We start from the raw sequence: 72,089 nt of genomic DNA, 5'->3' as shown, positions 1-72,089 counted from the left end.
GAAGGGTTTTTCGAAGGGTTCAAGGAGGAACAAGCCAAAGGTTTCACTCCGTTCTTCGACGTCAACGGTTTTTAGTGCGTATATAACGCAAAGGCACACCATAATTCTTCCTTCTCTCGTCTTTCACACCATAGTAAATATTTAAAATCGTTTTGCATGAATAAACATGGAGCACTTGTTTATAATTCGTTTTTCATGCATGGGTGATGTTAAAACATTATTTTTGTTTCAAATAACTTGTATATTATTTGGTTAAGGGGCTGCCATGATATAAGTAAGATCAAGAGAGGTTCACTCCTGTTTTAGAGCCACACACTCATGCCTAAACCATAGAACCGAAGGTTATAAACTTGCTGGAAACAGTTTGCTGTCATGGGGCTTAGGGGATCGGGTTTCATGACTAAGGGGGAGGGCTGGAAACAAGGACTCCTACCCGAGAGCAAGCTTCAGTTTTTGCGCAGGGTTCGCGCAGCTTGGTAGGAGGGAAGGGCTCGGTCCAGGGCTCAGGGGCTGGGCTAGGGCGAGTCCTTATGGTCTTAGGTAGGTGTCCTAGAGGGTGGTTTGGGTGCTGGAGCGATGGCTTGGTCCATAGGTTCACAAACTTAGAGTCCTTGCTCATTGAAACTCTCCGCCAGCTTATGGGTGAGGGAGAGGCTTTCGTTTTTGGTTTTGGGAGGGGTTTCTAAGTGGTCTAAGGGTTCAGTAGGGTACTCTAGGGTGTTGGTCAGGTTTTGGATCAACATGGTTTGGGGGTGACTCGAGAAAATCGAAAGTTGGCTCGGGGTCGAAGTTTAGGTGTCATATTAGGGTCTCTAACTAATAAAAAAAATTGAAAAATGGCTCACGGGCGTCGAGACGTGGTTCATAAGTGCTAAAATGATATAAAAAGACTAAATTTTGAATTTAAGAATTTTATATTAAAGTTTGTGATTTTTCGGGTTTAAAACACCGTCAAAACAATTAATTATAGATAAATGAAAAAGTTTAATATTTAAGCTAAATAAAATTATGAGAAAATAAATTTAGGCTTAAATAATTATTTGGGACAAGTTAGAGTCAATAAATTCAAGAAAAACTCAAATTCGAGGAATTTTACGTCTAGGGATAAAACAGTCTTTTTACACCTAAAAATTAGTAAAAGTCATGGCAATGCCCTAAATGCTGTTTTTATGATATTATGATTATTTTTAAATGTTTATGAAATGTTCATGATTAAATTATTATTTTTAAATGTCTGTTGGATTTTTTTATGATTTAAGGAAGACATTTAAAAGACATGTTGCATGCTTGGTTTCAAAACAAATGTTATGTTATGCATGATTTTATAAAGTGATGAGAATGTTAAACGTTGAAGGAAGTGAAGTAATTGTGGCTATTGAGATAACGGTATGAGGTGACGGTATGAGGTAATAGTAAGAATGGGAATATCGTGAGGGGAAAAGGCCAGAGGGAGCCCATTTATGGGAAAAGGCCCCCCGAGGGAACTCCGACGATCGTATTTCTATTCGAAAGAGGATAGGCCAGGGTCCAGTTCACCGGTGAGAGTGTTGCTGGTGTCCCCCGCCGCCCAGTACTGCGGTTTCATGTAGATGGATCCTTCGACTTTTGAGGTTTGAGAAAATTCACAATTAACGATCTGAATTCAACAAATGAAAAGGAAAAGGAAAATTTTATGATCATGTTAAAGGTTTTTATGTCATGTTGAGGAAAAAGGAAAATGTTAAAGTTTATGTTTGCATGTCATGAAAATGTTATTTTTACGTAAAAGTATTTTCACTGTTGCATGCGATTTTATACGTATTATTTGTTATAAAGATTATAGTGTGTTGAGTATTTAGACTCACTAGGTATGATGGATGCATGTGAGTTTGAGTGAGGACTTGATGGTTTATTTTGCTGGATTGTCGGTGCACACAACCCGAGGACCAGCGCTTCTACTTTTCCGCATTTACGATTTATGATTCATGATTTACGTTAAAGATTTTTAGACTATTTATTTATGTTTTTGAGAGATTTTGAGAGGTTTAGTATGAGCTATACTTTTCAAATTATTTCTTTTTAGGTTTGGTAAAACATTTGACGATTTCATTTTTATGATTATTTCACTTGATTTTTAAAATGCTAGTTGGTTGATGTTTTATTTTAAAGGGTAAAATATTTCATATGGCCGAAAAATTGAGTGTTTAAAAAAAAAATTCTAGCACTTTTAAAGGTATAAAAAGGGCAGACGTTTCAGTTGGTATCATAGCAAAGGTCCTGTAAAGGGTTGTGCCACCATCAACGCCGGGAAGATCAGTCGTCAAACCTTAAAGTTGTAAGTTTTACATGCTTTATATGATTCAGTATGTTGTTACCTGCATGACGTTATGAATATTATGTTTACGTTTCATGTCTACTAGCTTTTTGAGTATTTATGCTTTGCATGCTTAAATTGCTAAAAAGGGGTAGGATATGTCACATGATTAGAGGACTTAGATTTAAATGCATGTTGGTTATGTTAGAATTTGGAAAACGTTCAGATAAAATTCCTCCTAGACGTGCCCCCGTTATTGAGAATCAGGAAGAAAACAGTGTGAATCATCAAGGGAATAATCAAGGGAATGCACCACCACCACCACCAGATGTTGCTACTCATGCTTTAAAGGGGATGGCTCGTCTCTTCGAGCAGCAGATACAACAGCAACAGTTACAGCAGAAACAGTTGCAACAACAGTTACAACAGATGCAACAACAGCAGTTGCAACACGCACCTAGGCCACATCACGACATTTATGATCAGTTCCGGAGGCTAGGGCCGAAGGAATTTTCTGGCACCACCGATCCCTTTGCTGCTGAGAGTTGGATCCGTTCACTTGAGATACATTTTCGTTATCTGGATATGGAGGATGCGGATCGAGTGAGGTGTACTACTTATTTATTCAGAGATGACGCTTCTTTATGGTGGGAGGGAGCCGAGCACAGTGTTGATCTTGCTATCACTTGGGCTCGTTTCAAGGAAATATTCTACGAAAAATACTTTACTGCCGATGTTAGAGGGCGACTGATGAGGGAGTTTGTGACCTTCCGCCAAGGAGACTCAACTGTTGCAGATTTTGTGAAGAAGTTTGACAAGGGTTGTCATTTTGTACCCCTTATTGCCGGGGATCCTACAATGAAGTTTAAGCATTTCATGGATGGCTTACGACCTACCCTTCGAAACAATGTTATGATGATGCGTCCATTGGATTATGCTACTGCTACTGCTTATGCTTTCCAGTCTGAGCAGTCTTTGAGGGACATTGATTTTGAGATTTAGCGCAAGAGGCATCACTTTCAGAATAATAATCAGCCGAATAAAAAGCCTTATACAGGTCCTCATAGACCTCAAGGGCCTCAAAAGCCCCAAGGTCCAGTGAAGAAGCCAGTCCCACCAAAGCCACAAAATCCTGGAGCACCAAAGCCTGCTGAGAGGCAACCATGCAAGGAGTGCAATCGCCTACATCTTGGCAAATGTGAATGGGGATCATTTAAATGTTTCTACTGCAAGGAGGCTGGACACAAAGCTATCGATTTCCCAAAGAAGAAAGCAGCTACTACGGCACGAGCTTATGTTATGAATGCCGAGGAAGCTGAAGAAGAGGCAGACACTACACTCATCACGGGTAACCTAGTCATTTAACATTTTTATATTGCTTATTATTGCATGAAATTTTAAATTGGTTATTAGAATTGATTTGAGAACAAGATTTAACCTGGTGGAAATTAGGTTGCATGTTCTACTTATTTGGATTTAAGTTATGATTCTAGAAACCATAGAAAATGATGTTAATTTTGTGTCATATTTTATGGATGATTTGATTCCAAATAAAAATTTGAGGGCCAAAATTTAAAGAAAATCATAACTAAGGGGTTTTTATAAGAGTATCGAAATTATTGGGGTTAAATGTTCAATTTTCGAGAATTTGAGGGCTAAAAAGTAATTAACCATAAGATAAGGGACCAAAATGCAATTACCGAATTCTTAACGACCATGATTGTAATTTTCAAAAACTTCAAGGACTAAAATGAGAAATTTTGAAAATATAAGGGCCATAATGCAAATATCCGAAATTTAGGGGACTAAAGTTCAAATTTCGAAAAAATTGGAGGGCTAAAACGCAATTTTTCAAGAAATGCTTAAGTTCAACACGCAAACTACATATAATTTTGGGAATTAACGGTAGTAAATCCTTAAGCTTCAACACGAAAAGATTTAAAAGACATTTTTCGTCGCAGGGAGGATCATCATTCTAGGTGTAGCCACCTATGCTTTGCTAGATTCAGGAGCTACACATTCTTTCATATCTGAAACCTTCATCAAAAGACTGAATATTACTCCACAAGATATGAGTTTGGTTTTCAAGGTTTCTATTCCTTCTGGTGATCAAATGCTCACGTCTAAGATTGTCAAGAATCTGGAGCTTCGTTTATTCAAGGATGTTGTGCGGGCAGATCTTATTGTGCTTCCTATGCCCGAATTCGATATTATACTCGACATGAATTGGTTATCAGCGAATGGAGCTTCGATTGATTTTCGTCAGCGAACAGTGTCTATTCAATCGCCTAGTGGTAAGCCTTTTGTCTTTGAGGTGGCGAGAAACAAACAAATGCCGCACATTATCTCTTGTCTATGTGCGAGGAAGCTTATTAAGCTTGGATGCCAAGCTTATCTAGCATGTGTCAACATTCAGAAGTTAGAAGATGTTGATATTGTGAGAGAATTTCCTAGCGTCTTTCCCGAGGACGTTTCTAGCATTCCGCTCGATCGTGAAGTGGAATTCTCTATTGATCTAATGCCGGGCACAATTCCTATATCAAAAACGCCTTATCGTCTAGCACCTGCAGAAATGAAAGAGCTAAAAGATCAAATCCAAGAATTTCTAGACAAGGGTTTCATTCGACCTAGTTACTCTCCATGGGGCGCTCCGGTATTATTTGTGAAGAAGAAAGATGGTAGTATGCATCTTTGCATTGATTATAGAGATCTTAATAGGGTCACTATCAAAAAAAAGTATCCATTGCCAAGAATTGAAGATTTATTTGATCAATTGCAAGGAGCATCGATATTTTCTAAGATTTATCTGCGATCTGGATACCATCAATTGAAAGTAAAAGAGTCAGATGTTCATAAGACAACATTTCGCACAAGATATGGGCACTATGAGTTTATGGTCATGCCATTTGGGTTGACCAATGCGCCAGCGATCTTCATGGATCTCATGAATCGCGTATTTCAGCCGTATCTGGATCAGTTTATTATTGTCTTCATTGATGACATATTGATCTATTCCAAGAGCAGATAGGAGCATAGCAGTCATTTGAGTATTGCACTGCACGTACTGCAAGACAGAAAGCTTTATGCAAAGTTCAGCAAGTGCGAGTTTTGGCTTGATAGAGTGGCATTCTTAGGCCACATCATTTCTAGTAGTGGAGTGGAAATTGAACCTAGTAAGGTTGAGGCAGTGAAAGAGTGGCAAATACCGAAGAGTGTTACCGAGATTCGCAGTTTCTTGGGATTAGCTGGCTATTATCGCAAGTTTATTCAGGGGTTTTCATCTATAGCGGTACCTATGACCGCCTTGACAAAGAAAAATGCAAAGTTTGTTTGGGGACCCGAGTGTCAAGACAGTTTTGACAAGTTGAAGCAAGCCTTGATATCTGCACCAGTGTTATCTATGCCATCAGGGCAAGGGGAGTATATTCTTTATACTGACGCTTCTAAACTTGGTTCGGGCGCAGTTATGATGCAAAACGACCGAGTTATCGCCTATGCGTCAAGACAGTTGAAAATTCACGAAAAGAACTACCCTACTCATGATCTTGAGCTTGCAGCAGTAGTCTTTGCACTAAAAATTTGGAGACACTGCCTTTATGAGGAGAAGTGCAAGATATTCACCGATCATAAAAGTTTGAAATACTTCTACACCCAAAAGGAGTTGAATATGAGACAACGCAGATGGTTTGAGTTAGTTAAGGACTATGATTGTGACATTAGCTACCATCCGGGAAAAGCTAATGTAGTGGCAGATGCATTGAGTAGAAAAGCAGCAGTTATCACTCAATTATCACTCCAAAGACCGTTGTAGTCCGAGATACAGCGGTTTGAGCTTACAGTATATGCTAGGGCCGAGGCCCCAAATCTTGCCACATTATCAGTACAGTCGACCTTGAGAGATAGAATTCGGGATGGACAGTCCACTAATGAGCAGTTGCAAAAGTGGAGAGCTAGAGATGTAGCCAAGGGCCGGAATTTATATTCAGTGGTGGATGGTTTAGTTCGTTATCGAGATTGCCTATGGGTTCCTAGTGACGAATCTTTGAGAAATCTTATTATGAAGGAAGCTCATGACTCACCATACTCCATTCATCCGGGAAGTACGAAGATGTTCAAGGATTTGCAGTTGTTGTATTGGTGGCCAGGCATGAAGAGGGACATTCTGAGATTTTTATCCGAGTGTTTGATTTGCCAGCAAGTTAAAGCAGAGCATCAAAGACCAGCGGCGAAATTGAAGCCACTCCCTATTCCTAAGTGGAAATGGGAAAATATCGCTATGGACTTTGTTGTAGGATTGCCAAAGAGTGTTAAGGGATTGAATGCCATTTGGGTGATAGTTGATCGTCTTATGAAATCAGCGCATTTTCTACCCATTAAGACGACATTCACCATGGTTCAGTATGCAGAGTTATATATTCGGGATATAGTTCGTCTGCATGAGATTCCAGTGTCTATTGTTTCTGACAGAGACCCGAGATTTACGTCATCTTTTTGGAAATGTCTGCATGCAACGATGGGGACCAAGTTATTGTTCAGTACAACGTTCCATCCTCAAACCGATGGTCAGTCAGAAAGAGTTATACAGATTTTGGAAGATCTACTGCGAGCATGTGTTATTGACTTCCAAGGCAGTTGGGAACCAAAATTACCTCTAGTGGAGTTCACCTACAATAATAATTTCCAATCATCAATCGGGATGGCTCCTTTTGAGGCACTTTATGGAAGGAAATGTAGATCTCCCATTCATTGGGACGAGGTTGGGGAAAGAACAGATATTGGTCCGGATGTGATTGAAGAGACTGCCGAGCTTGTAGTCAAAATTCGTGAGAGAATGAAGACTGCACAAAGCCGACAAAAGAGTTATGCGGACAAAAGACGAAAGGACTTAGAGTTTGCAGTGGGCGACCATGCGTTTGTGAAAATAGCACCCATGAAGGGTGTTATGCGCTTTGGCAAGAAAGGCAAGCTTAGTCCAAGATTTATAGGTCCGTTTGAGATTTTGGAGAGGATTGGGACACTAACTTATAGAGTGGCATTGCCACCAACACTTTCTGGAGTTCATAATGTGTTCCATATTTCGATGCTGCGGAAGTACATGTCGAACCCCTCACATGTACTAAATTATGAGCAACTTCAACTAACTCCAAATATGACATATGAAGAAAGATCTGTCCAGGTCTTAGCAAGGCAAGAAAGACGATTGCGAAACAAAGTCATTCCAATGGTCAAGGTTAAGTGGCTGAATCACTCGGAAGAGTAAGCTACTTGGGAAACCGAGAGGGACTCGAAGAGTCGCTATCTAGATCTATTCGGTAAGTTCTAATTTCGAGGACGAAATTTTATTTAAGGGGGGGAGGAATTGTAAGGTCCAAAATTAAGACGACGTAATCCAACTGCATGCAAATATAGAAAATAAGAAAAATGAGTAATTAATTGATTTTAAATGCTAATCAGTTATGTGACATACATGCTTATAGGCTAAATAGGATTTTATTATCATCATGCATAAAATTGTATTTTTAAGGAATATTCAAGTTGCGATCGAGGAACGGAGACCGAGGGCTGAAAAACGTAAAATGTTTTTATTAAATAATTATTTTTAATTGTTTAAAATATTGTTGATGTTTTTTCATATTTTTGAAAATAAAGGGTTTTGAGGTGATTTTATACGCCGGGACGTAGATTTTATCGGTGTTGGTTTTTCAATAAAAATGCGAGCTTTTTGGCAACCCGGCTAATAAATTCACAAATTTATTTAAACAAAAACCTTGTTAATATTTTATTAAATCCTAATTAAAACTAATGGGATTAATTTATTGGCTTAATAGGCCTAAGCTTAGTTTATAGTATAATTAGTATTTAAAAAAGTAAAACCCTATACCTAGCAACACAAACTCACGCCTCCCACTCTTAAATTCAGAAAACTCTCCCCTAAAAGCACACAACACACACGGCACACACACACACCACAAAGAGAAGGGTTTTTCGAAGGGTTCAAGGAGGAACAAGCCAAAGGTTTCACTCCATTCTTCGACGTCAACCGTTTTTAGTGCGTATATAATGCAAAGACACGCCATAATTCTTCCTTCTCTCGTCTTTCAAACCATAGTAAATATTTAAAATCGTTTTGCATGAATAAACATGGAGCACTTGTTTATAATTCGTTTTTCATTCATGGGTGATGTTAAAACATGATTTTTGTTTCAAATAACTTGTATATTATTTGGTTAAGGGGCTGCCATGATATAAGTAAGATCAAGAGAGGTCTACTCCTGTTTTAGAGCCACACACTCACGCCTAAACCACAGAACCGAAGGTTATAAACTTGCTGGAAACAGTTTGCTGTCATGGGGCTTAGTGGATCGGGTTTCATGACTAAGGGGGAGGGCTGGCCTTGGCTTGGGTTCAGGGCTGGCTAGGGGCTTGGTTGAGTCTAGAGTGGAGTCCTAGCCATGCTAGGACTCAGGCTAGAGGGCTGGGAGGAGTCCTTGTAAACAAGGACTCCTATCCGAGAGCAAGCTTCAGTTTTTGCGCAGGGTTCGCGCAGCTTGCTGGGTGGGAAGGACTCGGTCCATGGCTGGGCTAGGGCAAGTCCTTAGGGTCCTAGGTAGGTGTCCTAGAGGGTGGTTTGGGTGCTGGAGTGATGGCTTGGTCCATAGGTTCACAAACTTAGAGTCCTTGCTCATTGAAACTCTCGGCCAGCTTATGGGTGAGGGAGGGGCTTTCGTTTTTTGTTTTGGGAGGGGTTTCTAAGTTGTCTAAGGGTTCAGTAGGGTACTCTAGGGTGTTGGTGAGGTTTTGGATCAACCTGGTTCCGGGGTGACTCGAGAAAATCGAAAGTTGGCTCGGGGTCAAAGTTTAGGTGTCATATTAGGGTGTCTAAATAATAAAAAAATTTGAAAAACGGCTCATGGGGGTTGAGTCTTTGTTCATAAGGGCTAAAATAATATAAAAGGACTAAATTTTTAATTTAGGAATTTTATATTAAAGTTTGGGATTGTTCGGGTTTAAAACACCGTCAAAACAATTAATTATAGATAAATGAAAAAATTTAATATTTAAGCTAAATAAAATTATGGAAAAATAAATTTAGGCTTAAATAATTATTTGGGACATGTTAGAGTCAATAAATTCAAGAAAAAGTCAAATTCGAGTAATTTTACGTCTAGGGGTAAAACGGTCTTTTTACACCTAAAAATTAGTAAACGTCATGGCAGTGCCCTAAATGCTGTTTTTATGATATTATGATTATTTTTAAATGTTTATTAATTTTACTTGATTAAATTATGATTTCTAAATTTCTTTGGGATTTTTATGATTTAAGGAAGACATTTAAAAGAAATGTTGCATGCTTGGTTTCAAAACAAAAATGTTATGTTATGCATGATTTTATAAAGTGATGAGAATGTTAAACGTTGAAGAAAGTGAAGTAATTGTGGTTATTGAGGTAACGGTAAGAATGAGAATATCGTGAGGGAAAAAGGCCACAGAGGGAGCCCATTTATGGGAAAAGGCCCCCCGAGGGAACCTCGACGGTCGTATTTCTATTCGAAAGAGGATAGGCCAGGGCCCAGTTGACCGGTGAAAGTGTTGCTGGTGTCCTCCGCCGTCCAGTACTGCGGTTTCATGTAGATGGATCCATCGACTTTTGAGGTTTGAGGAAAGTCACAATTAACAATTTGAATTCAACAAAGGAAAAGAAAAAGGAAAATTTTTATGATCATGTTAAAGGTTTTTATGTCATGTTGAGGAAAAAAGAAAAGGTTAAAGTTTATGTTTGCATGTGGGGACCCGGACGCTAATTCATTTTTTAATCATTCTTTTGGGAATAATTGGATCAATTAAATAAACTGGGTCTAATTTTTTTTTTTTAAAATACAATGCGAAACATAAGGTAATCACTCTGATATACACATCAAAAGTAAAGTACAAGTCTTGTACTACAGTATGTTAAAACAACTACTGTTCAACAACTATACATCAAGTGCTGAAACCAATCTAAATCATAGTCCGGAATCTCCACTCTAATCACGATATCTCATCCTCTTCTCGACCATGATCCTGTCCCACCTGTTGCCATGCACACATGCAAACACGACAACAGCTGGATAACTCCGGTGAGAAATACATCCCAGTATAAATCAACGAAACATGCAATCATATAAACGATATAAAAGCATGCAATAGATATCAATAACATGTATCATAATCTGAAAACATGAATCAATATAAAACTGTAAATAAACTCGTGACTCAACATATCAGACTCTACTCATCTCTAATCTTGGGATCTCGGTTCCTGAATCTTGGCACAATATACCGAATCTCCGCAATAGAAGCTGATCCGCTCCTACGTAACATCGATATAAACCAACATCCAGTGTCTTGGCATATCCGTCAAAGACTTGGCACCTCCGCCATTGACTCATTCTCGTAATCTATCTTCTATTCTATGCTTTTTTATCAATCAATAGGATAAGCATACTCATTCAAATAATACAAAGGTATTAAAACAATAACATATAAGTATGTGGTTTAGAGAAACTCGAGTTAAGTCCAACTCAAGTCGCATCTCCCAATTAACATTGATTTATACCTTTCTTTTGTCGCTTTCTAACGAAGTAGAAGTTCTGAATTCAAGGTCTGTCAATACTCAATCTGGCAATAACAATATCGAGGAGTACAATATCAATATACAACTCAACCAATACTGGATAGAATCAAAAGTCAATCTAATTCTGTTTTGACGGCATAACAGTACAATCTCGATATATCCAACCAGTCAACAATCAGAGATACTATCTGTAACTCATAATAAATCACAATATCATCATAGTTCTAATCCATAATTCAAATCTCATCAATCTCTATTGATATAGTTTGAAAAATCATAACAATTTAACGGTATCTGTTTTTCAATCTGATTTCGATTATACGATGTCTAATATCACAAGAACACCATATACGAATCATATCCGATTCCTTCAATATCATAATTTCAAACCATAATATAAATCAATAAACCTTACGTCCTTGTGTAGTTCTCAACAAAAGGAGCACGGTACTGTGTACGGATTTAAAATCTGATAGACAGATATCTCAAAATCGCCAATCTAAAAGATGAAGAAAACTTTGAATCTTTTCAAGGGAATTCTCTCGGTTCTTGTTACTGAGTCTGAGGGAGAATGAATTATATATATATATATATCTCACGCACAACACGAACAAGTGGCTCTTTTTCGTTTTGCATGCCGCGCGAATATGCGCGCCCAAGGCCCACGCATATGCGCAGGAAGTTCTGTCCGGACGCCTTGCTTCACAGCAGCTCGCGCATGTGCGCGACTTCACCCCGCGCATGTGCGCCTAAATCTCTGTCTTGGCAATAGTACATCTCATCACCTCGCGCTTATGCGCACCCGATCACCGCGCATATGCGCGCAAAGTTCTGCCCGCGCACTAAGCTTCTCACACAGCTCGCGCAGATGCGCGCCTACTCCTCGCGCATATGCGCGAGACCTTCTGTCCTTGCACCAACTCAAACTCATGCAATCCTTTTCCAGATCTTTTCTACTCCTTCGATAATTACATCAATTTATCAGTTGATTAGTGTCCGATTGCAATACTAATATTTTCAGGCCTTACAATTCTCCCCCTGTAAGACATGATTTCGTCCCCGAAATCTCAGGCAATCATATCACAAGCAATTAAATCAAATGCAATAAACAGGCAGAAATAATAGAAGCTGAAATAAATACTCACATCAGAGAAATAGTTCTGGAAACTCCTGTCTCATGTCAGATTCAGTCTCCCAGGTAGCTTCTTCAATGCCATGACGGCTCCATTGGAATTTCACGAGCGGAATAGTCTTCGTTCTGATCTGTTTTTCTTTATAATCAAGAATTTGGATCGGTTTCTCGACATAACTCAATGTCTCATCAAGCTCGGCCTCGTCTGGCTGAATAATATGGGAATTATCAGGGAGATACTTCCTCAACAAAGATACATGAAAGACATCATGTATTCCAGATAAAGAAGGTGTAAGGACAAGTCGGTAGGCACGATCACCTATCTTCTCAAAAATCTCATAAGGAACAATATATCGTGGAGACAGCTTCCCTCGTTTGCCAAATCTGACAATGACTTTGAAAGGAGAAATCTTCAAGAATACTCGGTCTCCTGTCTCAAATACCAACGGTCGACGACGAACATTGGCATATTTGGCCTGTCTGTCTTGAGCTGTCTTCATTCTTTTCTGAATCAGCTTCACTTTCTCTGTCATCTCTCGAATCATATCAGGTCCAATCTCAGGTACCTCAGATATATCGTCCCAATACAGAGGGGATCTGCACTTCTTGCCGTACAATTCTTCAAATGGTGCCATCTCAATACTCATCTGATAGCTGTTGTTGTACGAAAACTCACAAAGTGGCAAAGAATCTTGCCAGTTGGTGACAAAATCTAGCACTACAGCTCTCATCATATCCTCCAGTGTCTGGATAGTTCGCTCTGACTGTCCGTCAGTCTGAGGATGATATGCGATACTCAAATGTAACATCGTACCTAGAGTCTGCTCAAACTGTGCCAAAAGTGCGAAGTAAACCGAGGATCACGGTCTGATACAATCGACTTCGGCACTCCGTGCAATCTGACCACTTCTCTGACATAAATCTCTGCCATCTGGTCATGTCTGTACATCATCTTGTACGGAATAAAGCATGCTGGTTTGGTCAATCTGTCAATCACAACCCAAATAGCACCACAACCTCTGGAGGATCGCGGTAACTGTGTCACGAAGTCCATGGAAATGTGATCCCATTTCCATTCAGGAATAGACAAACTCTGTAACAATCCTCCTGGTTTCTTTCTCTCCGCTTTTACCTGTTGGCAATTCAGACATTTGGATTCTAATTCAGCAATATCAGCTTTCATCTATTTCCACCAAAATTATCTTTTCAGATCATTGTACATTTTTCTGCCGCCAGGATGAATTCTGAATCGACTACTGTGCGCTTCTGAAAATATCTGCCGTCTCAAATCTGAAATAACTGGAACAACTAGACGATTATTCACATATAAAACATTGTCACGAACCTGATATTCTGATCGATGCCCTGCTCTAACCATCGATATCGAGTTCTGCACATTCTGATCAACTTTCTGAGCTGCTTTAATCCTCAAAATAAACTCTGGTTCGACTTGAACAGCACAAAGTCTCAATGGTTTGCAATCTGTTTCAAATACTAATCTAGACAAACATCAATCTTCTATCAAATGTGAAACACCAATCGTCGATAAGGACAAAGAACGTACCTTTCGACTCAGTGCATCAGCTGCTGCATTTGACTTTCCAGGATAGTACTTGATTTCACAATCAAAATCTTTTAGCAAATCAATCCATCTTCTTTGTCTCATATTCAGTTCTAATTGTGAAAACAGATATTTCAAGCTCTTATGATTAGAATAAATCTCAAATTTCTCACCGTATAGGTAATGTCGCCAAATCTTCAGTGCAAACACAATAGCAGCCAATTCAAGATCATGAATCGGATAACGAGACTCATGTGGCTTAAACTTTCTTGAGGCATAAGCAATGACATGGCCTCGCTGCATCAAAACACAACCTAATCCTCTGTGAGAAGCATCACAATAAACTACAAAATCACCAATACCTGACGGGATAGTCAACACCGGAGCACTGGTCAATCTCTTCTTCAGCTCCAAGAAATTGGACTCACACTCTTCTGACCAAACAAATGGAGCATTCTTCTGAGTCAGCTGCGTAATAGGTTTAGCAATACTGGAGAAATCTTTGATGAATCGTTGATAACATCCTGCCAAACCCATAAAGCTGCGTATCTCTGGTACGGATGTCGGTCTCGGCCAACTGATCACGGCCTCGACTTTGCTAGGATCAACAGAAATCCTATCTCCAGATATAATGTGACCCAGAAATACAACCTGTCTCACCAGAATTCACGTTTGGACAGTTTGCATATAATTTCTCAGCCCTCAGTATTCTCAAAACAGTTCTCAAATATTCAGCATGGTCAATCATATTCTTCGAATATATCAGAATATCATCAAATGAAAATGTTCACAAACTCATTAAGGTATTTCTGAAACACACGGTTCATCAATCCCATAAAAACCGCTGGAGCATTTGTAAGACCAAACGGCATGACAATAAACTCATAATGTCCATACCTGGTTCTGAAAGTTGTCTTCGAGATATCAGAATCTCTGACTCTCAACTGATGATGTCCAGATCTCAGATCGATCTTGGGATAAACAGAAGAACCCTGTAACTGATCAAACAAATCATCAATGCGAGGCAATGGATATTTGTTCTTTACCGTAGCCTTGTTCAGTTGCCGGTAGTCAATGCAGAGTCTCATTGACCCGTCTTTCTTCCTAACAAACAGTACTGGAGCACCCCAAGGAGAAACACTCGGTCTGATGTAACCCTTGGCCAATAATTCCTCAAGCTGATCTTTCAACTCTTTCAATTCTATCGGTGCCATTCTGTACGAGGCTCTTGAAATAGGAATTGTACCTGGTACCAATTCAATGATGAAGTCTATCTCTCTTAATGGAGGCAATCCTGGAATCTCATCCGGAAAGACATCAGCAAACTCACATATCACTGGCAAATCAGCCAATGATGGGCTCGATTTCAGTACGTCTACTGAATATACAAGGAAACCCTCTGCTCCCTTCTGCAATAATCGAGTCATAGATAACACATATATCAAAGGAATCCTAGCTCTAGAACCCTTACCGTAGAATTTCCATTCATCAGCCATCTCAGGTCTGAATCTCACAATCTTATGGAAACAATCAACGGTGGCTCTGTACTTGGTCAGCATATCAATACCAATAATGCAATCAAAATCAGATAACCCAAGAACAATGCAATCTATCTCAATCTCATGCCCATCATACCGTAGTATACAAGATCTAACAGAAGTCACTGAAATCAAACATCTCCCCAAAGGTGAAGAGACAAATACTACAGTAGATAATGACTCAACAGGCAAAGAATGCATCAATGCAAATCTCTCAGATATGAATGTATGAGATGTACCAGTATCTATCAATACATAAGCAGAATAACCAGAAATAAAACAGTTACCTGCAACAACATCATCAGGTGTGTCCTGGGCCTGTTCCTCAGTCAAAGCAAAAACTCTGGCCTGCTGTCTAGGAGGCTGGCTAACAGTCTGGTTTCCTCCTGGCCTCGGCTGTGACTGGGTAGATGGTGCTGGTGGCTGGAAGGAGTGAACAGCAGATGGTCGTCTACAAGTCTGAGCTACTGATCCAGATGATTCCGCTCCCTGGGTTCCCTGGGAACCTCTATGTGGACATACTCTAGCAAAATGTCCCTGCTGTCTGCATATGCGGCAACTACCAAGTACTCCTTGGCACTGCTCTGTGGGATGTCTCCCTCCACAAGTTTTGCAATAAACTCCTGAATAACTCTGGCTCCGGGCAGTCTGTCGTGAGCCGCTAGAACTGGATGAAAAGCTTCCAGATCTCTTAAACTGTTTCCCTCTAGCTTTCAGCTGATCTCTCTTTCCACTTCCGCTACTGCCACTCTCAAATCTGGGAGGTGGTTGGGAAAACTGGGTTGTGGTTGGTTGCTGTGGTCTCGGTGCTGGTGTGACGTACGAAGCTCCTTTCTGTCTAATCAGACCGGATTCGGCTCCCTTTGCTCTGTTCAAGGCATCCGCAAAGTAATTCGGTCTCCCAGTGTTCACCAATGTAAAAATCTCAGGATTCAGGCCATCAATGAACTGATCAGCAACAGTTTCGTCATTCTCCGCCACGTGTGGAGCAAATCATAATAAAGTAGATAACTTGGCCACATATTCTTCAATATTCATTTGACCCTGTCTCAAGTTTGCAAACTTGGCACCTTGTCCTTTCTGTACGACACTGGGAAAAATCTTTGATAAAACTCAGTCTTAAAGATATTCCAAGTGATAACCGTACCTCGATGCTCCAACGCTTTCTTTGTTGTAATCCACCAATTCTTCGCAACCTCATGCAACTGGTGCCTAATCAGTTTAACTCTGCGCTCATCGGTATAATCCAAGGAATCAAACAGCATCTCATTGTCGTCTAACCAATTCTCACAATCAACTGAAGTCTCAGTGCCCTTCAGCGTCGGTGGATGGAACAACTGAAATCTCTTCAGCAATGTTTCGATCGGTGTTGCTGTCACATCCATCAGATTTGCAGAGGTACTGCCCTGTTCTGGGATTCTTCGAGAAGGCATATCTGATTATCAAAAGGGTTAGCAATCAAATCTGACAAATCTGTCTCAGTCCCTTTATGATCATCTTACCTCTGATCAAGAATCGGTTCTGATTCATTCTCAATAATACAAGTTACCATATCAAATCAGATAATCAGGTAAACATGTAATATAAAGCAATAAAACATGCTAGCAATTCAAAAGCAGGAAAGAAAACTCAATCAACCCTGCTCACTAGCTTCTATCTCATTCTAAAGGATCTATCGCTCTGATACCACCTGTTGTGGGGACCCGAACACTAATTCATTTCTTAATCATTCTTTGGGAATAATTGGATCAATTAAATAAACTGGGTCTAAATTTTTTTTTTTAAATACAATGCGAAACATAATGTAATCACTCTGATATACACATCAAAAGTAAAGTACAAGTCTTGTACTACAGTATGTTAAAACAACTACTGTTCAACAACTATACATCAAGTGCTGAAACCAATCTAAATCAAAGCCCGGAATCTCCACTCTAATCACGATCTCTCATCCTCTTCTCGACCCTGATCATGTCCCACCTGTTGCCATGCACACATAAAAACACGACAACAGCCGGATAACTCCGGTGAGAAATACATCCCAGTATAAATAAACGAAACATGCAATCATATAAACGATATAAAAGCATGCAATAGATATCAATAACATGTATCATAATCTGAAAACATGAATCGATATAAAATTGTAAATAAACTCGTGACTCAACATCTCAGACTCTACTCATATCTAATCTAGGGATCCCGGTTCCTGAATCTTGGCACAATATACTGAACCTCCTCAATAGAAGCTGATCCGCTCCTACGCAACATCGATATAATCCAACATCCAGTGTCTTGGCATATCCGCAAAAGACTTGGAACCTTCGCCATTGACTCATTCTCGTAATCTATCTTCTATTCTATGCTTTTCTATCAATCAATAGGATAAGCATACTCATTCAAATAATACAAAGGTATTAAAACAATAACATATAAGTATGTGGTTTAGGGAAACTCGAGTTAAGTCCAACTCAAGTCGCATCTCCCGGTTAACATTGATTTAAACCTTTCTTTTGTCGCTTTCTAACGAAGTAGAAGTTCTGAATTCAAGGTCTGTCAATACTCAATCTGGCAATAACAATATCGAGGAGTACAATATCAATATACAACTCAACCAATACTGGATAGAATCAAAAGTCAATCTAATTCTGTTTTGACGGCATAACAGTACAATCTCGATATATCCAACCAGTCAACAATCAGAGATACTATCTGTAACTCATAATAAATCACAATATCATCATAGTTCTAATCCATAATTCAAATCTCATCAATCTCTATCGATATAGTCTGAAAAATCATAACAATTTCATACGGTATCTATTTTTCAATCCGATTTTGATTATACGATGTCTAATATCACAAGAACACCATATATGAATCATATCTGATTCCTTCAATATCATAATTTCAAACCATAATAGAAATCAATAAAACTTACGTCCTTGTGTAATTCTCAACAAAAGGAGCATGGTACTATGTACGAATTTAAAATCTGATAGACGGATATTTCAAAATCACCAATCTAAAGGATGAAGAAAACTTTGAAGCTTTTCCAGGAATTCTCTCGGTTCTTGTTACTGAGTATGAGGGAGAATGAATTATATATATATATATATATATCTCACGCACAACACGAACAAGTGGCTCTTTTTCGTTTTGCGTGCCACGCGCATATGCGCGCCCAAGGCCCGTGCATATGCGCCGGAAGTTCTGTCCAGACGCCTTGCTTCACAGCAGCTCGCGCATGTGCGCGACTTCACCCTGCGCATGTGCGCCTAAATCTTTGTCTTGGCAATAGTACATCTCATCACCTCGCGCATATGCGTACTTGATCACCGCGCATATGCGCGCAAATTTTTGTCCGCGCACTAAGCTTCTCACACAGCTCACGCATATGCGCGAGACCTTCTGTCCTTGCACCAACTCAAACTCATGCAATCCTTTTCCAGATCTTTTCTACTCCTTCGATAATCACATCAATTTATCAGTTGATTAGTGTCCGATTACAATACTAATATTTTCAGGCCTTACATTGCATGTCATGAAAATGTTGTTTTTACGTAAAAGTATTTTCACTGTTGCATGCGATTTTATACGTATTATTTGTTATAAAGATTATGGTGTGTTGAGTCTTTAGACTCACTAGTTGTGATGGATGCAGGTGAGTTTGAGGGAGGACTTGCTGGTTGATTTTGCTGGACAGTCGGTGCACACAACCCGAGGACCAGCGCTTCTACTTTTCCGCATTTACAATTTATGATTCATGATTTACGTTAAAGATTTTTAGACTATTTATTTATGTTTTTGAGAGATTTTGAGAGGTTTAGTATGGGCTATACTTTTCAAATTATTGCTTTTTAGGTTTGGTAAAGCATTTGACGATTTCATTTTTATGACTATTTCACTTTATTTTTAAAATGCTAGTTGGTTGATTTTTTATTTTAAAGGGTAAAATATTTCATATGGCCGAAAAATTGAGTTTTCTTTTTTTTTAAAAAAAAAATTTCTAGTACTTTTAAAGCAATAAAAAGGGAAGACGTTTCAAGTTAACCCTTAGAAATCCACCTGCACCTAGACGTGTCATCGATCTAACCCACTTCTTTGCTAGTACCTCGGAAAAATGTTTTGACGTCAAGAGCTTGATCCATGATGATCTTCTCTGTAAATTTAGGTTCTGCAAAAAAGGAGTCGAAGTGGAGGGGGATATATGTATATTTTTCTCCAACCTTTCCACTTCTACACTGAAAATCAATATTACGATAACTGTATATTTCTTTTGCTTCTTCTCTCTTCCCTTCCCCTCCATTTTTTTTTCTAGAAGAAAGAATTATGAAGTCTGAAATGCTCCAGAACATGAAGAGGAGGAAAGCTGAGATCGGAGGCTCTTCGAAATCCTCTACTGCTGAGGCAAAAGGGAAGCAGAAGAAAGTATCCGTGGAGTCTAATGGGCAGTCTATGAAGAAAACTCTTAAGGTTACTGGTTCGTTGCCGACCCCCAGGGCTCCGGGAAGGGGACTGATAGTCCTTCCATCGTTCCTGACAACCACAATTTCGAATAGGTCGAGCCGGAGGCACTCCTTGACCATGGGACCTCTTTCATAGCCCATCATTCCGTACCGGAAGCTCTAAATTTTATTCGGCACTTGGTATCCTTTGAGGATCTTGCCATTGTGAAGGCCGCCCCCGAACTTCAGGCCATAGATGCTATTTCCCTTAATTTCATGCAGGTAACTAGTTTTTGTCTTTTTTGCATCAACAATTTCTTTTTAATGAACATATGCATTCGCTTCGCAGGATCTTGTTTGGGGAGGCGAGGTCACTTATCGAATATGCGGAGCTCAGAAAATGGCTAGTTCTTCCCAAAAAATCCATGAATGACATCCTCAGCCGAAATGGGAAACTCATGAAGCGAATGGAGGATATCCATACTAAAAGTGAGGCATAGAAAATGGCTTTCATAGCCGAATGCCCTCTGTTCAGCCCAAGCGGCCTTGTCCTCGAAGACTTGTGCCTGAGCTCAGGCACAAGTCTTCGAGGACAAGGCCGCTTGGGCTGAACAGAGGGCACTTCAGCTTGAGGAACAACTGCACAAGAAGGACTATGAAGCCGAGGCCAAGTGGCTTCAGAAGAAAGATGAGTTCATCCACTCTTGAGAATTTGATTCGCTGTGCTCAGACAAAGCCACTTCCTACTTTGAGCATGGGTTTAACAGGTGCATTGCTCAAGTACGGGCCAATGGGTATTCCGAAGCTGAACACCCTTTTTCCTTCCTTGATGTGATTAAGGCCCTAGAAGACATGCCAGAGGATGAAGAGATGGGTGATAGAGAATGAAGGCCTGGACACTCGAGAGAAAGTAAGGGGGCCTGGACACTCCTCGCCTTTTACTTCTTAAGCTCTTCTTGCTCAATGTACTTGTACTCCTCATGTTTCTGTTCTTAGTGTTCTTTTCATCATGTTTTCTAGGGGTGTCAAAATACGACATGACCCGTCAACCCGACACGACCCAACACGAAAAAAATCAGGTTCAGGTTGGGGTTTTTTGGGTTCGGGTTGGGTTGATTCGGGTTAGTGCCATGTTAGGCGGGTTTCGGGTTGGGGTTTTTTGGGTTCGGGTTGGGTTGATTCGTGTTGGTGCCATGTTAGGCGGGTTTCGGGTTGGGTCGCGGGTTGACCCGCGAACTCTTTTTTGAAAATAGTAACTATATTTTTATATATTGTATACTTGAACAAAATTTATTGTATATTTATATGATAAATTTTCATCATTTAATATTTATTTTGCATATATTTATTTTTTTAACAATTTTTTATTTGATTTAGTAAATATACTTTTAATTTTCTACGATTAAATTTTCAAATTTAAATCGAAATTTTGTTATTATGTGTTTAAATTAAAATATTATTATTATTTTTTATTTTTTTGAATTTTTTTCATTAATCTTTTTAAAAAAATTTTAAAAAAAATAAAATAAAATTCGGGTTAAGCGGGTTGAGTCGGGTTATACGGGTTCGTGTTCGGGTTGGGGGTTTTCGGGTTACTTCGGGTTCGGGTTGGGTTCGGGTTCAAAAAAAAAATAAAAAAAATTTCGCGGGTTGACCCGAAACCCGACCTAACCCACCCGATTGACACCCCTAATGTTTTCCTTTCCCTTATCATTGACCATTGTTTTGAAACTATGTCTTTAATTTTTATCTAAGTTATTGGAATGTGACTAAGCGAGTGGTTCGCTCGAAAGATAGAATGTCTGACCTTCGAATTGGTGCTTCTTCCGAATTATAAATTAAGTATCACTGGAAGGTTGATATAAAACATCAGGTTCAGCACAAATCTGACCACTTATACTGGGAGATCAGATCTTTTGTTCTTATTGGTTTCTTTTATATTTCCTTGTCGAGTGCGGGGCCGGATTTTTCTTTTGTTTTCGTGCGCAGAGTTGGTCTTTAAATTGTGCCGAGTGCGAGATCGGACTTTGCTTTTATTCCCCAGCACGAGGTCGGACTTTGCTTTTATTTCCGAGCATGATGTTGGACGTTTAACCATGCCGAGCGCAAGGTCAGACTCTTAATCATGCCGATTCGATGTCGGACTTTGTTTTTATTGCCAAGCACGAGGTCAAGCTTTTAACCGTGTCGAGCGTGAGGCCGGACTTTGTTTTTATTGCGGAGCGCGGGGTCGGGCTTTAACCGTGACGAGCGCGAGGTCGAACTTTTAATTGTGCCGAGCGCGAGGTCGGACTTTGTTTTTTCTGCCGAACGTGAGGTCGGACTTTTAATCGCGCCGAGCACCAGTCGGACTTTGCTTTTATTGCCGAACGCGAGGTCAGAATTTTAATCGTGCCGAGCGCGAGGTCGGACTTTGTTTTTATTGCCGAACGCGAGGTCGGACTTTTAATCATGCCGAGCGCTTGGTCGAACTTCGTTTTTATTGCCGAACGTGAGGTCGGGCGTTTATTTTGATCGAGAAAGATGATATATCAATGCCAAGTCTTATTCATCATGGTTTTGAAAAAAAATAAAGGTAAAACTGACTGGATGGGTTGAAACTACGGTTAAGCGTAATATCTCTTCAAGTGTTGGACGTTCCACGGGCGTTTGGTCATCTTTCCCTCAGCATCCTCTAAATAGTAGGCTGCAATTCCTGCATTCCTAATAACTTTTTAGGGTCCCTCGTATTTTGGGTCTAACTTCCCTCCTTCTCCTCGAAACTGGATTTTCTTCATGACCAGATCCCCAATTTCGAACGACCGGGGCCGCACCCTCTTGTTATATGCTCGAGCCATCCTCTTCTGATAGGCAGCCATCCGAACAGTTGCTCGATTTCTCTTTTCCTCTACTAGGTCCAAATCCATGGCCCTCAATTCATCGTTACTTGGTCCATACCCTATCACCCGAGCACTTCTTGTCCGATTTCTGCTAGCAAGATAGCCTCAGTACCATATACTAGGTTATACGGTGTTTCGCCAATTCTGGTTCGAGCTGTGGTTTGGTAAGCCCACAATACACTAGGCAATTCATCAACCCATTTCCCTCTAGCAGAGCCCATGCGTGCTTTAAGAGAGTTCACAATGGATCTATTAGTGACCTCGATCTGTCCATTGCTTTAGGGATAAGCCACGGATGTAAATATCTGCTCTATCTTCATCTCCTTACACCATTCTCGAATTTTAGAGCCGCAAAACTGTCTTCCATTGTCAGATATAAGCCTCCTTGTTATCCCAAACCGATACACCAGGTTCTTCCATAAAAATTTTAAGACCTCTTCTTCAGTGATTTTGGCCAACAGTTCATCTTCCGCCCACTTAGAGAAATAGTCAACTGCTACCAATAAGAAATTCCTTTGACCGGTGCTTATGGGAAATGTTCCTATAATATCTATGCCACATTGATCGAAAGGACAAGGGGAAACGACTGACCTCATAAGTTCGGCTGGTTTCCATTGTATATTAGCATGTTTCTGAAAATTATAACAGGACCTCACTACCACTAGCGCATCTTTTTTCATGGTTGGCCAAAAGAAACCTGCCGTCAAAGCCTTCCGAGCCAAAGCCACACTTCCCAAGTGGTTACCACAACATCCTTCATGGACTTCTCGAATGACATAATCAGCTTCTTTTGGACCTAAGCACTTCAAGAGAGACCTGGAAAAAGACCTCTTATACAGTATTCCATCTAAGAGCGTAAAGCGGAGTGCCCTCCTTTTGACTTCTCGAGCTCTTTTTGGTTCAGCCAAAACTTTCCCATGACATAAGTATTGATGAACCTCATATCTCCAATCCTCTTCCAACATCTTTACTTCCTTAGCCTGAAGATGATCAATTTGTGAGACAAGCTCTTTTCCAACTAGTTCTGGCCCCGTGGGTTGAGTAAGAGAACTGGCCATCTTGGCCAACCTATCCGCCTTTTCGTTTTTCGTTCGAGAGATTTTCTTCATGATTAACTCCGAGAAGTCCTCATTAGCTTTTTCAATAGCTTGAGCGTATCTGACCATTTTCTCATTTTTCACTTTGAACTTACCCTTACTATGTTGTATTACTAATTGAGAATCAGAATAGAGGACGGCCCGGGTAACACCCATGCTTCGAGTAGCCCTTAACCCGACCAGAAGTGCTTCTTACTCGGCTTCGTTATTGGAGGCACGAAAGTTCAGTCTTACCGCCATTTTAGTCTCTTCTCCCCAAGGAGATATCATCACAATACCGACCCCACTTCCTGTTCGACAAGAAGAACCATCTACGAAGATCTTCCATTGTTCTTTCTCCGATACTTGAACCGTTTCCGCAAGAAATTTGGCTAAAGCTTGGGCTTTAATACTTTTCCTGAGTAGTGTAATTGAGCTCCGCTCCTTTAAAAGCGTGACTCACAAAATAGACATGCTGATGAACTGCATCCTCTCTTCTGACCAAAACCGAACTTGCAGCCTGGGGAGTGACTGCTAAGTGCACAAAGAGTTCCTCTCCAGGGACAAGTTCGTTCAAGATAGGGAGTTCCCTAAGATAAGTTTTCAGCTCCTGCAGCGCTTTCTCACTCTGATCATTCCATTCAAAATTTTTAGCTTTCCGAAATATCTTAAAGAACGGGAAACTTCGATCTTCGGATCGGGATATGAATCGGGCTAGAGCGGCGATCCACCTTGTCAGTCGTTGTGCTTCTTGAATATTTCGAGGAGGACCTATAGAAGATAGGGCTTGCACCTTTTCTAGATTAGCCTCGAAGCCTCTGCGAGTCACCATGTACCCCAAAAACTTCTCCGTCTGAACTCCGAACACACACTTGCTAGGGTTCAGCTTCAACTTGTATTCCTGTAGAGTCTGAAAAGTTTCATCCAGATCCGTCAAAAACTGATCGACTGCCTTGGACTTGATCAATATATCATCCACATAGACATCAATGTTCTTCCCAATCTTTTCTTGAAGACCTTATCCATAAGCCTTTGATAGGTAGCTCCAGCATTCTTTAATCTGAAAGGCATTAATACATAACAAAAATGTTCCTTCAGACATGATAAAAATAACCTTGCTTCTGTCTTCTTCCGCCAAGGGAATTTGGTGATATCCTTGATATGCGTCAAGAAAACAAAGGAGCTCACGTCCTGCCGTGGAGTCGACCAATTGATCTATCCTCAGGAGAGGATAACAATCTTTGGGGCACGCTCGGTTCAAGTCGCGAAAGTCCACACACATCTGCCATTTTCCAGACGACTTAGAACCAAGACCACGTTAGATAACCATGTCGGGAAATAGATTTCTTGAATGTGTCCTTCCCTTAATAAATCTTACACTTGCTCTTTGATAATAGCGTCCTTTTCAGGGCCAAAGTGCCTCTTATTCTGAATCACAGGTCGGCATTCATTTAAGACATTCAACTTATGTTCCATTACTTCCCTCCTAACCCCTTGGAGCTCAGACGGACCCCAAGCGAACACATCTTTATTCTTCTCCAAACACTGGATCAACCGTTCCTTCAAAGGCTCTTCCAAGGTTCGGGCTATCCTCACGATTCCGGATGGGGGATTTAGGATAAATTCCTCACATACGTCTTCCGAAGTAACCTTTGTTGCTTCTTTGATTAGATGTAGCTGCATATCCTCGGGTCCAAAAGAAATCATTGGTCCCGAGCGTGTTTTAGTGCTACTAATATCCATGTTCTCCAATCTTCTACTGTTGTCTTTCCTGGCCCGGTTGGAGTCTCCGTCTGTAGGCCCACCCGATATCATATTAATTACCCCTCGAGGGGGTGGTTGCTCGTGAGGTTCTGCCCTTCGCATATTCAGGTTAGCATTTTGAAAATTTTCTCTTTGGTTTGCAGCCCTTCTCCCCTCAGAATCACCTTCTTCCCGAGCTCTCTTACTGGGTCGGTATCCGCCCCCTTGGCCGGCTAGAATTGCCTTCATTTCTGGATCTATTTGAATGATCCGTTCTATCTCTTGATCCAATTGATGACATTCGTTGGTAGTATGACCTTAATCCTTGTGAAATTCGCAATACTTCTCTAACATGGGGTTACGAGTTCCTCTATCACTGCTTCGAGGCCTTTGGATGAGTCGTCGTTCATCACATAGTTCCAATGCTCGGGATTTGTTAACTTTCAAAGGTGTGTAAGCGGCAAACTTTCCAAGCAATGTATGTGGTTCGAAACGCCTGACCCTTGGCGCAAGGTTGGTGGGTCGAACATCTAGCGCAGCCTTGGCCGAGACCTTTGGTTCACCTTTCTTAGCCATTTGTACTTCTTCCACGTTCAGGTACTCCTCCGCCCTAGCCAATAGTTCTTCAAAAGTAGCAGGGGGCTTTTTTACCAAGGATTTGAAAAAATCACCACCTCTTAGCCCTTGGGTAAAGGCACATATCAATATATCAGGAGTAGCCGAGGGAACATCGATGACCATCTTGTTGAACCTCTTAACAAAATCCCGTAAGTTCTCCTGTTCTTGTTGTTTAACATTGACTAGACTCAGAGCTGTCAATGGATGTTTCTTACTGCTTGCAAATCGGTGGAGAAAAGCTCTCCCAAAGTTTTGAAAAGTTCTGATGGTCCCCGCCCTAAGCAAATTGAACCACTGCTGGGACAACCTGACTAAAGTGGTTAGGAAGACCCTACACTTGATTGGATCTGAATATTGGTGCAGTAATGCCGAATTCACAAACCGAGATAGATGTTCTTCGGGATCCCCCGAGCCATCGTATTCTCCGACATTATGAAATCTGAAATTTTGAGGCAATTCGGCAGCCAGTATCTCGGCCGAGAAAGAAATCCCTCGAGCTAGAAGGGGTGGAGGAGGGGTGCATTCCTCTCTTCTCTAAGACGTTCAATCTCTTCCCTTGATCTATGTATCTCCTGTATCTGGGCATCATGATCCTCTCCGGGAGGAGGGTTGTTGTCTGGTCTTTGTGCCAAGGCTTTTTCCACTGTCATAGTGATCAGCCAGACGAGCTCGGCCATGTTGGAGATTGGAGGATTTTTTTCTCCCAATCGACTCCGGGTACTCAACATCTTATCTCTTTTTTCAAGTTTCCCACAGATGGCACCAATTGATGATACAAAATTTTCCTTGGGTCTGGTCTGGTGAGCTTTGTCTTCGAATCGGTAATTTTAGAACCGGAGTAGACGGAACGTTCGGATATTGGTTTTTTAGAGAAAAAATGAAGATGTAATATGTAGAGGGGTGCTCCTGAAAACTAATGTCTGAATGCCCTGAAAATGAAATATACACGGGTATTTATAGTGGTTGAGAGGACTACTTACCCTACTGTGACAAAGTCTATTTTAGGTAAGTTTTCCTATAAAATAAAACTCTTCTCCATTCCCTGCAAATCCGGGCCAGACTTTCTGGCACATCTAATCATGCGGCGAGATTATATCATATTTAAAGATCATTCATGCCTTTGATATTTAACAATATTCTTAAGACAGAACCTGGAGCTCAGACAAGTTCCAAGGCTCGGCCGAGCTCTGCCCAAAGGTTCAGTCGAGGGGCTCGGCCGAGCACCATGGCTCGGCCGAGCTCTGCCCCAGGGGCTGAGTTCTGCCCAAGGGGCTCGGCCAACCAGGGCTCGGCCGAGCTCCCCACCTAGCTCAAAAAGTCCAGCAGAGCTCGTTTAGAGATGATACCGAGTACAAGGGTTTGGATGAGACGTGCTCGACAGGTTGCCTCTAAGGTCCTCAGGAAGAAGTAGGACCCAAGCACGGTTAAATATTGGGTGCATCAGTAGTACCCTCCTCTTTGGTCTAAAAGAAGTATTGAATTTTAGACCAGTGGGTTGGTCAGATTGAGCCTTAAGTCCTTAGGTTCAACATTAGTTGCGTGAAGATCCAGACCGATCAAGTTGTTGAAAAGATTTTGGTCGGCTAAGATCAAACGGTGGTATGGATCCCTAGGTATTTAACAGGCACGATCCCAGTCGTTCATTTTTTACTGATCTGACGGTTCTCCTCTGCCAGGCCCTTCTATAAATATGGCCTTCCATTTCATTCTCAAACCTCACAATTCTCTCAATTTTTCTCCCAAAGTACGAAGTGTCTCCCGCCTTCTCGACATCCTCGGCACGACCAACCGTCCTGAGTTCGGTAACTTCTCGTTCCCAACTCTGTCCTTCTTGATTGTTTTGGTAAGTTCTTTTTCATTCGCTAGTTGCAATAGTTTGGTTAAGGAATGGATGAAGCTATAGACAGTACTTCTTCCCCTCCCCTTTGACAAGGCTTCCATGGTATGAGGTTAAGGCTTCGGTCCTAGGGTATGACGATGTCTCTAAGATTAGAGAGTTATCGGGATTGTCTTTGGAGATTGATATTCGTATCCCTGAGATTACAGATAAGGCTCATATCCCACCGGATGGATATTGCACCTTTTACTTGGACCAACTAGAAATGGGTCTTCGGTTTCTCATCCCCAAAATAATTCAATGCATTTCCGAGCACTATCTTATATTCCTTAGCCAATTAGCTCCTAATTCTTTCAGTACACTTCTGGCCTTAGGGGTCTTACTCAGGTATTTTGATATACCCCTCTCAGTAGCCCTATCGTTTTTTGCAAATCAAGAGAAAAGAAATAGATCGATTTTACTTATCACCTCGGCCTGAGTGTGACTTTCTGGGCGGGAACCCTTCCTCTCACAAAGGTTGGATGAACTGCTTTTTTTATGTAGAGTCCGAGTCGCTTCCCTGGCACTGCGACATGACTTGGGCCGACCAGTTAACCCATAGAAATCCACCTGTACCTAGAGGTGTCATCGATCTGACGCACTTCTTTGCTAGTACCTTCGAAAAATGTTTTGACCTCAAGAGCTTGATCCATGATGATCTTCTCTGTAAATTTAGGTTCTGCAAGAAAGGGGTCGAAGTGGAGGGGGACATAGGTATATTTTTCTCCAACCTTTCCACTTCTACATTGAAAATCAATATTACGCTGACTGTATTTCTTTTGCTTCTTCTGTTAGAGAAAAAAGGAAGATGTAATATGTAGAGGGGTGCTCCTGAAAACTAATGTCTGAATGCCCTGAAAATGAAATATACCCGGGTATTTATAGTGGTTGAGAGGACTACTTACCCCACTTTGCCAAAGTCTATTTTAGGCAAGTTTCCCTATAAAATAAAACTCTTCTCCAATCCCTTCAAATCCGGGTCAGACTTTCTGGCACATCTAATCATGCGGCGAGATTCTATCATATTTAAAGATCATTCACGCCTTTGATTTTTAACAAGATTCTTAAGACCAAACCCGGAGCTCGGACAAGTTCCAAGGCTCGGCCGAGCTCTGACCAAAGGTTCGGTCGAACACTCGAGCGCTGCCGAGCTCCGCCCAGGGGCTCGGCTGAGCTCTGCTCTACCCTAGGTGCTCGGCCGAGCACCCCGGGCTCAGCCGAGCTCTGCCCCAAGGGCCGAGTTCTGCCCAAGGGGACGAGTTCTGCCCAAGGGGCTCGGCCAACCAGGGCTCGGCCGAGCTCCCCACCGAGCTCAAAAAGTCCAGCCGAGCTCGTTTAGAGATGATACCGAATACAAGAGTTTTGATGAGACGTGCTCCACGGGTTGCCTCTAAGGTCCTCAAGAAGAAGTAGGACCCAAACACGGTTAAATATCGGGGGCATCAGATTCCAAGTAATTTTTTTAGGATTCAAACAACTACTTTTCGTTTTTTCAGCAAAGTTTGTTATAAATTCTATGTCTATTAGTATCTTATTTGATTTTGTATCAACATAAATCATGTTATATATTTTCATGCAATTTTTAGCTTCATTTTCATCTTTTACGTTGTTTTTGGTACATATTAGCTTAGAAGATAATAACTTACGATAAAACTATGGATTAACAATAGTTTTTGTTTTTAGAATTTATATTTTTCCATTTGTCAATGAATTTGGTGCAATCGTACATTACACGCTCGCATTCCAGAAAATTGTACAAACAAAATTGGCGGTCGATGGTATCCTCGCGTATGTGAGGGTATTGGTGAGTAAAATAATCAGATCTGTGAGGGTAAGTCATGGCAGTAACCAATCCAAGTAAATAGAAGAAAATTCAAGGAGTTCCAAAGCAGGTGACATTCTCCGCCCAATCTCAATATTCTCTGTCGTGATAAATAGTACACACCATCACAGAGAATAGAAAATTTTTTGGCGAGAGGAATCAATCAAGTGTATGTTCAAATTGAAATGAAGAGCAACAAGTAAATCCTGTTTTTGTGACTGATTATATCCATCAACCTGAGTCATACAAGGATGTAGCTGATATTGAATTTCTGGGAGTGAATACTAAAATAGATGCTCGTGGGGCACAAACCTCCAAAAGAGGAGACGAAAGGAAAAAGTTACTGTAAGTATCATAATTTGTTTAATCATGTCACTAAATTTTTTAGCACTTTGAAGACTATTTTGTGGGAGAAAATCAACAAGAGAATACTTAAATGCCCCAAAAAGAAAGAGTTCATGGGCGTTGGTAACCATGGTTCGTCGGAACAGTCGCGGCGCGGTCGGAACGCTCGAGCTTTGACAAAATTTATAATTTGTAAATTTCATTCTTGAATTTGGTAATTTATAAATCAATAAATTTAAACTTAAAAAATAACCTCTCTGTGGATCGATCTCGTACTCAAGAAATATATTACTTGCAGACAACCTACACTTGGGTGAATTATAATTTAAGTAGTAGCAAGTTTTTGGCGTCGCTGTCGGGGAGGTATAAATTAAGTTTATATTTGTTAATTATGTTTTATTTATAAGTATTGTATTGTTTTTACTTGTATGAGTATTTGGAGTCGTAAAAAAAGTGATAGACTTATTCGAGTATCTGAAAATAATTTAAACATGGATGATAATTCAAATAATCAAGATAATGATAATAATAATAATAATTATAATAATAATAATCAAGAACATGATCAATTAAAAACACTTAGGTACCATATGAACCCTATTAGAACTAGTGCACCATCTTGTTTAGTTTTTCCTCCTGATGCATCTAATTTCAACTTTAAACCTCAAATTATTCAACTTTTACCAAATTTTCATGGCTTAGATTCTGAAATTCCATATTTACATTCTAAGAGAATTTGAGGATGTTTGTAACACTTATAATGATCAAAATTGTAGCATGGATATAGTTCGATTAAAGTTTTCCTTTTATCTTTAAAAGATAAAGCTAAAACATGGCTACAAAATTTAAGATCAAGTTCAATAAGGAGAAATGCAACAACAATTTCTTAAAAAAATTTCCCTTCCCATAGAACAAACTCTTTTAAAAGACAAATTACTACTTTTTCTCAAAAACAAGGAGAAACATTTTATCAATGTTGGGATAGATATAAAGAATTACTTAATACATGCCCACACCATGGTTTTGAAACATGGAGAATAGTTTATCACTTTTATGAAGGTCTAATACTTAAAGATAGGCAAATGATAGAATTCATGGGCAATGGAACTTTTGAAGATAAAAACCCAAATGAAGCTATGGAGTATTTGGATTCATTAGCAGAAAATGCTCAAAATTGGGATAATATAGGTACAATAGAACCACCAACAACTAAAATCAATAATTCAACAAATGAGGGTGGTATCTATAATCTTAAAGATGATACAGGTATTCAAGCTAAACTTGCATCTTTAGCAAGAAAAATTGAGTCATTAGAAATCAAAATGAGTGGTCAATTAAAAAGTATTCAAGAAGTTGTTTGTCATATATGTGATACACATGATCATTCTACAAAAGATTGTCCAACATTACCTTCATTTAAAGAATGTCTCGATGAACAAGCAAATTATATTAACAATTATAAAAAACCAATATTAGATCCTTATTCACAATCATATAATCTTGGATGGAAAAATCATCCTAATTTTAGTTGGAGGAATGATAATAATGCACAACCTTCACAACAACATTTTCAAAATAACCAAAATCACCAAGGTTATATCCCATATGTTACACCTCCAAGAAAAAACTTTGAAAACGTAATTCATGCATTTATCCAAAAGCAAGAGTCTATCAATATTTAAAACAGTCAATCTATGAGTGATTTGAAAGAAACTCTTGCAAAATTTGCATCTGCACTTAATATTCATGAAAAAGGAAAATTTCCATCTCAACCTCAACCTAATCCTAAAAATCAAAATCAAGAATTAAAAAATGAAAAAAAAATGATCAAATAAAATCTGTTATTACCTTTAGAAGTGGTAAAATAGTTAATGATCCATATAGTAATGAAAACAAGGATCATTTAAAATCAAAGAGTAAGGATGATAATCCTGATACTTTTGATAATGATGATACCTTAAATTCTAAGAATAATATGGTGAATGATAAATCATCTGAAATAGTAAATGAGTCAAATAAACATCCACCATTTCCTCATGCATTAACAAATCATAAAAAACAAAAAATGATTCTGATATCCATGAAGTTTTTAAATAAGTAAAGATAAATATTTCATTATTAGATACTATTAAACAAGTACCTTCCTATGCAAAATTTTTAAAAGACTTATGTACTTTGAAGAGAAAATTGCATGTGAAGAAGAAAACATTCTTGGCTGAACAAGTAAGTTCTATTCTTCAAAAAAATTCTAGTTTAAAATATAAAGATCCTGGTTGTCCAACAATTTCATGTATTATTGGAGAAAATAAAATTAAAAAAGCTTTGTTAGATTTGGGAGCAAGTGTGAATTTATTCAGTTTATGAAAAACTTAATTTAGGAGAATTAACCCACTTCTGTTACTCTCTTACTGGCGGATAGGTCAATCAAAATACCTAGAGGTATTGTAGAAGATGTGTTGGTTCAAGTTGATAAATTCATATATCCTTTAGATTTTATTGTTTTAGATACACAACCAATAGAAGTACATAATGAAATTCCAGTAATATTGGGATGACCATTTCTAGCAACTTCAAATGCTGTAATTAATTGTCGAAATGGAATAATGAAATTGTCTTTTGGAAATATGACTCTAGAACTTAATGTGTTCAATTTATGTAAACAACCAAGTATTAATAAAAATGAATATGATAATGAAATTGAAACAATTGTGGAAGAAAATATACAAGAAGAAAACTCAAATCAAGAATCTGAAGTTTTTTTAATAGAAATTTTTGACTCTGAAAATAATTTTAAAGAAGATGATAATACAAAACCTGAATTAAAAGCTTTACCATTAGAATTGAAATATGTATTTCTTGGTCAAAATAAAACATTTCCTGTTGTAATTTCTTCCACTCTTCTACCAAATCAAGAAGAAGATTTAATTCAATTACTTAAAAAATATAAAAATACAATTGGATGGACTTTGAAAGATATAAAAGGTATGAATCCTTTAATTTGTACACATAAAATACACTTGGAAGAAAATGCTGAAACATATCAACAACCACAAAGAAGTTTAAATTCACATATGAAGGAAGTTGTTAAGAATGAAGTATTAAAATTATTAGATGCTGGAATTATCTATCCAATCTCAGATAGTAAATGGGTAAGTCCAACACAAGTAGTACCTAAAAAGTCAGGCATCACTGTTATAAAAAATTAAAAGGGAGAGTTATTACAAGCTAGAATTCCATCTAGTTGGCGTATGTGTATTGGTTATAGAAAATTAAATGATGCAACTAGAAAAGATCGTTTCTCATTACCCTTTTTAGATCAAATTCTAGAAAAAATAGCAGGTAATTCTTATTACTGTTTTCTTGATGGGTATTCGGGGTATTATCAAATACCTATATCATTAGAAGATCAAGAAAAAACTACTTTTACTTGCCCTTTTGGAACTTTTGCATTTACAAGAATGTCATTTGGTTTATGTAATGCTCCGGCTACTTTTGCAAATATGCATGTTAAATATTTTCAGTGATATGATTGAAGAATTTGTAGAAGCTTTTATGGATGATATAACTGCTTTTGGAAACTCATTTGAAAATTGTCTTAAAAACCTAGAAGAAGTAATAAAAAGATGTGAAGAAAAAAATCTTGTTTTAAATTGGGAAACATGTCATTATATGGTTAAATCTGGGATTGTTTTAGGACATGTGATATCTGAAGAAGGAATTGAAGTTGATAAAGTCAAAGTTGATGTTATTGCTAATTTAACATCACAAAAAACAGTCAAAGAAGTTCGATCATTCTTGTGTCATGCAGGATTTTATAGAAGGTTTATAAAAAATTTCAGCATAATATCTAAACCAATTTCACATCTTTTAACAAAAGATACACAATTTGAATGGACTCAGAAATGTGAAAATGCTTTTAAAAAAATTATTAATCTTTTAATTACATCACCTATTTTACAACTCCAGATTGGTCTTTACCATTTGAATTAATGTGTGATGCAAATGATTATGCTATAGGAGCTGTGTTAGGACAAAGAAAAGAAGGAAAACCTTATGCAATATATTATGCTAGTAGAACCTTAAATAGTGCCCAAATAAATTATTCAACTACTGAAAAAGAATTACTTTCAGTAGTATTTGCATTAGATAAGTTTTGATCTTATTTAATTGGTTCTACTACTATTGTTTACACTGATCATTCTGCCATAAAATATTTATCAAATAAACAAGATTCTAAACCCAGATTAATACGGTGGATTTTATTGTTACAAAAATTTGATATTATAATTAAAGATAAAAAAGGAAAAGAAAATGTTGTAGCCGATCATTTATCTAAAATAATGACTGAATCATCTCATAATGAAATACCAATAAATGAAAATTTTCCAGATGATCAGTTGTTTTATGCTACTATTATGCCATGTTTTGCTAACATTGTAAATTTTCTTGTGAAAAATAAAATGCCTTCTCATTGGAATTCACAGGATAAGAATAAATTCTTGATATAAGCAAAAAAAATTTATTGGGATGATCCTTACTTGTTTAAGTATTGTCCTGACCAAATTTTTCGACGATGCATACCCGATAATGAAGTAAGTAATGTTATTAAATTTTGTCATTCAGAAGCATGTGGAGGTCATTTTTCATCCAATAAAACAGCTACAAAAATCTTAAAATGTGGATTTTATTGGCCGTCTTTATTCAAAGATACGCATTTATTTTGCAAATCTTGTGAAAACTATCAGAAGATGGGATCAATTTCAAAACGAAACATGATGCCTTTAAATCCAATCATAATTATTGAAATATTTGATAGTTGGGGGATAGATTTTATGGGTCAATTTCCATTATCTTTTGTATATACGTACATTTTAGTCGTTGTTGATTATGTTTCAAAATGGATTGAAGCAATTGCCTGTAGAACTAATGATCATAAAGTTGTTATTAAATTTTTAAAAGAAAATATTTTTAGCCGATTTGGAATACCTAGAGCAATAATTAGTGATGGGGGAAGTCATTTTATAAATAAATCATTTTCTTCTTTGTTAAGAAAATATGACATTACACATTAAGTTTCTACTCCATATCATCCTCAAAGTAATGGTCAAGTTGAACTTGCAAATAGAGAAATAAAACAAATTTTAGAAAAGACAGTTAATCCAAATCGAAAGGATTGGTCTTTAAGATTAACTGATGCATTATGAGCATATAGAACTGCATTTAAAACATCATTAGGGATGTCACCATATAGGTTAATTTTTGGTAAGCATTGTCATTTACCAGTTGAACTTGAACATAAAGCTTATTGGGCAGTTAAAGCATTTAATATTAATTTAGATGATGCATCTAAATTAAGAAAATTGCAATTAAATGAATTTGAAGAATTAAGAAATGATGCATATGAAAATTCAAAGATTTATAAAGATAAAACTAAAGTCTTTCATGATAAAAATATTATGAGAAAGTCATTTGAAATTGGACAAAGAGTTTTACTTTATAATTCTCGTTTGCATTTATTTCCAGGAAAACTAAGATCGAGATGGTCAGGACCATTTATAGTTAAATTTGTTTATCCTCAAGGTGCTGTTGATATTGAAAATCCTAAAAATAATGACGTGTTTAAAGTTAATGGACAAAGATTTAAGCCTTTTATAGAAAATGAAATTCTTAACGATGAGTTTATGCCTTTATATGATCCACAATAGTTGTTTGATATTTTCATTCTGTTTTTGCAGATTCTAATTCATTTCCCGGTTAAGTGGCGGATAACGGTACTCCGTGACTGTCTAAGTCGGTTTCTTCAGTTTTCCCAAAATAATTGAAATATATATAATAATATATATAATAATAATAATATGGATGCATGTATTATGAATCTTCGTAAATATTTTGCTTGTTTACCTGATAATGCGTTGAAAAAATTTATAAAGCTAGATGTGAGCGACTAAGGTTGATGATGTTATATGGCATACAAAATGATGTCCGTTTGATAATTGAAGCAAAAGTCCGATTGGTTGGGGAAGCAAGTGAAATAATAATAAGACATATGCCAGGATTTGGTAAAAGCACATATGCCAAAAAGCGAAGAGCTAAATGTATAGGTGGATGTCATAAATGTGCAAGGTGGACTTGTAAAGGGAAATGCAAAAATGTTGGAATGACATCAATGAATAGAGAAGATAAAATTTTATTCATTAAGAATGGTCTGAGTAAAGAGCCTTTGGATAATTTTCTAGAAGTTCTTGATACGCATTCTAGTGGGTACGTGCAAAATGAACTTCTTAAACTATGGTGGCAATTTCAACATGAGGAATATCAATATGGACGGTGGAATCAACCTTATAAAGATCCTACTGTTGTAACACATATCTATTTTGATAAGTAATATATATATATACAATTTCGTCTTTGGAATCTGACGTTAAAAGACCATGTTTGCCAATTTATAAGAAAATTGGATGGGAAGCATATTCTCGACTCATAGAAGGCGTTGAAGCCGTTACAGAACATAATATCAGAGGAAGATGTGAGCTACAATCACAACTACGCTGTATATATGTGTTTTAATTTTATGTCATTTTTATTTTCTTTTATTAATAATAATTTCCTGTTCAAATATTGACTTTTGGCATGTTACACCTATAAATTCATATGCTGTGATCTAACAATTACAGAAAACATATTTCTAAACATGTCAACATCCACGGTAAGTAAAATAAAAAAATATTTGTGTATTTTGTGGATCTAGTGCAAGAAAAGATTCAATTTATGAAGTAGTAGAAAATCTTGGAATAACACTTGCTAAAAAAAGATTCATTTGGTATATGGTGGTGGTGAAGTTGGTCTCATGGGAAAAGTTGCAAAAGCTGCGCATGCAGATGGAAGTGAAGTCTTAGGCATTATTCCGATTACTTTAGCCAATCTTACTGGACCGACAATAGGAGAAGAAATGAAAGTGTACAACATGTATGAACGAATTACTCAAATGATTGAACATTCAGATGCTTTCATTGCTTTTCCAGGAGGTTTCGGTACTTTGGAAGAAATATTTCAAACTGTTTGCTGGGCACAATTAAATATCCACAATAAGCCAATTGGTTTGTTAAATGTTAACAATTATTATGATAAACTGTTATCGTTTCTTGATGATGTTGTGGAACATGGATTTCTTTCATTAGCTTCACGAAGGATGTTAGTTTCTGTTACAAGTGAAGATGAACTTATTGATTTAGTGCAAGGATTTAGTCATGAACCAGATTCATTCTTATCTCAACTTAATTGGCAAACATCCAAGAGTAAAAAAAAATTCATGTGATGCTAATTGTGATTCAACGGTATGTTTTTAATATTTTTTTTAAGGTATGAATAATCTCTTCTTATTCTTCTCTTAGTTTTTTTTATTATTATATGAAAATAAAAATATATATAGTAATAATAATAATAATAATAATAATAATAATAATAATTTTTAGTTCAATGTCGAGTAAGGTGTCAGTAAAATGCACATGACACGCATTAGTTAATAATTATTGGAAAATCACAATACGCTAGATTTTAATATTCATTATATTCAAATTACAAATTACAAGAAAAATTAGTTTTTCATATGTACCAATTTATATATATATTTTTGATCAATTAATATAAAATGTATAATAGATGTGTTTATTTATTTATATAAATATATAATTGTGTGTGTTTTCAAATAAAATAATTTCTAAAATTTTTATGAGAATATAGTTAAAAGATATGGTTTGTATGGTTGTTAACATGTATAATTGAAATAATTTTTTTTGTAAAAGTATAATATATACTCACACATCTTTTGTGAGTAAGTGGTGAGAAATGAGAAAACAATTAATAAACTTTTATTGATTATTAAAAAATGGTTAATTACAAGAATTTAATTCCTCTAAAAAATATTAATTGAAAAAAAGTAAATAGATAACGGACTGCAAAATATTTTATTCATTGTAATTTTTTTTCTAGATTTGATTGATGTACTATCAATGTGTTCTTTAAAAAAAAACAAACAAACAAAAAGATTTGTTTCTGCTAGATAAGTTTCAAAGGTAGTCGGATGTATCCGTTATATAAAATGTTTATATATATATATATATATAGATATTCATGGTAGAATGTTTGGATAAAAAATTTTATGTTCTTGTAAAATTTTGCAGTCACGTTATTTAAAAAAATAGAAAAAAAAGAGAAAAAAAAAGAAAAGAAAAAAGAAAGGGGATTTTATTCTTTGTTAATTTTCCTATTTTGTTTTCAATATTAGTTTATTTAACTGTCTGCTTTAATACTTAGCCTTTTTCAATGAGAGTTAATGTCCTTTCCAACTCCATGAGTGAAAACTAGCTATTCATTAAATATTTTGACCTGAAGGAATATATGGAGTTGAGGCTTTTACAATAATATTCTTGATATTATATATGTTATGGTGGGTCGTGTGAATTATCATTTTTACTATATTACCATAAAAAATTTAGAAATTTTTTAAATATATATATATATATATATATATATATATATTTTACTTTATATATTATGTTAAAATAAAAATAATAATAAAAACACATCTAATTATATATTATTATATTAAATGAAAATATATATATATATATATATATATATATATAAATCGGTATATATGACTTTGTTTTTAAAATGAATATGTTTGTATATTTGAATATATAAAAGGAATAAAGAATCTAGGTTGTGATTTTCCGATAAATTTTATTACTAAGGGACTAGTAATAAGATAGTGTGGTGGTGTGATTAAACTTAAAATTAATAATTTATTATATTTTAAAATTTAAGTTTAATTAAAATTATAAAATTATGTTATTTTAGTATTGTTTGTTCATATTTAATTGTCTTTCTAAATATGTTTTATTTTCAGGTTTTTTACGTGTTGGTAAAATAATGATAACTCAAGCTACAAAATTCAAATGGAGATGATTCAAACATGTTTGGAATTTTTGAGAAATTATCTACAACTTTGCAGAAGACATGATTGCCTAAAAAGTTCATTAAAATGATCAAATTGTGCAAATATCAAAAGGAGTACGAATTTACTTTTACTATGACCAGTATATAATAAAAAAATCATAATTATTTCATATTTAACCAAATGAGGTGAACCAAATGGCCAAAGTCATCTACAGACAATTGCCCACATGTTTGCTGTTTTGAGCAGAGTCAAATTCGGTGATTAAAATCATGGAACATAGCATTGAAAGAAGGGCCAATGAATTGAACTTGGAGGAGATAAAAACTACTATTGCAACTACATGGCATTATAAAATTTTTGACAATTTCTCTCATTTGGCCTATAAATAGAGGCCTTGTGCTAGCTTGAGAATCATTCTATCTCATTGTAAAATATAGTGTGAGTGTGTATCAAAGTTCTAAGTTCCAATATATTTTTCATTTTCCCAAATATGAGTGTTGATCAAAAGTAAGCTCATGGAAAGCTAAATCTATTATGTCAAGGTGAAGAGGATGAATTCTTGGTGAAGTAAAATTGTTTATATTTGTAAATTCTTTCTTTATTTCTTTTCATTTAGCTAACTTCTTTTTATTGTAGGTATAATAATGAATTATTTTTTGTTATCAATTTACACCAAATGCTTGATACCATTGAAATGGTTATCTTGATTTGTTGTTTAATTTTGATACAATAAATATTTCATCAATTATTATTATTATTATATTATATATATATGTATATATATATTTATATAATTATATCATATATTTCATTTATACGATAGCGTGGATCTGCCGGTTGTTCTAAATGCAATATTATGATACTAACATCTAACAATCTAACATTTACTTTATCGCAACTAACTTTTATTTTTCGCATCTAACTTTTACTTTCCCGCAACTAACTTTTATTTTTCCGCAACTAACTTTTACTTTACCGCAACTAACTTATTAAATCAATATATTTCATTTAGACAATAGCGTGGCTCTGCCGGTTGTTCTAAATTAAATATAATGATTTAATTTAACATTTACTTTATGCAATTATATATTTATATAGTTATATATATAATCATAGGTACCATATATAAAATATCGGTTAATTCGGTATTTTCTATAATAGGAACTATATTATATTATGTGTGTGTTTAAATATTTAATTTTCTTGGAACCATTATTTATGGTGGATTCCTTTGTTTTACTTTTAGTTAACAATATTACATAAACCAAGAATAAATTCTCGAGCATTGACAAAATTTATAATTTGTAAACTTCACGCCCGAGCCACCTTGAGCCAAAACCTAGCCAACCCATCTAGGGACCCTACTGACCAAGCCTAGCCCAAAGAACAAGAATCTAACCCACGCACAAACCTCCTGGAAACCAACCCAATTGCATGTCCTATGTGTGCGTGAATTCCCTTCCCCTCACCAAGACTCCTAGCCACCTTAGGACTCTACCAGCCCTTAACCATTGAGCACCCATGACCCTTACTGACCCTAGACCAGTCCCAGACCTGAGCCACCCCCAGCCCGAGCCCCTGAACCAAGCAGCAAGGTGCTGTACCTGGACAGCACCTGCGCGTCCCCTTATGTGCGAGAGTCCTACTTGCGTGGGACTCTTTGCAACTAGCCACCAACGAGCCTTAGCCTCCCTGACCTACTTTGGAACACCTGAGCCATCACCTGGACCACCTTAGCCATCGCCTGAACCACCCTAGCCAAGCCCCTAACCCCTCGAAAATTGCAGCTCTCGGCTGCACCAAAATCATGCGATGGAAGAGTCCATGTGATCATGGGCTCTTCCTAACCGCCTAGCTACGGGTCCTAGCCCTGCTAGGACCCTACCAGACCCTAGACTGAGACTACCCTGACCGTGACCCTGACCCATCCCTGGCCGAGCCCCCACCAGCCCATGCACAGAGCCGAGCCTACATGACACTTACTTGCCAACACACCTTCGGTTCCTTCTTTTGATGCCTATGTTTTTTTTCCAGCTTTGTTATTCACGTTTGCAGCTTATTAGTGCATTCTAGGACCCTTTAAAATCATATAAAACATGCCCCTAACAAGTCCTAATCATGGCAGCCCCTTCAAGCACATAAAAATCATGTTTTTGGAACAAAGATCAAGCTTTAAAAATCACCTTGGATGCACAAACGAAAATATAAGATGGTGCTCTTGTTTTTCATGCAATTTCAAACATAAATATATAATATGGTGTGATGATGAGTAAAGAAAGAATATGGCGTGTCTTTGCGTAATTAACGCACGATAAAAACGTTGACGACGAAGAATGACGGCGAGGAGACGACGGCTAGAAAACCTTAGCAAAACTTGAAGCTTTTTCCTTCCCAAAATTTTGTGTGTGCCGTGTGATGTTTTTGCTAGGGAGAGTTTTATTTGTAAAGGGGTGTGGGGCGTGTGAGTATGTAGGGTTAAGGGTGGGGTTTAACATATTTTTATACTAATTAACTTACTAACTAGGCTTAGGCCTATTAAGCCAAACAAATTTGGGACCATTAGTCTTAATTAGGATTTAGTTAAATCATAAAAATAGTTTTGATAAAATAAGTTTGTGAATTTAATAGTCGGGTTAAAAAAAGTTCTTATTTTCGTTGAAAAAACCACACCGATAAAATTTACGTCCCGGCGTATAAAATCACTTCAAAACCCCATATTTTCAAAAATAAGAAAAGCATCACCCTTAATTTGAATAATAAAAAAACATTAACCAATAAAAACATTTTCTATTTTTCAGCTCTTGGTCTCCGTTCCTCGATCGCAACTCGAATAACCTTTAAAAATACATTTTAATGCAACCATGTATAAAAGTATATTTTAAATATGCGAATGCACAACATAATTAATTCATGCAATTAAAATATTTAATTAAAATACAAGAGGATTTAATAATTGCATGCATGTGGTTCGCGTAAGCCTTTAAATTTTCGGTGCGTTACAATCCCCCCCCTTAAATTGAATTTCGTCCTCAAAATTTGCTTATCCTTAATAACCCAAAAACAATATAGTTCAATTCCACCACGAAGCCAACATGCATTGAAATCCAATAATTTCTTATTTCATATCGTATCACGTATAAAAATTCTAAAACATATAAATGAAATATGATCATAAAGCTATTAAACATGTGACGTGAACTTATAATTCATGTACTTATGGAGGTAACATCATAAAATCATATAAAGCATGTAAACTTACAAGTTTGAGGCTTGACGACTGAGCTTCCGGGCACTGATGGTGGCACAACCCTTTACAGAACCATTGCTCTGATACCAACTGAAATGTCTGCTATTCGTTTTGCTTAAAACATGCTAGAAAATTTTTTTTAAAACCTCACTTAGCATCGGCCAAACCATAAAATATTTTTGACATCCTTTTAAAATACTACAACCAACTAACATTTGAAAATCCAAAGAAAATAGTATAAAATCATCTAACATTTTTCTAAACCTAGAAAATAACATTTGAAAAGTATAGCCCATAATATAACCTCTCAAAATCACTCATAAATAAATAAAAGTCATAAAAATATCTTTAACATAACTTAAAATCATAAATCATAACTAGTGCGGAAAACTAGCGTCTGTCCTCGGGTTATGTGCACCTTCAGTCAAGTCAGATCAACCATCAAGGACCCCCATAAACATAATCATAATCACCTGCATCAATCACACCTAGTAAGTCTAAAGACTCAACATGTCTATTCTTGATAACAAGTAATACTTATAAAATCACATGCAACAGTGAAAAATACTTGTACTTAAAATATCGTTTTAATTAAAATGCATAAACTTTAAATAATAACATTTTCGTAAACATTTTCGTGTTGCATAAACTTTAAATAAAAAACATTTCATAATGATGCATGACCCTTAAACATTAACATAAATATATTCAGATTCATATTCATATCAACATATTCGTATCATCATATTCATATTCATATTCGTGTTCATGTTTGTTGAATTCAGATCGTGATTGTGACTCATATTCTTAAACGTATTGGGCGATGGATCCATCTACATGTAACCACAGTACTGGGCGGCGGGGACACCAGCGACACTCTCACCCGTCAACTGGGTCTTGGCCAACGTATTAACATATTCGTATTCGTATCACGTATTCATATTTGTATTCGTATCCATATCCAAGGAAACACGATCGTCGGGCTCCCACTAGGACCATAACCCTCACGATATTTCCAACATATTTAGTCACAATCTCTTCACATCATTCAACATGTCATATTTCCATCACTTAACAAAAACATGCATACAATATCGTTTTTCTTTTAAAACCAAGCATGCAACATATCTTTTAAATGTTCAATTTAAATCATAAAAGTCATAGACATTTAAAAATCATAACTTAACATATTAAAAATCATAAATATCTATGAATATTTTAAAATAAACATTTTAACATCATAAACGTTTAAAATAAACATTTAAATCATAAACATTTAAAATAAATGTTTTAGCATATTAAATCATAAAACATTAAACATATTAACGTCTTAGAAATCCATAAACATTTAAAATTGACATATTAACATATAAACATCCATAATAATTGAAAATAATCATATTAGCATATAAAACAGCATTCAGGACACTGCCATGAGGTCTACTAATTTCTAGGTGTAAAAAGATCGTTTTATCCCTGGACGTAAAATTTCCCGTTTTTGAATTTTTCTTAATTTCATTGACACTAACATGTCTCAAATAATTATTTAATCCTACATGAATTTTTCCATATTTTTATTTGGCATAAATCGATGACTTTTAATTTATTCTTTAAATAAGCCGTATTGTTGCGTTTTAATCCCGAATTAAACCAAACCTTAATATAAAATTCACAAATTAAAAATTAGACTATAATAATTATTTAAGCTTAAACCTAATTTTTCATAATTTTAATAAGCTTAAAAATGGCGTTTCAATTAACTTGTTAATTAGCGTTTCGTGCGACGATTAAATCCCGAATAAATCCAAAACTCATTATTTGATCCCAAATTATAAACATAGCATTTTAATATTTATTCTACCCTTCCAAGTCATGAGCCACCCCAGTGGACCCTTGGATTCAATTTTTGTTCTTTAATTTTCGTTTTTGACACATCGACGAACACGCGAGCCATCTCCCGATTTACTCGAGCCACGCCCGAGCCACCTTGAGCCAAAACCTAGCCAACCCATCTAGACACCCTACTGACCCAATCCCAGCCCAAAGAACATGACTCTAACCCACGCACAAACTTCCTGGAAACCAACCCAATTGCATGTGCTGTGTGTGCGTTAATCCCCTTCCCCCTCACCAAGACTCCCTAGCCACCTTAGGACTCTACCAGCCCTTAACCATTGAGCACCCATGACCCTTACTGACCCTAGACCAGTCCCAGACCTGAGCCACCCCAGCCCAAGCCCTTGAACCAAGCAGCAAGGTGGTGTACCTGGACAGCACCTGCGCGTCCGCTTGTGTGCGAGAGTCCTAATTGCGTGGGACTCTTTGCAGCAGCCATCAACGAGCCCTAGCCTCCCTGACCTACTTTGGACCACCCTGAGCCATCACCTGGACCACCCTAGCCATCGCCTGAACAACCTAGCCAAGCCCCTAACCCCTCGAAAATTGCAGCTCTCGGCTGCACCAAAATCATGCGAGGGAAGAGTCCATGTGATCATGGGCTCTTCCTAACCGCCTAGCCACGGGTCCTAGCCCTGATAGGACCCTACCAGACCCTAGACTGAGACTACCCTGACCCTGACCCAGCCCTGGCCGAGCCCCCACCAGCCCATGCACAGAGCCGAGCCTACATGACACTACTTGCCAACACACCTTCGGTTCCTTCTTTTGATGCCTATGTTTTTTTTTCCAGCTTTGTTATTCACGTTTGCAGCTTATTATTGCATTCTAGGACCCCTTTAAAATCATATAAAACATGCCCCTAACAAGTCCTAACCATGGCAGCCCCTTCAAGCACATAAAAATCATGTTTTTGGAACAAAGATCAAGCTTTAAAAATCATCTTGGATGCACAAACGAAAATATAACATGGTGCTCTTGTTTTTCATGCAATTTCAAACATAAATATATAATATGGTGTGATGATGAGTAAAGGAAGAATAAGTCGTGCCTTTGCGTATTAACGCACGATAAAAACGTTGACGACGAAGAACGACGGCTAGAAAACCTTAGCAAAACTTGAAGCTTTTTCCTTCCCAAAATTTTGTGTGTGCCGTGTGATAGGGGTGTCAATTGGGTGGGTTGGGTCGAGTTTCGGTCAACCCGCGAAATTTTTTTTATTTTTTTTTCAACCCGAACCCGAAGCAACCCGAAAACCCCCAACCCGAACACGAACCCGTATAACCCGTCTAACCAGCCTAACCCGAATTTTATTTATTTTTTTTAAATTCTTTTAAAAAAATTAATGAAAAAAATTCAAAAAAATAAAAAATAATAATAATATTTTAATTTAAACACATAATAACAAAATTTCCGATTCAAATTTGAAAGTTTAATCGTAGAAAATTAAAAGTATATTTACTAAATCAAATAAAAAATTGTTAAAAAAATAAAAATATGCAAAATAAATATTAAATGATTGAAAATTTATCATATAAATATACAATAAATTTTGTTCAAACATACAATATATAAAAATATAAGTAATATTTTCAAAAAAAAAGTTCGCGGGTCAACCCGCGACCCAACCCGAAACCCGCCTAATATGGCACCAACCCGAACCCACCCAACCCAGACCCAACCCGAACCCCAAAAACCCCAACTTGAACCTGATTTTTTTCGCGTTGGGTCGTGTCGGGTTGACGGGTCGTGTCGCATTTTGACACCCCTACCGTGTGATGTTTTTGCTAGGGAGAGTTTTATTTGTAAAGGGGTGGGGGCGTGTGAGTATGTAGGGTTAAGTGAAACGTCCTGTTCTTTTTATTGCTTTAAAAGTACTAGAAATTTTTTTTTTTAAAAAACCTCCCTAGCATTGGCCGAACCACCAAAAATTACATAAAATATTTTGGACATCATTTTAAAATAAAACAACAACTATATATTGGAGAAATACAGCCCATACTATAATCTCTCAAAACCTCTCAAAACATAATAAAAAAAGTCATAAAATATCTCTAACATTACTTAAAAATCATAAATCATAACTAGTGCGGAAAACTAAGCGTCGGTCCTCGGGTTATGTGCAACCTTCAATCCAGTCAAGTCAACCTCAAGACCTCCTAAACATATTCGTAATCACCCTGCATCATCACAGCCTAGTGAGTCTAAAGACTCAACACGTCATATTCTTGATATCGAGTATACGTTAATACAGTTAACATATAACAGTGAAAAATACTTGTACTTAAAAATATCGTTTTCATGAAGATGCCTAAACATAAATATTTTCGTAAACATTTTCATGATGCATAAAACCTTTAATAACAAACATTTTCATAATCTTATGCGTAAACATTTTCATATAAACATAAACATATTCATATTCGTATCCATATTCATATCACCATAGTTCATATCATATATTCATATTCATGTTCATATTCGTGTTTGTTGAATTCAGATCGTGATTGTGACTCGTATTCTTAAACGTATTGGGCGATGGATCATCTAAAAAAACCACAGTACTGGGCGGCGGGGACACCAGCAACACTCTCACCGGTCAACTGGGCCTTGGCCTACGTATTAACATATTCGTATTCGTACTCACGTATTCGTATTCGTATCCGTATCCAAGGAAACACGATCGTCGGGCTCCCACTGGGACCATAACCACTCACGATATTTCCAACATATAGTAGGTCACAATCCCTTCAAATCCTTCAAACATATCGTATTTCCATCACTTATAAAATATGCATATAATATCATTTTATTTTGAAACCAAGCATGCAACATATCTTTTACATGTCCAATTTAATCTTTAATAATTCAATGAACATTTCAAAATCATATTTACACATATAAAAATCCTAAACATACATAACATTGAAAATAATCATTTTATAACATAAAACAGTATTCAGGACACTGCCATGACGTTTACTAATTTCTAGGTGTAAAAAGACCGTTTTACCCCTGAACGTATAATTTCTAGTTTTTGATATTTTCTTGAATTCATTGACTCTAACATGTCCCAAATAATATTTAAGTCTAAATTAATTTTCTCATATTTTTATTTGGCATAAATCGATGACTTTTAATTTATCTTTAAATGTGACGTATATAATGCGTTTTAAATCCCGAATTAAACCAAACCTTAATATAAAATTCCAAAATTAAAAACTTAGACTTCTAATAATTATTAAACTTAAATATAATTTTTCATATTTTATTAGCTTAAATCTAGGCGTTTTTTCTATTCGTTTTTAAACTTAGACGTACTTCCTAGTTTTGACTCGTATGGACTCGAAACTTAACCAACTTTACCAAACTTGAACCAAAGCTTAATAACACCCTAACTAACCATATCCGACCAAATTCCAGCCCATTAAGTCCTTTGAATATGCCTAGAAAGCTACTGAATTTTTCTGCACAAGAGTCCTAGTCCTATATGATTCGACCTAGGCTAGCTTCGCCTCTAGCCCTTAACCTACCATTTCCATCCTCTACACATCCCTCCTATGCAGCCCAATAAGTCTAGTGGACCCTCCCTAACCGCATCTAGCGGCCGTAACCTCAAACACTTCTAGTCGAAGAGTCCTTTCCTTAAGGAGTCTATTTTCGTTTTTATTCTTTCTCTATTTTTTTCAGTCTTTAAACATACACCTAGGGACCCTTAAACATGTGGAAAAACATCCCTTCAGTACCCCCTACTGATGCAGGCCCCTTTGTGCATCATTATGAAGAGTTTTAAAAAGAAAAACTCTTGTTTTGTGCATGTCTAACCATAAAAACGAAAATATACAAGTTGTATCATGTTTTTCATGCAATCATGTATCAACACATAATATGGTGTGAAAGATGAGTAAAAGGAGAATATGGCGTGCCTTTGCGTTTTAACGCCCGATTATCCGTTGACGATTGCGAAGAACGGCGCCGAACGACCTTGGCTTGAACTCCCTTAAAGCTTTTGAATTTTTCTATCAACCTTGAGGTGTGTGTCATGTAGAGTATGAGAGATTTTTGGTGAGAATTCAGATTGTAGGCGTGGGGATTATGGTGATAATGGGGAGGGTTAACATATTTATAGTTAATTAATCACTAATTAGGCTTAGGCCCATTAAGTAGGAAATTTAGGCCCATTAGTGGTTAATTAGAATTTTAAAAATAGTTTTGTTTTAAATAATTTTTGGTGAGTTTATTAGCCGGGTTGCCCATAAATTCGTATTTTTGTTGAAAATCCAACACCGATAAAAATTACGTCCCGGCGTATAAAATCACCTCAAAAACCCCATATTTTTAAAAATAAGAAAAAGCATCCCCTCAATTTAATAATTAAAAATAATTATTTAATAAAAGCATTTTCTATTTTCAGCCATCGGTCTCCGTTCCTCGATCGCAACTCGAATAACCTTTAAAAATATATTTTAATGCAACAATGTACAACATATATTTAAACATGTAAATATGCACAACATAATTAATTAATGTAATTAAAACATTTAATTAAAATACAAGAGAATTTAATAACTTGCGTGCATGTGGTTCGCGTGGACTTTTTAAATGTTCGGAGGCGTTACATCTTCCCCCCTTAAATTGAATTTCGTCCTCGAAATTCGCGCATCCTTAATAACCCAAAGTTTAGACTTTGTTCTAGTATCCCAAAAATCCACGGTTCCGCCGGGCTACTCTAATAAAACTTAAAATTCTAGAAGGTCCTTACGTCTCCTTGATCCCATTAAATTTACCTTCTAAATCTTTATTTTCAAATCGCAACTTAAAAGGACCTAAATGACTTAGTGTTGTTACTATTATAACCTCGAATTCAATTTTTCTTACAATTTCCAATATTAAAAGATGGATGACCATACTTATCGTATATTACTTTTCTTAGTTTATACCCAAAATGTTCGTCGACTTATCATATTTCAATCTTAAAATCTCAAACGCATCTGCTAACGCTTAGATTTTTCAAGCCTAATATCGATTCATCCTTAAAAATCCTTGATTAAAATTTGTTATAATACTAAAACCAAGATATCCCAAGATTCTGAATATTATTAAAATCTAAATCATCAAAATTCTTACTATTTACCCATTCAATTTGTTCTTATTGCTAACTAGTCCCCAAATTCCTTAGCAATTGCAAAATAATTCTTAAGTTCCTCAGAAATTATCTTAATTGGTCCTTAATTTCGAAAATCCTACAATTGACCCATAAGTTTTTATCATTCTTAATTTCCTTCTACGAGTTTCCCATACATAATTTCGATAAATTTAAACTTATTTACCCAAAAATCAATTCCTATAACTAATATTACATTTCATCAAAACTTAAAATACCAATTTATACATTTTCTTATTCCCAAAAGTCGTTGTAAATCCTCGAATCATTATTCCTTACGTCTAATTCCCAAAAATTAATTCGTCTAGTAACCATGAATCATAATAATTTCTTAGAAAATCTACATGTCCCAAAGCATTCATAAAATCCACGATTAACTTATAGCCCAAAAAATAAAAGGTCATACTAAAACCAAAAAATCACATAGTCCAATTTCACCACAAACCAACATGCGTTAAAATCAAATAATTTTTTCATTCGTATCGTATCACGTATAAAATGCTAAAGCATAAAAATCATATATTATCATAAAGCTATTAAACATGTGACGTAAACATATGATTCATATAATTATGCAGGTAACACATCATAAAATCATATAAAACATGTAAAACTTACAACTTTGAGGCTTGACGACTGATCTTCCCGGTGCTGATGGGGCACAACCCTTTACAGGACCTTTGCTCTGATACCAACTGAAACGTCCTGTCCTTTTTATTGCTTTAAAAGTACTAGAAATTTTTTTTTAAAACCTCCCTAGCATTGGCCGAACCACCAAAAATTACATAAAATATTTGGACATCATTTTAAAATAAAACAACCAACTATATATTTGAGAAATACAGCCCATACTATAATCTCTCAAAAACCTCTCAAAACATAAATAAAAAAGTCATAAATATCTCTAACATTACTTAAAATCATAAATCATAACTAGTGCGGAAAACTAGCGTCGGTCCTCGGGTTATGTGCACCTTCAGTCCAGTCAAGTCAACCATCAAGACCTCCATAAACATATTCGTAATCACCTGCATCAATCACACCTAGTGAGTCTAAAGACTCAACACGTCATATTCTTGATATCGAGTAATACGTAATACAGTTAACATATAACAGTGAAAAATACTTGTACTTAAAATATCGTTTTCATGAAGATGCATAAACATAATATTTTCGTAAACATTTTCATGATGCATAAAACCTTTAAATAAAACATTTTCATAATCTTATGCGTGAACATATTCATATAAACATAAACATATTCATATTCGTATCCATATTCATATCAACATATTCATATCATCATATTCTATTCATGTTCATATTCGTGTTTGTTGAATTCAGATCGTGATTGTAACTCGTATTCTTAACGTATTGGGCGATGATCCATCTAAAAAAAACCACAGTACTGGGCGGCGGGGACACAAGCAACACTCTCACCGGTCAACTGGGCCTTGGCCTATGTATTAACATATTGTATTCGTATCACGTATTCGTATTCGTATCCGTATCCAAGGAAACACGATCGTCGGGCTCCCACTGGGACCATAACCCTCACGATATTTCCAACATATAGTAGTCACAATCCCTTCCAATCCTTCAACATATCGTATTTCCATCACTAATAAAAATATGCATATAATATCATTTTATTTTGAAACCAAGCATGCAACATATCTTTTACATTTCAATTTAATCTTTAATAATTCATGAACATTTCAAAATCATATTTACACATATAAAATTCATAAACATACATAACCATTGAAAATAATCATTTTATCACATAAAACAGTATTAAAGGACACTGCCATGACGTTTACTAATTTCTAGGTGTAAAAAGACCGTTTTTACCCAAGAACGTATATTTCTAGTTTTTGATATTTTCTTGAATTCATTGACTCTAACATGTCCCAAATAATTATTTAAGTCTAAATTAATTTTCTCATATTTTTATTGGCATAAATCGATGACTTTTAATTTAATCTTTAAATGTGACGTATTAATGCGTTTTAATCCCGAATTAAACCAAACTTAATATAAAATTCCCAAATTAAAAACTTAGACTTCTAATAATTATTAAACTTAAATATAATTTTTCATAATTTTATTAAGCTTAAATCTAGGCGTTTTTCTATTCGTTTTTAAACTTAGACGTACTTCCTAGTTTTGACTCGTATGGACTCGAAACTTAACCAAACTTTACCAAACTTGAACAAAGCTTAATAACACCTAATTAACCCATATCCGACCAAATTCCAGCCCATTAAGTCCTTTGAATATGCCTAGAAAGCTACTGAATTTTTCTGCACAAGAGTCCTAGTCCTAATATGATTCGAACCTAGGCTAGCTTCGCCTCTAGCCCTTAACCACCATTTCCATCCTCTACCCATCCCTCTTATGCAGCCCAATTAAGTCTAGTGAACCCTCCCTAAACGCATCTAGCGCCGTGACCCTCAAACACTTCTAGTCGAAGAGTCCTTTTCCTTAAGGAGTCTATTTTCGTTTTTATTCTTCTCTATTTTTTTCAGTCTTTAAACATACACCTAGGGACCCTTAAACATGTGGAAAAACATCCCTTCAAGTACCCCTACGATGGCAGCCCCTTTGTGCATCATTATGAAGAGTTTTAAAAAAGAAAAAACTCTTGTTTTTGTGCATGTATAACCATAAAAACGAAAATATAAAAGTTGTATCATGTTTTTCATGCAATCATGTATCAAACACATAATATGGTGTGAAAGATGAGTAAAAGGAGAATATGGCGTGCCTTTGCGTTTTAAACGCACGATTATCCGGTGACGATTGCGAAGAACGGCCCGAACGACCTTGGCTTGAACTCCCTTAAAGCTTTTGAATTTTTCTATCAACCTTGAGGTGTGTGTCATGTAGAGTATGAGAGATTTTTGGTGAGAATTCAGATTGTAGGCGTGGGGATTATGGTGATAATGGGGAGGGTTTAACATATTTTATAGTTAATTAATCACTAATTAGGCTTAGGCCCATTAAGTAGGAATTTAGGCCCATTAGTGGTTAATTAGAATTTTAAAAATAGTTTTGTTTAAATAATTTTGTGAGTTTATTAGCCGGGTTGCCCATAAATTCGTATTTTTGTTGAAAATCCAACACCGATAAAAATTACGTCCCGGCGTATAAATCACCTCAAAAACCCATATGTTTAAAATAAGAAAAGCATCCCCTCAATTTAAATAATTAAAATAATTATTTAATAAAAGCATTTTTCTATTTTCAGCCATCGGTCTCCGGTTCCTCGATCGCAACTCGAATAACCTTTAAAAATATATTTTAATGCAACAATGTACAACAATATATTTTAAACATGTAAATATGCACAACATAATTAATTAATGTAATTAAAACATTTAATTAAAATACAAGAGAATTTAATAACTTGCGTGCATGTGGTTCGCGTGGACTTTTAAATGTTCGGGGCGTTACAATCTTCCCCCCTTAAATTGAATTTCGTCCTCGAAATTCGCGCATCCTTAATAACCCAAAGTTTAGACTTAGTTCTAGTATCCCAAAAATCCACGGTTCCGCTGGGGCTACTCTAATAAAACTTAAATTCTAGAAGGTCCTTACGTCTCCTTGATCCCAATTAAATTTACCTTCTAAATCTTTATTTTCAAATCGCAACTTAAAAGGACCTAAATGACTTAGTGTTGTTACTATTATAACCTCGAATTTCAATTTTTCTTACAATTCCCAATATTAAAAGATGGATGACCATACTTATCGTATATTACTTTTCTTAATTTATACCCAAAATGTTCGTCGACTTATCATATTTCAATCTTAAAATCTCAACGCATCTGCTAACGCTTAGATTTTTCAAGCCTAATATCGATTCATCCTTAAAAATCCTTGATTAAAATTTTTTATAATACTAAAACCAAGATATCCCAAGATTCTGAATATTATTAAAAATCTAAATCATCAAAATTCTTACTATTTAACCCATTCAATTTGTTCTTATTGCTAACTAGTCCCCAAATTCCTTAGCAATTGCAAAAATAAATTCTTAAGTTCCTCAGAAATTATCTTAATTGGTCCTTAATTTCGAAAATCCTACAATTAACCCATAAGTTTTTATCATTCTTAATTTCCTTCTACGGGTTTCCCATAACATAATTTCGATAAATTTAAACTTATTTACCCAAAAATAAATTCCTAAAACCAATATTACATTTCATCAAAACTTAAAATCCCAATTTATACATTTTCTTATTCCCAAAGTCGTTGTAAATCCTCGAATCATTATTCCTTACGTCTAATTCCCAAAAATTAATTCGTCTAGTAACCATGAATCATAATAATTTCTTAGAAAATCTACATGTCCCAAAGCATTCATAAAATCCACGATTAACTTATAGCCCAAAAATTAAAAGGTCAATACTAAAACCCAAATATCACATAGTCCAATTCCACCACAAACCAACATGCGTTAAAATCAATAATTTTTCATTTCGTATCGTATCACGTATAAAAATGCTAAAGCATAAAAATCATATATTATCATAAAGCTATTAAACATGTGACGTAAACATATGATTCATATAATTATGCAGGTAACATCATAAAATCATATAAAACATGTAAAAACTTACAACTTTGAGGCTTGACGACTGATCTTCCCGGTGCTGATGGTGGCACAACCCTTTACAGGACCTTCGCTCTGATACCAACTGAAACGGTCCTGTCCTTTTTATTGCTTTAAAAAGTACTAGAAATTGTTTTTTTTAAAACCTCCCTAGCAGTGGCCGAACCACAAAAAATTACATAAAATATTTTGGACATCATTTTAAAATAAAACAACCAACTATATATTTGAGAAATACAGCCCATACTATAATCTCTCAAAAACCTCTCAAAACATAAATAAAAAAGTCATAAAATATCTCTAACATTACTTAAAATCATAAATCATAACTAGTGCGGAAAACTAGCGTCGGTCCTCGGGTTATGTGCACCTTCAGTCCAGTCAAGTCAACCATCAAGACCTCCATAAACATATTCGTAATCACCTGCATCATCACACCTAGTGAGTCTAAAGACTCAACACGTCATATTCTTGATATCGAGTAATACGTAATACATTTAACATATAACAGTGAAAAATACTTGTACTTAAAATATCGTTTTCATGAAGATGCATAAACATAAATATTTTCGTAAACATTTTCATGATGCATAAAACCTTTAAATAAAAACATTTTCATAATCTTATGCGTAAACATTTTCATATAAACATAAACATATTCATATTCGTATCCATATTCATATCAACATATTCATATCATCATATTCATATTCATGTTCATATTCGTGTTTGTTGAATTCAGATCGTGATTGTGACTCGTATTCTTAAACGTATTGGGCGATGGATCCATCTAAAAAAAACCACAGTACTGGGCGGCGGGGACACCAGCAACACTCTCACCGGTCAACTGGGCATTGGCCTACGTATTAACATATTCGTATTCGTATCACGTATTCGTATTCGTATCCGTATCCAAGGAAACACGATCGTCGGGCTCCTACTGGGACCATAACCCTCACGATATTTCCAACATATAGTAGTCACAATCCCTTCAAATCCTTCAACATATCGTATTTCCATCACTTATAAAAATATGCATATAATATCATTTTATTTTGAAACCAAGCATGCAACATATCTTTTACATGTCCAATTTAATCTTTAATAATTCATGAACATTTCAAAATCATATTTACACATATAAAAATTCATAAACATACATAACCATTGAAAATAATAATTTTATCACATAAACAGTATTAAGGACACTGCCATGACGTTTACTAATTTCTAGGTGTAAAAAGACCGTTTTACCCCTGAACGTATAATTTCTAGTTTTTGATATTTTCTTGAATTAATTGACTCTAACATGTCCCAAATAATTATTTAAGTCTAAATTAATTTTCTCATATTTTTATTTGGCATAAATCGATGACTTTTAATTTAATCTTTAAATGTGACGTATTAATGCGTTTTAAATCCCGAATTAACCAAACCTTAATATAAAATTCTCAAATTAAAAACTTAGACTTCTAATAATTATTAAACTTAAATATAATTTTTCATAATTTATTAGCTTAAATCTAGGCGTTTTACTATTCGTTTTTAAACTTAGACGTACTTCCTAGTTTTGACTCGTATGGACTCGAAACTTAACCAAACTTTACCAAACTTGAACCAAAGCTTAATAACACCTAACTAACCCATATCCAACCAAATTCCAGCCCATTAAGGTCCTTTGAATATGCCTAGAAAGCTACTGAATTTTTCTGCACAAGAGTCCTAATCCTAATATGATTCGAACCTAGGCTAGCTTCGTCTCTAGCCCTTAAACACCATGTCCAGCCTCTACCCATCCCTCCTATGCAGCCCAATAAAGTCTAGTGGAACCCTCCCTAAACCGCATCTAGCGGCCGTGACCCTCAAACACTTCTAGTCGAAGAGTCCTTTTCCTTAAGGAGTCTATTTTCGTTTTTATTCTTTCTCTATTTTTTCAGTCTTTAAACATACACCTAGGGACCCTTAAACATGTGAAAAAAATATCCCTTCAAGTACCCCTACAATGGCAGCCCCTTTGTGCATCATTAGGAAGAGTTTTAAGCTTTTGAATTTTTCTATCAACCTTGAGGTGTGTGTCGTGTAGAGTATGAGAGATTTTTGGTGAGAATTCAGATTGTAGGCGTGGGGATTATGGTGATAATGGGGGAGGGTTTAACATATTTTATAGTTAATTAATCAATAATTAGGCTTAGGCCCATTAAGTAGGCAATTTAGGCCCATTAGTGGTTAATTAGAATTTTAAAAATAGTTTTGTTTAAATAATTTTGTGAGTTTATTAGCCTGGTTGCCCATAAATTCGTATTTTTGTTGAAAATCCAACACCGATAAAAATTACGTCCCGGCGTATAAAATCACCTCAAAAGCCCATATTTTAAAAATAAGAAAAAGCATCCCCTCAATTTAAATAATTAAAAATAATTATTTAATAAAAGCATTTTTCTATTTTCAGCCATCGGTCTCCGTTCCTCGATCGCAACTCGAATAACCTTTAAAAATATATTTTAATGCAACTATGTACAACAATATATTTAAACATGTAAATATGCACAACATAATTAATTAATGTAATTAAAAAATTTAATTAAAATACAAGAGAATTTAATAACTTGCGTGCAGGTGGTTCGCAGTGGACTTTTAAATTTTCGAGGCGTTACATTAAGGGTGGGGTTTAACATATTTTATACTAATTAACTTACTAACTAGGCTTAGGCCTATTAAGTCAAACAAATTAGGCCCATTAGTCTTAATTAGTATTTAATTAAATCACAAAAATAGTTTTGATAAAATAAGTTTGTGAATTTAATAGCCGTGTTACAAAAAGTTCAGTATTTTCGTTGAAAAACCAACACCGATAAAATTTACGTCCCGGCGTATAAAATCACCTCAAAACCCCATATTTTCAAAAATAAGAAAAAACATCACCCTTAATTTGAATAATAAAAAAACAATTATCTAATAAAAACATTTTCTATTTTTCAGCTCTCGGTCTCCGTTCCTCGATCGCAACTCGAATAACCTTTAAAAATACATTTTAATGCAACATGTAGAAAATTATATTTTAAACATGCGAATATGCACAACATAATTAATTCATGAAATTAGAATAGTTAATTAAAATAAAAGAAGATTTAATAATTGCATGCATGTGGTTCGCGTTGTCCTTTAAATTTTTGAGGCATTACAAATTAAATAGTCCCAATTATTATATTATGGTAATTAGGTCATGGATATTTTATATAAGTAGGAGACTTAACCCTAGCCACCATAAGAGACCATATTTTCGAAAATCCTCCTCCCAAATCCTCTCAATTTTTGGCCACTTCTTTTGAAAGAAAAGGTTGAGCCGTCTCTCGATTTTGATCTCCAACGTTAAAATATCTTCTAGTTTTTCTAGAGCAAATTAGAAAATGATCAAACCATCTAGTCATGGACCTAATTAGAAGAAAGGAGTCCTTGAAGAAAGTTCGTAGGGATTTCATCAAGAGCTATCTCCGCTAAACCCGGAATAGTTGGAGCCGTGTGATTAATTCACCAAAGGTATAAAATTTATAACGCTTTATGAATGTTTATTTAATTTAAACCATACGAGTGCTCAGACAAATATTTTGATTGTCAAAATAAAATTAAAATTTTAAAACTTCCGCTGCGTTTGGGCGCGTAGAAAACCGAGATCCAACATTGGTATCAGAGCCAGGTTTTTTCTAAATCGTATGGTTTTGATATTGAATAATTTTTTCTAACCACACAAGAAAATTTATCCACCATCAAATTATTTTTTTTCCAGAAAAAAATATTAAATTTTTAGGATCTGCCCGAAACTATTTCGGGCAGACCGGCGGCTGCTCGGGATCGTCTCGGGAAGCATGCTGGATGATGGGCCTATGGTGAAATTTTTTGATTTTTCAAATTTTTGGGCAAAATTGATATTTTTGAAAATTAGTTCAATTTTTCTTTTGGAAAATTAATTTTTGAGAAATTAATAATTTTCTTGTAAAATAAATAATTGGAATATGATTTTAATTATTTATAGAAAAATTGAGTTTAACAAGAAATCAATTATTATTGATTTAATTGGAAATTAAATAAACACCGAAATTAAATAAAGGTGTTTATTTAATTTATTAAATTCTTTAATAATTATGGTGGTTAGAGATAAATTATTAGATATATGATTTATCAATTAATTAAATTGTTTAATTAAATTGATGTTAATATTTGATATTAAATGCATAAAGGATGATCGAAAGTCTTGACCAATGTGTTAGGTGTATGTTAGGATATTTTACTGTTTTATTCGTTTTGTTAATATTTGATATTATTAAAGTGGGCCTGGTTTATGGCCCGTTCCCACCCCAATGAGATGTATCTCTTATGTGCCATGGCTATTTAAATGTAATTATTACAAATAGTGGGAGATCAAGATTGGAAGATGGTGGGACCGATAAACGAGATGAAGACATGTAAAATATTGGAAGATCTTGTAATAGTTGCATTTGCATCACTGCATTCACCTAGGTTTTGGACTTGGATCCATGTTTGGCTCACATTGATCTAATAGTGTTGGCAATCGATCATCCTTATTTATTGTTGAATATCATATTATGATATATGCGATATATAGTAGTATGCATGTATGTATATTATTAAATAATATAGTTGCATGAATCCGACTAACATACAAATATGGCACGCGGTTTTTAAAATTAAAATGATGAGACAATTTTAAAATTAAAATCCCTCATTTTGAATATGATTCAAAATTTAGATCAAACCGTAAAAGTGTTTAATTTTTCCTTGCCTTCCATCAACCGTGGTTGCATGTTGATCGCTACCCCGCAGACAGTGTCTGGCTCATATTATTGGGGAGGCCTGGACGCCGGAAAGCTGTGACTTCCACCGGAAAGCTGTGACTTCCATCAACCGTGGTTGCATGTTGAACTCCCATGACTTCGGCTCATATTATTGGGGGAACTTGTGGCGACCGTCTACTACAATTCAACATTGATGGGTCGGTTTGACAGCGAAAATAACGGCGTCATATTATTGGGTCCTTATTAAACGCGAGGCAAAACACGCAGAGGTTGCATAGGGATGCAATTGGATTCTACGTTTTAGAAATTATAATTGGCTGATATTATTCGGGATTATAATTGGCTAATTGGACTCTACGTGCCACTAAGGAAATACGATTTCCCTTTTTCATCAGAGGGTGGTGAAAATGTCAAAATATTGGGAGTGAATTTATAAAATAAAAATCCATATTTTATATCTTAAAATTATTTAAAATAATCAGCAACCATTATTCTGTTTCCATATCAGTATATTTTCGATTTCGTTACATAATCCATTTTGTTATTAACAAGCTAACTGAATCTAATTTTCAAGACTGGTTGGAAAAATTGTTCTGAATTAAGAGAAAATGGCATACACACTAATGTCATTTCTGCTGAACTGACAAAGCATGCAAGATGGTAGGACCATATTATGCAACCTAAAGTGTAGCATGCTCGCTTCTATGTCAAAAGAATTGTAGGGACAGTTTGAGGAAATGTTGAATGCTGCTGACATTCGAATACACATGCAAGAGTTGCATGGTGCATGAAACTCGTACAGTGATGCACACCACTTTTAAAAGCTCATGACTACACGCATGCAAGATGGGTCTCTGGCCCATAAGCGTGGTGTACATATGATTGGGCTTATTGAGAATGTGGTGGGCTTGGAATATGTAATTCTAACGAGTTACTTGATGACATCAATTTGTTGTCTTTCTCTTCCTAATTTGACGGGGTTAGGGTGAACTTCAATTTGATTAAAATAGATGATAGCCTTGAAGAGATAGTCAAAATGCTTATTTCTTATGAAGCCACCATAAAATAGGAAAATGTTGTTTCCTAGTTGGGCTCCTTGTCAGGAACAAAAAATAGCCCACAAGGTATGTGAAAGAAATGTTCTGCCCCTCACAAAGAAAAAATAAACCCAATAAGAGGCAAACTTCGAAGGACACTTAAAGGGCCCACAAAGCTCGATAAGTCAGAACATATTTGTTTCACTGCAAGAAGAATGGACATAAAAAATTATCTGGGCCAGAAATGTTTTGGAAATGGTAAGTGAATCTGCAAAGTAAACAGGATTACAACAACAAACAAAAGGAAAATAGAAGATCCAAACCCCGCACAAATATGGCACGCTAGACTAGGTCATATTTCTCAAAGAATGATTCACAAACTAGTGAGAGAAGGCATGTTTGACTTGTCAACATAAATTCTCTACCTACTTGTGATTCCTGTCTAAAAAGAAAATTGATTAAAACTCCATTCGATGGAAACGTGGAACGTGCGCATGGTCTACTGGATTTGATCCACACAGACGTTTGTGACCCGCTAACTGTTAGCACAGAATTTGGGCAATCCTACTTCATTATCTTTACTGATGACCTTTCGAGGTATGGGTACGTTTATTTGATGAAACACAAATATGAAGCGTTTGAAAAGTTCAAAAGAATTCAGATCTAAAGTAGAAAAGCAGCTAGAAAGAAGTATTAAGGCACTTCGATCTGATCGAGGTGGAGAATACTTAAGTGCTGAATTTTTGGGTTATCTAAAAGAGATAACAAGATTCTCTCACAGTGGACTTCACCAGCAACACCACAATTGAATGGTGTTTTTGAACATCATAATCGAACCTTGATTGAATAATGTCCATATTAAAGCAGTGGATAAAACACCATATGAGATATGGATGGGAAAACCTCCCAAATATTCTTACTTGAGAATATGGGGATGTCCTGCTTACGTGAAGCAGACAGTGGGAGACAAATTGGATAGTAGATCCACTTTGTGCTACTTTGTAGGATATCCAAAGAATTCCGTTGGATATTATTTCTATCATCTCAATGAAGCAAAAGTGTTTGTTTCAAGAAATGTCACCTTTTTGGAAAGGGAGTTTCTATTAGATAGAAAAGGCAAGATGATAGAACTTGAAGAAATTCAAGATACTCCCTCAACTATAGTAGTTGAACCTAATCCCCAAGAACCAATAGTTGAAATAAAAGCTCCTAAAAGGTCTGATAGGGATATTAGACCACCTGCAAGATATACGCTTCTTCATGAACAAGGCCATGATGAGTCTTGTGTTGGATATGATCCAATGAATTTCAAATAAGCAATATCTGATACTGATTCAACCAAATGGCTTAAAGCCATGCAGTCAGAAATGGACTCTAAGTATTCAAACCAAGTCTGGACATTAGTGGATGATTAAACTTAAAATTAATAATTTATTATATGTTAAAATCTTTATTTTAAAATTTAAGTTTAATTAATATTATAAAATTATGTTATTTTAGTATTGTTTGTTTATATTTAATTGTCTTACTAAATATGTTTTATTTTCAGGTTTTTTACGTATTGGTAAAATAATGATAAATCAAGCTACAAAATTCAAATGGAGATGATTCAAACAAGTTTGGAATCTTTGAGAAATTATCTACAACTTTGCAGAAGACATGATTGCCTAAAAGTTCATTAAGATGATCAAATTGTGCAAATATCAAAACGAGGACAGATTTACTTTTACTATGACCAGCATATAGTAAAAAAATCATAACTATTTCAATATTTAACCAAATGAGGTGAACCAAATGGCCAAAGTCATCTACAGACAATTTCCCACATGTTTGCTGTTTTGAACAGAGTCAAATTCGGTGATTAAAGTCGTGGAACATAGCATTGAAAGAAGGGCCAATGAATTGAACTTGGAGGAGACAAATTCGGTGATTATATTTTGTATATTCTTTCTTTATTTCTTTCATTTAGATAACTTCTTTTATTGTAGGTATAATAATGAATTATTTGTTGTTATCAATTTACACCAAATGCTTGATACCATTGAAGTGGTTATCTTGATTTGTTGTTTAATTTTGATACAATAAATATTTCATCAATTATTATTATTATTATATTATATATATGTATATATAAATTTATATAATTATATCATATATTTCATTTAGACGATAGCGTGGATCTGCCGGTTGTTCTAAATGCAATATTATGATACTAACATCTAACAATCTAACATTTACTTTATCGCAACTAACTTTTATTTTTCGCATCTAACTTTTACTTTCCCGCAACTAACTTTTATTTTTCCGCAACTAACTTTTACTTTACATCAACTAACTTATTAAATCAATATATTTCATTTAGGCAATAGCGTGGCTCTGCCGATTGTTCTAAATTAAATATAATGATTTAATTTAACATTTACTTTATGCAATTATATATTTATATAGTTATATATATAGTCATAGGTACCATATATAAAATATCGGTTAATTCGGTATTTTCTATAGTGGGAACTATATTATATTATGTGTGTGTTTAAATATTTAATTTTCTTGGAACCATTATTTATGGTAGATTCCTTTGTTTTACTTTTAGTTAAACAATATTACATAAACCAGGAATAAATCCTCGAGCCTTCACAAAATTTATAATTTGTAAAATTCATTCTTGAATTTGGTAATTTATAAATTAATAAATTTAAATTTAAAAAAATAACCTCTCTGTGGATCGATCTCGTATTCAAGAAATATATTACTTGCAGACAACCTACACTTGGGTGAATTATAATTTAAGTAGTAGCAAGTTTTTGGCGCCGCTGCCGGGGAGGTATAAATTAAGTTTATATTTGTTAATTATGTTTTATTTATAAGTATTGTATTGTTTTTACTTGTATGAGTATTTGGAGTCGTAAAAAAAGTGGTAGACTTATTCGAGTATTTGAAAATAATTTAAACATGGATGATAATTCAAATAATCAAGATAATGATAATAATAATAATAATAATAATAATAATAATAATAATAATAATCAAGAACATGATCAATTAAAAACACTTAGGCACCATATGAACCCTATTAGAACTAGTGCACCATCTTGTTTCGTTTTTCCTCCTGATGCATCTAATTTCAACTTTAAACCTCAAATTATTCAACTTTTACCAAATTTTCATGGCTTAGATTCTGAAAATCCATATTTACATTCTAAGAGAATTTGAGGATGTTTGTAACACTTATAATGATCAAAATTGTAGCTTGGATATAGTTCGATTAAAGCTTTTCCCTTTTTCTTTAAAAGATAAAGCTAAAACATGGCTACAAAATTTAAGATCAAGTTCAATAAGGAGAAATGCAACAACAATTTCTTAAAAAGTTTTTCCATTCCCATAGAACAAACTCTTTTAAAAGACAAATTACTACTTTTTCTAAAAAATAAGGAGAAACATTTTATCAATGTTGGGATAGATATAAAGAATTACTTAATACATGCCCACACCATGGTTTTGAAACATGGAGAATAGTTTATCACTTTTATGAAGGTCTAATACTTAAAGATAGGCAAATGATAGAATTCATGGGCAATGGAACTTTTGAAGATAAAAACCCAAATGAAGATATGGAGTATTTGGATTCATTAGCAGAAAATGCTCAAAATTGGGATAATATAGGTACAATAGAACCACCAACAACTAAAATCAATAATTCAACAAATGGGGGTGATATCTATAATCTTAAAGATGATACAGATATTCAAGCTAAACTTGCATCTTTAGCAAGAAAAATTGAGTCATTAGAAATGAAAAAGAGTGGTCAATTAAAAAGTATTCAAGAAGTTGTTTGTCATATATGTGATACACATGATCATTCTACAAAAGATTGTCCAACATTATCTTCATTTAAAGAATGTCTCCATGAACAAGCAAATTATATTAACAATTATAAAAAACCAATATTAGATCCTTATTCACAATCATATAATCTTGGATGGAAAAATCATCCTAATTTTAGTTGGAGGAATGATAATAATGCACAACCTTCACAACAACATTTTCAAAATAACCAAAATCACCAAGGTTATATCCCATATGTTACACCTCAAGGAAAAAACTTTGAAGACGTAATTCATGCATTTATCCAAAAGCAAGAGTCTATCAATATTCAAAACAGTCAATCTATGAGTGATTTAAAAGAAATTCTTGCAAAATTTGCATCTGCACTTAATATTCATGAAAAAGGAAAATTTCCATATCAACCTGATACGAATCCTCGTACGAATGAAAGGCAATCACGAATTCGCACCCTCAATTCAATAACAAACAAGGAACGATTATTTTGTCCCGATCTTTTGAAACAAGTAACGATTTTGTGATATTCACCTCTAAGCGATTATAACTTAGCAACAAATATCAACGATGAAACAATTGAATTTCAAACGAACCTTCAAAGAACTTGTTTTGACAATCCGTGCGAAGAACAATCGACAAACGCCACAAAGATGAAAATCTTTGATAAGTTTGATTTGGTTTTCTTCTTGTGAAGAACAAAGCTAAAAGCTTTGAAAATTGAGAGAACTCAATGTATTTGATATCAATCTTCAATAATCTCGTTTTTGGTCATTACAATGCATTATATAATTAATAAAACCCATAAAAAGTAGTGTAGAAAGCATTAAAGAAGATAACTAGCAACTTTGACACAGAAGTTGACAATAGACCGCGGGTGCGCTGCATACTGGACCACGGGTGCGGTGCCACTTCGGCGAAGTTCGGATGCAAAGGACCGCGGGTGCGGATCTTTTAGGAGCGCGGGTGCGCTCGCCTTCCGCGGGTGCGCTCGCCTTCGGACCGCGGGTGCGGTATAGCTTCGGCAATATTCTCTTAAATTTGATTATTATGGACCGCGGGTGCAGTCCCTGAACTGGCGCGGGTGCGCTGTACCTTCGGCAATTGCACTTGAATAACATTCCAAAAACCTCCAATATTATTCCCATGATTCTCAACCTCCTCTAATTTAGACATCCAACTTGTAGGACTTCCTTGATAGCTCATCATGAGTCTTTGAAGTGCATCTTTAAACTTCTTACTTCGTCCCCTCGTTATAGGTTCTTCGGGCAACTCCAACGACTCCCATGCTTTCTTTGGTGCTTGATCAACTACATTTGCATCATTCTCCCCTTCTTGAAAAGGATTTGTCCTCAAATCTTGATCATCTCCTACATCAAACAACGAAAGATCACTAACATTAAAAGTAGAGCTGACATTATACTCACCTGGTAGGTCTAATTTGTAGGCATTGTTGTTGATCTTTTCAAGCACTTGAAATGGTCCATCACCCCTAGGTAAGAGTTTTGAACGTCGCTTTTCTGGAAATCTTTCCTTCCTTAAGTGCAACCACACCCAATCTCCCTTTTCAAAAACCATCTTTTTCCTTCCCTTGTTGGCTTGCTTCGTGTATTGTAAATTCTTCTTCTCGATGTTATCCTTGACCTTCTCATGCAAACTTCTAACGAATTCAGCTTTCTTCTTTCCATCCATGTTCAACCTTTCACTCACAGGTAAAGATATCAAATCCAACGGAGTCAAAGGATTAAAACCATATACAATTTCAAATGGCGAATAATTTGTAGTAGAATGCACGCAACGATTATAAGCAAACTCAACAAAGGGTAAACAATCCTCCCAATTCTTTAAGTTCTTCTTGAGTATAGCACGCAAAAGTGTTCCTAGAGTTCTATCAACAACTTCAGTTTGTCCATCCGTTTGAGGATGACATGTAGTAGAAAACAACAATTTTGTGCCAAGTTTAGCCCATAACGTTTTCCAAAAATAACTCAATAATTTAACATCACGGTCCGAAACAATAGTCCTAGGCATGCCATGCAACCTAACGACTTCTCTAAAGAATAGATCCGCAATGTGAGATGCATCATCAGTTTTGTGACAAGCAATAAAATGTGCCATCTTAGAAAATCTATCAACAACAACAAATATAGAATCTCTCCCCTTCTTTGTCCTAGGCAACCCCAAAACAAAGTCCATAGAAATATCAACCCAAGGTTCACTAGGGACGGGAAGTGGTGTATACAATCCATGTGGTTGTGTTCTAGACTTAGCTTGTCTACAAGTAATGCACTTATCACAAACACGCTCAACGTCACGTTTCATATGTGGCCAATAAAAATGCTCATGCAAACAACTCAAAGTTTTAGCCACACCAAAGTGCCCCATCAAACCACCACCATGTGCCTCCCTCACAAGTAACTCACGAATTAATGACTTAGGAATGCACAATCTATCTTCTCTAAATAAAAACCCATTATGCAAATAAAATTTGTCATGTGGACCATGCATACATGTTTCAAATATCTCCTTAAAATCCTCATCCAACAAATACAACTCTTTCATATGTTCAAATCCCAAGATTTTCGACTCCAAGGTAGAGATTAATACGTACCTCCGTGATAATGCGTCAGCCACTAAATTTTCCTTACCTTGTTTGTACTTGATGATGTAGGGAAATGTACCTATGAATGCAACCCACTTGGCATGCCGCTTGTTCAACTTCTGCTGCCTAAGGTGCTTAAGAGACTCATGATCCGTGTGAATCACAAACTCTTTAGGCCTCAAGTAGTGTTGCCACACCTCCAAAGTCCTCACAAGCGCGTACAACTCCTTGTCATACGTTGGATAGTTCAGCGCTGCTCCATTGAGTTTCTCACTAAAATACGCCACTGGTCGTCCTCTTTGCATCAAAACACCACCAATACCTACACCTGAAGCATCACATTCAATTTCAAAAGTATTAGAAAAATCAGGCAAAACAAGTAAAGGCGCATTAATTAACTTTTGTTTAATAATATTAAAAGACTTCTCTTGCTCTTCGCCCCAATGGAATGGAACGTTCTTCTTAATCACCACCGTCATCGGTGCCGCCAGTGTGCTAAAATCTTTTACAAACCTCCTATAGAAGCTTGCAAGACCATGAAAGCTTCGAACTTGACCAACAGAAGCAGGCGTTGGCCAATCTCGAATAGCACTTACCTTGTCCTCATCCACTTGTATCCCCTGCGAACTTACCACAAAACCAAGGAAGACAAGTTTGCTTGTACAAAAATCACATTTCTTTAAATTAGCATATAAATTTTCAGCCCTTAGTGTGATTAGCACAAGTCTCAAGTGATTAACATGCTCATCCAAGACTTTGCTATATACTAGGATACCATCAAAGTAAACAACAACAAATTTTCCTATGTATGCACGCAAGACATGGTTCATTAACCTCATAAAAGTGCTAGGAGCGTTAGTTAAGCCAAAAGGCATGACCATCCACTCATATAACCCGTACTTGGTTTTAAAAGCCGTTTTCCACTCATCACCTTCCCTCATCCTAATTTGGTGATAACCACTTTTCAAGTCAATCTTGCTAAAAATACAAGCACCATGCAATTCATCTAACATATCATCTAGTCTAGGTATGAGATGCCTATATTTAATGGTTATGTTATTGATTGCCCTAAAATCTACACACATACGCCATGAGCCATCTTTCTTAGGAACTAATAAAACAGGTACAGCACAAGGAGACATGGACTCACGCATGAAACCCCTATCTAATAATTCACTTACCTGCCGTTGAAGCTCCTTGGTCTTCTCCGGATTGCTTCTATACGCTGGACGATTTGGTAATGCACTTCCAGGCACAAAATCAATTTGGTGCTCAATCCCCCTCAATGGTGGTATTCTTTGAGGTAGCTCCTCCGGAAATATATCATCAAACTCCTGCAAAAGGGAAACAACAATGCTCGGAAGATTTCCGGCTATATCACTCGTGTTAAAGAGAATCTCTTTGTAAAGAATCAACACAAGTGTATCATGTGTGTTCAGCAATTGTTTCATGTCACTCTTTTGGACCATATATATTTTCTTTTTGGTCTCTTTCCTCTCATTTTCTTTTTCCTCATTTTTCTTTTGTATGGCTATCTCAATTTTTTTATCACTTTTGTTTTTAGCCATTTCATTTTTCTTTTCAAATGCCATCTCACTTTTTAATTCACTATTTCTTTCGGCCTCATCTCTCTTCTTTTTTTTTCAATTGGTCCTCCAACACTTGTTTTGGGGACAAAGGATGTAAAACAATGGGTTCTTTCTTGAGTACAAAAGAATATTTATTTCTAAACCCATCATGTGTAACTTGCCTATCATATTGCCATGGTCTTCCTAACAAAATATGACAAGCATGCATTGGTACCACATCACACAATACCTCATCAACATACTTCCCAATCGAAAATGCAACCAAAACTTGTTTGTTCACCTTCACTTCAGCACAGTCGTTCAACCACTGTAGCCTATATGGTTGATGATGTTTCAAAGTAGGCAAGCTCAATTTTTCAACCATCTCAAGACTAGCAACATTGGTACAACTTCCTCCATCTATAATAACGTTGCAAACTTTGCCACTGACAAAACATCTAGTATGGAACAAGTTTTCCCGCTGATTAGTCTCCTCTTCTTTGATTTGGGCACTCATGATACGCCTAGTCACTAATGCCTCACCCACAACTGCTTCATATCCCTCATCAGGATCCTCTAATGCAGGCATCTCATCTTCATCCTCTCCATCATCTCCCTCACTATGAGATTCATACTCCCCATAATTATTCAACACCATCACCCTTTTATTGGGACATTGGCTAGCAATATGTCCAATTCCTTGACACCTAAAACATTTAATATCTCTAGAACGATTAATAGGAGTTTCAGGTTTACCTTGCATTCCCTGCTTAGGCGCCTCCTGTTTAATGTCAACTTTGGGCTTGACCACTAACTTGCTTTCTTCACGTTTAACAACGTTGGAACGCCAAGGTGTTGATGTATTCCCAGTTTGTGTGGTACGACCAACTCCTCTCCTTTTGAGTTGTTGCTCCACTTTTATCGCCATTTGCACCATTTCATCTAGATCCAAGTAATGTCTAAGCTCCACTTGGTCTTGAATTTCCCTGTTCAAACCACACAGAAAACGAGCCATATTAGCCTCACTATCCTCATCTATGTTTGCTCTAATCATGACTACTTCCAATTCTTTATAGTATTCCTCAACACTCTTCACACCTTGTCTCAAAGTTTGTAACTTCTTAAACATTTCTCTATAGTAGTGATTTGGTACAAACCTCTTCCTCATTACGCTTTTCATCTCCGCCCAAGTTTCTATAGGCCTCTCATTGCATCTTCTCTTAGTGATCACTAATTGATCCCACCAAATAAGTGCATAATCAACAAATTCAACCACGGCCAACCTAACCTTCTTTTGTTCGGAATAATGGTGACAATCAAACACAAATTCAACTCGCTTTTCCCATTCTAAATAAGCCTCTGGATCCGACTTACCATGGAACGACGGAATTTTCATCTTAATGCTACCTATGTTATTATCTTCCTTATTCCCATCATCGTACCTACTACGTAAGGCTTCTCTTCTTTCCCTACCAAATCCTCTACCTCTTCCGCTTTTACCCCAATTCTCGTTTTGGCTCTCCTCTTCTCCTTCCAAATCATAATCATTCTCTTCTTCATCCACTCTACCCAAACCTTTAGGCTTAGATTTATTTTCACTCGTACTAACTTCAAGCCTATCCAACCTCTCATATAAAGGATCCAACTCGGCCCTCAACATTCTACTAAAATGCCCAAATAACGCCTCCATTTGAACCTTAGATAACCCTTGGTTCGAATTCTCTCCTACTTCCCTCTCCATTTTAATTTCAGATTTTGTACCTGCAATAAAATGTTAGTAGAAATAAAAGATTTTCCTCACCCAAATTCTCACGATCACTCCAAAGAAATAACACTCGCACTCAAATGTTTTTTTTCACTAGAATTTGATAGTTCTCTCAAAGGTGTGCTCAATCTTTATATATATATTATTTTTTTTTTATCAAACTAACAAGATTCAACTTGTGAACACTTGCAACTGTTTCACATGGATTGCACAAAAACAAGAACGACAGAATAACACAGAACAAATTTTTCGGGAAATCTGGATTATCAAAAGATGATAGAAATAACGCAGATCTTAAAATAGAACAAAGGATAACACAAAACTTGAAACAGAACAAATTTTTGTTTTTGTTTTTGGTAGATATGACAATAGAAACAAAAGGATACCACAGATCTGAAAACAGAATGAAATTTGAGACAGATCTGAAAAATAACAACAACGATACTTACTTGAATTCAATGAGCCAAAGCTCTGATACCAAATGATACGAATCCTCGTACGAATGAAAGGCAAGCACGAATATATAAATCGCACCCTCAATTCAATAACAAACAAGGAACGATTATTTTGTCCCGATCTTTTGAAACAAGTAACGATTTGGTGATATTCACCTCTAAGCGATTATAACTTAGCAACAAATATCAACGATAAAACAATTGAATTTCAAACGAACCTTCAAAGAACTTGTTTTGACAATCCGTGCGAAGAACAATCGACAAACGCCACAAAGATGAAAATCTTTGATAAGTTTGATTTGGTTTTCTTCTTGTGAAGAACAAAGCTAAAAGCTTTGAAAATTGAGAGAACTCAATGTATTTGATATCAATCTTCAATAATCTCATTTTTGGTCATTACAATGCATTATATAATTAATAAAACCCATAAAAAGTAGTGTAGAAAGCATTAAAGAAGATAACTAGCAACTTTGACACAGAAGTTGACAATAGACCGCGGGTGCGCTGCATACTGGACCACGGGTGCGGTGCCACTTCGGCGAAGTTCGGATGCAAAGGACCGCGGGTGCGGATCTTTTAGGAGCGCGGGTGCGCTCGCCTTCCGCGGGTGCGCTCGCCTTCGGACCGCGGGTGCGGTATAGCTTCGGCAATATTCTCTTAAATTTGATTATTATGGACCGCGGGTGCAGTCCCTGAACTGGCGCGGGTGCGCTGTACCTTCGGCAATTGCACTTGAATAACATTCCAAAAACCTCCAATATTATTCCCATGATTCTCAACCTCCTCTAATTTAGACATCCAACTTGTAGGACTTCCTTGATAGCTCATCATGAGTCTTTGAAGTGCATCTTTAAACTTCTTACTTCGTCCCCTCGTTATAGGTTCTTCGGGCAACTCCAACGACTCCCATGCTTTCTTTGGTGCTTGATCAACTACATTTGCATCACAACCTCAACCTAATCCTAAAAATCAAAATCAAGAATTAAAAAATGAAAAAAAATGATCAAATAAAATATGTTATTACCCTTAGAAGTGATAAAATAGTTAATGATCCATATAGTAATGAAAACAAGGATCATTTAAAATTAAAGAGTAAAAATGATAATCCTGATACTTTTGAGAATGATGATACCTTAAATTCTAAGAATAATATGGTGAATGATAAATCATCTGAAATAGTAAATGAGTCAAATATACCTCCATCATTTCCTCATGCATTAACAAATCATAAAAAACAAAAAAATGATTCTGATATCTATGAAGTTTTTAAATAAGTAAAGATAAATATTCCATTATTAGATACTATTAAACAAGTACCTTCCTATGCAAAATTTTTAAAAGACTTATGTACTGTGAAGAGAAAATTGCATGTGAAGAAGAAAGCATTCTTGGCTGAACAAGTAAGTTCTATTCTTCAAAACAATTCTAGTTTAAAATATAAAGATCCTAGTTGTCCAACAATTTTATGTATTATTGGAGAAAATAAAATTAAAAAAGCTTTGTTAGATTTGGGAGCAGTGTGAATTTACTTCCTTATTCAGTTTATGAAAAACTTAATTTAGGAGAATTAAAACTCACTTCTGTTATTCTCTTACTGGCGGATAGGTCAATCAAAATACCTAGAGGTATTGTAGAAGATGTGTTGGTTCAAGTTGATAAATTCATATATCCTGTAGATTTTATTGTTTTAGATACACAACCAATAGAAGTACATAATGAAATTCCAGTAATATTGGGACGACCATTTCTAGCAACCTCAAATGCTTTAATTAATTATCGAAATGGAATAATGAAATTGTCTTTTGGAAATATGACTCTAGAACTTAATGTGTTCAATTTATGTAAACAACCAAGTATTAATGAAAATAATATGATAATGAAATTGAAACAATTGGGGAAGAAAACATACAAGATGAAAACTCAAATCAACAATCTGAAGTTTTTTCAATAGAAAGTTTTGAGTCCGAAAATAATTTTAAAGAAGATGATAATACAAAACTTGAATTAAAAGCTTTACCATTAGAATTGAAATATGTATTTCTTGGTCAAAATAAAACATTTCCTGTTGTAATTTCTTCCACTCTTCTACCAAATCAAGAAGAAGATTTAATTCAATTACTTAAAAAATATAAAAATACAATTGGATGGACTTTGAAAGATATAAAAGGTATGAATCCTT

The 72,089-nt window shown here is 35.9% G+C and overlaps 1 protein-coding gene and 2 non-coding genes across 3 annotated transcripts; all 3 read right to left on the bottom strand.

Annotated features, from left to right (window-relative positions):
* Positions 1-25,602: 25,602 nt before the first annotated feature.
* Positions 25,603-71,113, bottom strand: LOC142537647 (uncharacterized). The gene is made up of 6 exons (XM_075643146.1): positions 71,108-71,113; positions 66,935-67,519; positions 66,674-66,799; positions 65,822-66,244; positions 28,355-28,566; positions 25,603-26,341 (listed from the first exon to the last, which is right to left on the bottom strand). The coding sequence occupies exons 1-6, from the start codon at positions 71,111-71,113 to the stop codon at positions 25,603-25,605; spliced, it is 2,091 nt and encodes a 696-aa protein (XP_075499261.1).
* On the bottom strand, positions 30,859-30,969 carry LOC142538146 (small nucleolar RNA R71). The gene has a single exon (XR_012818685.1). It is a non-coding gene; the product is annotated as a small nucleolar RNA R71 (small nucleolar RNA).
* On the bottom strand, positions 63,072-63,182 carry LOC142538164 (small nucleolar RNA R71). The gene has a single exon (XR_012818702.1). It is a non-coding gene; the product is annotated as a small nucleolar RNA R71 (small nucleolar RNA).
* Positions 71,114-72,089: the final 976 nt, after the last annotated feature.

This window comes from Primulina tabacum, chromosome 2 (assembly GCF_025594145.1).
Source record: "Primulina tabacum isolate GXHZ01 chromosome 2, ASM2559414v2, whole genome shotgun sequence".
Taxonomy (NCBI): Eukaryota; Viridiplantae; Streptophyta; class Magnoliopsida; order Lamiales; family Gesneriaceae; genus Primulina; species Primulina tabacum.
This window is presented reverse-complemented; position numbering and strand designations above follow the sequence as displayed.

Excerpts from the sequence above, each read along its gene's own strand:
- LOC142537647 (XM_075643146.1), bottom strand. Across the intron at positions 66,800-66,934 it reads TAATGAACCATGTCTTGCGT|AAATGTGATTTTTGTACAAG; the intron begins GCATACATAGGA and ends GCTAATTTAAAG. Across the intron at positions 28,567-65,821 it reads TGAAACGTGACGTTGAGCGT|AAGAAGCAAAAGAAATACAG; the intron begins GTTTGTGATAAG and ends TTTCTCTAACAG.